The sequence below is a fragment of the Phalangium opilio genome, unplaced genomic scaffold (assembly GCF_054372755.1).
Source record: "Phalangium opilio isolate 3A_F unplaced genomic scaffold, DU_Popi_V2 ptg000009l_1, whole genome shotgun sequence".
Lineage (NCBI taxonomy): Eukaryota > Metazoa > Arthropoda > Arachnida > Opiliones > Phalangiidae > Phalangium > Phalangium opilio.
Genome location: NW_028324146.1, coordinates 14329476 through 14401564, shown reverse-complemented (window position 1 = coordinate 14401564; position 72089 = coordinate 14329476). Strand labels below are relative to the sequence as shown.

The window sequence follows — 72089 nt, the reverse complement described above, 5'->3', positions numbered from 1 at the left end:
ACTTCCATTTTTAAACAACATTCTTTCAAAAATTACAATCCGAGCCCATTCCAACTTGGCAGACAAAGGGGCAGACGACGTTTATTTGACCCGGATATACATACAATGCCATAACAAAAATAAGACCCGGCTCTTCTTTCATACCCCTCCGTCACGGGTAAGGGGGTCGTAGACTAGGACGCGCACCCGAATAACCCTGTTACCCATTCCGTCTTAAAAAAATAAATCTATCCCTGATTTTATCTAGGGAGCCCTATAGGTTTTTGATATTAGGGCTAGAATAAACCTGGTTAATGATGCTATAGGCCAAAGCTCACAATTTAACTTGGGGTTACGTTACAATTGTCAGACGAATTTTTAGACAATAGAGGAACTTTGGACACTTTTAAAATCCAGTAAAACGTCGCTCGAAATGGTAGAAAAGAGTACAAGAAACTGGAAAATAAAGTATGCTATTACTTCGCAATCTTTTAATGAAATTCGAGACATTGGAAAATTAGAAAACAAATACCCTATAAGAAAATTCCAGATTAGATTAATAACAGCCGTGCAAATTTACAATGATGATGATTATTTTTGCGAATTAAGGCGTGGTCTGATCATTTTTTCAACTCCTTCTGTGCAAAGTTTTATTAATTTCATATTGGTCGAAGCTTTATCGAATACAAAACTAAAAGTATGGTTAAATTTAACAATGTTATAAAAATATATCATATTCCCTACGACGATCGAAGAAATTATTTTTTAATAGATAAATTAAGATTTAAACATAAAGTAAATCAAATAAGTATAATATTAGAACCTTTACTTTTCAAAAGAATTAATGAGATAAAAGGAGTGGCTACATGCCCCTCCCCCTTCCCGTTCAATAATTATATAAAAAAGAATTCGAACGCTTACAAATCAATATTTGATTACTCTTATTATAAGTTGAAATCAACAGATAATTAAATAAATTATTAAGAACGCTTACACGCAAATTTAATCTTCAAATAATAATTTTGGTTCGTCAAAAATTGTATGTGAAAAGAACCTTACAAACTGCCTGGTCCAATTTATAATTAAGGGTTATTTGAGTAATCAGACGTTAATAGAACGATTTTGTTGCGAATACTAATGCTTATAATTTAATCTACAAATTATCATCATTTTTTATAAAAAAAATTGTAACTGAAAATAACCGTTGAAAGTGCTTTGTCGAAACTATCATTAAATTTATCAAACCGCAATAGAAAGATTTTATTGTGAATATTAATTCAAAAAAAGTTTGTATAATATAAAAACAACTGTAATTGTTTTTGTTAAAGAATTTATTTTAAGGTCAAAATGATCAGAGATGTTCATATTAAACCAATGTCATACTAAATTGATTTTGTTCATAATCGAAAGGATATTTAATAAAGAAAAAGAGAATACCGCCAAAATATTTGCCGGAATCATACCAGTTCTAGCCAATAGAGGGCGCGCAAAAGCATAATATGGCCGGGGCCATCTTGTTATTATTTATTAACGAACCTATCTCACTCTACACGCGAAAAAATACTGTACAACAAGTCTGGTTTCAAGTGCAAATAATTTCATTTAAAGCAACGGTAACTTTTTTGGGCAAAGGCCTACGGAGCATATTTTACATTAAAAAATTACGGCGGTTTAGAATTAACCTGTTAAATGGTGGTATATCCCATGTGCACATTGTAACTAGGGCTTACATTACAATTACCAGACGAATTTTCCGGCAATAAAAAAATTTGTATAATCCCGATAACGTTCCCTGAAATGTTTGAAATCCGTACAAGGAACTCAAAAGTACCAAATGCTATTCCATAAAAGCAGCGGCGTGTTCAAAATTGCTGTTTCATGAAATAGGAGTTTTTATCTTGAATTTAAACAATTCTAAACCCTACTGTTTACCATACCCATTAAGTAAAACAAGATCATCACACGCTATCCTAATGCAACCTTACCTGAATTATTTCATGTTGGAATAAAAGTACATAAACTGACCCTAATACTACTGGGGTTCAAATAACCAAACCCAATCTAACCTAGTTTCATCTAAGACGTTTTTGATACAGGTAACCTAGTTTAATCGGACTTACTGCTCTTTTGGGAAATGACGTAACGGGTAAACTGTGTTTTAGGGAAACCGATATTTGGGGAACCACGGTTATGAGAACCACGGTTATGAGAACCGCTACTATGGATACCGCTCTGGGCCCAACGTTCGATGTGCGGGGCCTGGTCTTAACTTAGCGACCATAGTCGCGAGACCGATCTTGGTTCTAACCTACGAACGTCCTCAGCGTCCAAAAAGAGAATCTCTTCTAATTATTTTCTTCAGCCTGGTCCTTTTGGTTATCGCGCTCTGGGCCTTTCCCTTTCATTGACCTCTTGATGTTTTTCGTCGACTCCGTGCGTCATGGGTTTTCTTATGCGTACGTCAGAGGTTTTGACCTCTTTTGAAAAATATATTTACACCTTTTCAATCTGCAGGTGTTTTCTTAACTTAAATCTATACAAAGGTTTAGGTTTGGCAACCCTATTTTCTAGTTATTGTAAGTGATAACGGGGGAGATGGGTAAAGTTTAAGGAAGTACTCTCGTAGTATCCCAATAGATGGCTTGGCGGAACAAATGGGTAACCTCTGCAGTAAAAGAATTCAATAGGTATTGTTCAACTTGAGATCCCGAACGACCAGCATCAGGGACCCCGTGGCTAAACGACACTGTTGAAGTTCTTTGAGCTTTAAATTTAAACTAGGCAATTTTAAGAATGGTGTTTTTGAAATCATTTCAATGCGTGAATTTTGAATTTTGAAAGAATTTTAAGTAATATCAACATGAATATTTATTAAATTGGGAAAATAAGTAATTTGGACGTTACATCCAAGGTAATTAATATCCATTCTTTACTTAAAACAAAGAGCAATAATCGAGGATTTCTTGATTAATCTGATAAATATTGAACCTTTGTATCCTTGAATATAACTTTTTCGGAAACATTGATTCATACCGGCAGATCCTATAGCGCGCCAGAATTAATAACAACCCGTATGCCAGGGTATTCCAATATATCGTCCAGGTAATTTATGTTACTATCAGTATCCATTGTCAATTTTGTCGACAGGTTCGTTTTGAAGACTTCCACCAAAATGAAACAGCCGGCGAAATACGTTGAAAACACAACCTTCTTGCCAGTTACGTAATTTTTCGAGAAATTGTCAAAGATCCCAAGAAGAAACCTGCTTATCCTCGGCACGAAATGGTTCGCAATCGCCATGAAATTAAACATGAAGAGAAAAAGAACGATAATCGTCCACACCTGCGAAGGTTCATTGTTTTGGTAGATGAACTCTCCTAAAGATCAAATATGTACGCACCTTCAGACTAAAGACATCGATGATTCCACTAAGTGATATTTGGTAATCGGCTTCTTGGAAATAGGACAGGGTGTTGGACTCGTAGAGCCAAGTCTGGTAGGATATAGTATGATTAAACGTCCCTATATACGCCAGATTGCTATGGTCAACCTTTATCCCACTAGGATAAGCGTCTCCATCCTAAACCGAATTCAATATAATTGAAGTTCTTTCTCATGCAGTTTCATCCATTTAATCCATAAAACAAAACTTACCGTCTCATAAATATTATCCCTGGGAATGTGCGTCAAGTTAAATCTGCCAATGAATATTCAACATTTATCTTTATCTAAAATGAGGAGGTAACTTTTTCAAAATTTACCAGCCTTTCGGATAACATAGGAATTCCACACGAAGCCTATCTCCTGGGTGATATTTTCCAATGTCAAGAACTTTCTTCTCAACGTCATAATCTTCCTAAAATAAGACTTGACAAATCATTTCTCAACTCGCCAAAAAGGTAACTACAGCGCCTCGGGTAGTTTTAGGAGTGTATTATTATCATTGACGCATGAGCTATAAGACAAAGTCAGATTTCACGGCGAAGCCCTCATATAAGCGGTTTCCCGAAAACGCACTTTACTCGTTACGGGATGTTTAGAGGTGCCTGCTAGCCAAAACCTCTTACGCCTACGGGATTTTTGAAATTATCAGGCTAGCAGACGCCTCTAAACATAGCGAGGCAGTAGTCTACGTTTTTAAGCCCAAATAAATGGTCTACTTTTTAGAAAAAAAATGAAGTTCTTTAAAGGGGTAATTTTATGTTGCCTGAACATTTCCTTTGAGTAAGGTTTGGTTATTTGAACCCAGATAGTATTAGGTCAGTTCAAATGTTGTGATTTGAACCCCAATTTTATTATGTCCGGTTAGGTTTGGTTATTTGAACCTCAATGGTGAAGGTCAAGCAATGTTACGTTACGTTAGGGTACGGAAATCCAAATGTATTTAATTTGTAGGGTTTAGAATTATTCAAAACTCTAGTTAACACTAGCTGCTATTTCTTAAACATCGGCCGCTATTTCAAAAACAGCAGTTTTGAACCACGCCGCAGTTTTTTGGAATCGCGGTTTCTAGTTAGGGAACTGCCTATACAAAGTGCACCCGATTATATGGAGAGTTACCAGCCCAGCGTAGCGTTTCGAAGAAGGAAAACGGTGGCACATTAAGACTTAAATAATACTTCCTCTTAATATCACAACCTTCATGGGGATATTTTAGTCGTAACAAATTCAGCAACGTCTTCTGTGGTTTTTGATCTCTTTTAAAATAATATTCACAACGACTTTCGAAATATTAAATAGCGGCAATTGGAGAACTTTCCTTTCTGATGCAATCCACATTTCGAAGAAGATGCATTTTTTCGCAATGATAGCGTTCTTTTACGACAGATTTAATGACGAACATTAAGTATTACAATAGCAATTTCCCCACCATTTAAAATCTAGCTAATGGTTGGTTCCATTAGAGAAACAATAATGATCGATAGAAATGGGTATTTAAGTACACTATGCGTGTTTTTTTTTTAAATTTTGAAACAATTCCTGTTTATTTCTTTGGTAGCTAAAATTTTAGATCTTATAAGTGCATTTCTCAATAAGTTTAGTTCCCGTTAAGTTTTGCTCTTCATAAAGTTGAGGTAAGGTTAAGTTTAAAGAAAAATATCCCGTTTCTACTAATTTTAGCTTTCTATTTATAAAAGAAAAATTAACGATCTCTTATATCAAAATATTAGCATTCTATTAGTTTTAAAAACGAGGACTACTGTGCGGCCATTGAATAAATATATAATTTTGCACGAAGGAAATTGCACGACTTTTGAATTGTATTGATCAGATTTAATTTGCTACCTTTAACATAGAAGGTGGCAGGATTATTCCTTAATGCAGGGGAATATTAATGTTTGATTTGAATTGAAAATCGGCAAAGGTACAAAAACTTTCAATAGTGGGCAGCTTACGTAAAGTTAGTTATTTTTCGTATTTATAATCATGGTCTCAAAAAAAATTGTAATAGCAGAATTCGACGAACTTTCTCTGGGCACTCTCTATTCAGTGTGGAAGATACGGGGCGCAACGTCCCCAAGAAACCCAGCTATAGAGATCGAACTAGGCTTAAATTAAACATACGGAAGTGTTTCAGGGATTTGATTTTTTCGTAATTTTCAGGGACATCGCTAGGGTGCGTCGACAACGATTTACAAAGCATGGATATTATCCTGGAATAATAATCGGCTATCGATGATGGTACTAAGATCCTTCTTAACGAATTTTCTCGAAATTGCTAGCGAATCTAGGACGTGTTCTGATGGAGAGACTATTACGCCACTAAGGCCTATAATAATGGCGGCCACTGTTAAGGCGAGGAGGTTGGTTTTTACGTTCTGTCTCCTCTTTTTATGAAGATTCTCTAAACCTGTCAATATTTGATTGATTGATTGTGTCGGCTTATAGTTTTGTGAACTTATAAATTAAGAAAATAAATTATTTCACAGCAATGGCTTATTTTATTCTGATGGTAATAAAACTAATCGCAATTAATAATAATATAATTGAACTGAGTTTATTTTTAAATCCTGCATTACAACGTGCCATAGACACTATTCACAGTGATACAGGACTACTAATTTACTAATTACGAGGTTTGCAACCTCGATCTTGATTTTCATATTTACACTTTGTTTTCTTATCCTAAAAATTCTTTCAGTTTATCGTCGAAATATTTAATTTAGAGATGATACATTTCAACGCCTTTAAAAAGAATGATAACTTTTAAAATTAATCAATTAAAATTAATTTCGCTTCCAAATTTGTTTAAATTTAAATAAGGTCATTTACATTGTTTGTATCTACAGCTTTAAAATATAATGATTTAAAACAAGTCTTTTTCTGTTCCAAAGGGTCTATTTTCAGTATCTCCTTAGGGCAATTATTAAAAGCATTTTGTATACTTTTTATGGGATTTAATAAGGCCTTGTTTGAATTTCCTATGTAAAAAAGCTTAAATTCGCGGAGATGGTTTCGCGGAAAATGAAAAATTTTACCATCTATATGAGAAAGTAACAGCTTATTTAAAAACCTCATATCCAGGTAGGATAATCTATTTTTAATCGTTAAAAGACTATGTTCATTCAAAATATCAATATAGTTTTAATTTCAGATGGCAAGTAGGCCCTTCTTTGAAACCCCAGAGTTTGGTTTGAAAAGAGACTAAGATGTTTTCATAATTTGTCTTGAATTTTTGAAAATTCTTATTCCAGCAACAGTCGTCCCAAGGATGTCATCAGCATAGTCCTTAGTAGAATGTAATGGTAGATTTTGGATTAAACCCATTCAGAAATCCAACGAAATACTAGTAAACTTTGATTAAGGATTAATGAAAGCGTCGTATCTTATCTCATTTATGTATACGTCAGTTTTTGTAATAGTGCTAGGAAAAGTGAGAAATAAAAGGTGTGGTTTTACAAAAAGAAAGGTTTTAATAGTAACTTCGCGGCTGTGGCTTAGCTGTTTGCTCATTACGATTAATACTAAATATGTCAATTTATTCTTGTAGATCATATTTTGTAACTAAACCAATACTAAACTAAAAGTTTTAATTTAAACTAGATAATCCTAAGCATTTTGCTTTAAACAAAGCAAAACTAAAAATTAACACGAGAAACTCGACCATACCCGCAAGCTTCGAAAAACCAAAATAAACTGCCTTTGTTTGTTACAACGAGTCACTCTCTGACTGAAGAATTTGCAAAGATGCCAGATGGAAAACCATCACCCCGCCAAAATAAAATTGGAAAAGAGCTGGAAAAAACCGCCAATCGTTTTTTCGAAAAGGAGCCCCAAAAGCTAAGATATAGCCCCAGAAAATAAACTAACAATTAGTAGTGAATTTGGAATCAGTAAAATCCTAATAACCAGGTAACCCTTTTGTTTTCCAGCCCATATTTTAAAAAAGAAGCCCAATCGGTAGCTTTCCATCCCAATATGGCATCCCTGAGTTTGTCCCCGCAGCTGAATCAAAACTACGGGGCTTCAAAAGTTTAAACACGTCACTGACGTCGCTAACATAGCTACCTTAGCTGGAGCCAAAATTATACGAACCAATCAAACGACAAGTTGTTTCAATCGTGACAATCACGTGAAGAAATTTCTAGAAAGATATATGATAGAACACAAAGATAATTGTGGCGCGACCTTACTCTGGTTGGTTCTTTTTATTTACATTAAACATTAATAGTTTCTTATACTATAATGCACGTACAGGACCAGTTTTTGAATCGCCAAAAAAGCAAACGTTTGTTGGAACCACTGAAGAGTTTGAAATTGAACTTTTTCCACAATTGCCAAATAGCTTACTGGGCCCTTTTTTTCCAACCAAACAAGTTGAGATAAAAGAGGTTCCCATCATTAATTTGGAGAACAGTGAATCGGAGTCAGAGAGCCGTTGAAAAAGTTTCCTCGAAAACTGAGAGCTGTAGAAAATGTTTCGTCGAAAACTGAGAGAACCATTGAAAATACTTCCACGGAATCCAAGGGAGCTCTTCAAAATATTTCAAGTGAGATCCCACCTCAATTTAGTTGAAACTACGGGTGACTATTAAAACAAATCTTAAGTAACGTCAGAACCATAATTAATTTAAAAAGTAGATTCAATTAAGGAATAAAGAAGGGGGATGTTATTTTAGTTGAATAAGGCGGTTTATTAGGGTAAACACATTTAATTCACCAAAATGCTTAACACAAATTGAGAACTTATCATAAAATCCATGACCTAAGTTTGTAGTGCAAATTAATTTAAATATTATCTCGATTTTACTTGCATAACAACATCAAAAAATGGCCCGTGAGTATAGATATGGAAAAAAGTTTGAAGTTCAATATGCTTTTTTTTTATAGTATAGACAAAAAAGTTGTGTAAAGCCCCCCTCTCCACACACACAGACGGGAAAATGTAATATTTTCTGATTTGGAGGAAATTTCTATGACAGTGGGAATGTTATATAAATTTTAAGTTTCTACTTCTAATTTATTTAAAAATTCTTCGTAATTTGATAATGTTCATATACAAATCGAAAAATAGCCCGTGAAAACATAGCCTATGAAAAACATAGTTTAGAAGTTCAGTATGACATTTTTTATATTTCAGCGTTGAAAAAAAAACTGTCATGATGTGACTTAAGTTTGTAGTGCATCGAAAAATGAGTAAAGATATGAAAATGTTTTTTTAGAAGTTCAGTATGCCCTTTACTTTATGGTATTGGTATAGACCTTTTTTATATTTTAAACTATGAAAAATATTCATGAAGTGATAATACGTTAAAAATATGGTAAGTTCAAAGTATGAACAGTTTTTCGTAATGGTATGGACCCTTTTTGATATTTTTCATTTAAAAATAGAGAGTTCAAAGTATGGACTGTTTTTCGTAATGGTATGGACCCTTTTTATTCTAATGAAAAAATAGCCACTGATATCATAAAACTCGTGACTTATGTTTGTACTTCAAATTAATTTATAATTTTTTGTATCTTGACTATTTTATATCCACACCGAACAATTAATACATTGTGATTACAGTTATTTCAAAAATAAGAGAAATATTTAGTAGTTCAGTACGGCCTAATTTATGGTATAGACCTTTTTTAATTTTTCAAGGATGAAAAATAGTCATGTTGTGAAAATATGTCGAAAATATTTCCTTATTAATACTGTTTATTTTTTGATAATTTATTGAAAAATACTCCATAAAATATAGTGGAGTTCAAGTATGGGCTTTTTCTCCTAATGGCTAATAAAAAAAATCACACAGAAAAAAATTAGCTCCTATTACAAAATATTTTTATTTGTGTTTTGATATTTTAATGACTACAAACCGCACCAATGAAATTGGCGATGGAATAAAAAACATTTTACATAACCCTTGTATGAAATAGTTCACTTACTCGTTGGTTGTAGTGTCCATCTGTAAAATGTACGGCGCCACCACATTAATGTACTTAAAATATATGTGCGCATTTTAATTTGTTAATAATATCTAGCGTCTCATGACTTGTTCATTACGATTAATACTTTAGATGTCAAGTTATTCTTGTAGATACTTTTAGGGAGCTGTAAGACAAAATTCGCCTTTGCTTGGCAATAAACCGGGTAAATAAATTAAAATGGTTCAACTGTCCCACTATTTAATTTTAAACTAAAGCAATACTAAACTAAAATTTCGAATTTAAACTAGATAATCCTAGACGTTTTGCTTTAAACTAAGCCAAAATAAAAAATTAACACGAGAAACTCGACCATACCCGCAAACTACGAAAATCCAAAATCAACTGTCTTTGTTTGTTACCACGAGTCATTCTCTGACTAAAGAAGTTGCAGGGATGCCAGATTGAATACCTTCAACCGCCAAAATGAAATTGGAAAAGAGCCCGAAAAACCGCCAATTTTTTTTCGAAAAGGACCCAAAACCCAAGATATAGAGTACCCAGCGCGAAAAAATAAACCAACAATTCTACAGGACCTTGTAGATATGACTTGACACCCGTTTGTAATGCTAATCGAAAAAATCACCTTTTTAGGGTTAGCGTCCCATAGAAATTGCATAAACTTTTTCCCGGGTTTTTAAGGAATTAGTTTTCGGAATACTTCTAAATTGACAAGCATTTATTAAATGACAAACTTACCTTTTTTACCTCTCCGTGTGACGTAGTCCAGGAGAGGTTCTGTAACGGCCGTGTCTGTGTGTCTGTGTGTCTGTCTGTTGTTACAACCACGTGACCGCGTTCGCAGTTTGCGTATCGGAGCAAACGTATTCGCCATTTCCGAACTGCTTTCACAGTCACGGAAATGGCTCATCTACTTGAGTTCTCACACCACCATTTTCTGGTCTTTATCCATCCCACACGGACACTAGTCAGTTCTTACTGGCTTCTAATCACCAGCATCTTCTGGTCTTCGTACATTCCACTTGGACACCAGTCTGTACATACTGGCTTCTAATCACCACCATCTTCTGTTCTTTGTCAATCCCACATTGACACCCGTCTCCACTTACACTGGCTTCTAATCACCACCATCTTCTGTTCTTTGTCAATCCCACATTGACACCCGTCTCCACTTACACTGGCTTCTAACACCACCATCCACTGGTCTTCCGTCTATTCCACATAGACACCAATCTGTATCATTGGCTTCTATTTACTCTATTATCATCGTTTGGTTTTAGGATATACGCGGCGATCAGCTAGGGTTACGAGAAACGTCTAGCCTCCCTAAGGTAGGATCGCTACCAAAGGTTTTCGCAATTGCGCTTTTTCCTTACTATTATAATGGAAACGAATCGTATATATACCCCAAAATTTCAAGAATGCGGGAAGAGGGGTACCCTTCACTTTAAACGTCAATATTAGCAAAGTTTGAGAAGATAATAGGTATAACTTTATTTTAAACGATTTAACTATTATTAATGTTATTTATTGAAGATTAAAATAATTAAAAATAATTATATTTATTTAAATATTAAAGATAAACCTCTCGTGCAAAGAGAGAGATTATCATTGCCTCCTATATCTACCAAGGCCCGTGCATGCGATATATTTCCTTCATTGCCTCCTATATCTATCAAGGCCCGTGCATTGTGATATATTTCATTCATTACCTCCTATATCTATCAAGGCGCAAAAAGGTCGACGTTTTCATTGGATACTTAAGGTTATATAATCTTCTCGACACGGAGAGGTAATATTTTGGTTTTCCCAACTTGTTTCTTCATGACCTACACAGTTGCAATTGATTACAGAATATGATTGGTCAAACTGTATCGAGGACAACCATAAGTTCATAAGATATGTTCCATAATAAGTTTTCAAACTCCTGGTTACAAACTGGAGTTTGACATGAAGTGATTGAAGTAGGTCATAGATTGGAGGTAAAGCAACATACGCCTGATGAGGCGCTGTCAAAGGCTTAGCAATTCAGACTAAATAGGATGATGGAATTCCTGCAAAATTAACCACCGAATGTAGGACTTCAATACTCGCTTCCGTCGTACTCGAACTAGCTCGAGCTGTAAGTCTGTAGCACTACGAAGTATGGGTAGTCTCATACTTTCGGAACATATCTTATTAACTTATGATATCAGAAACACCAGGGAAATCAAGTTCATTAGAAGTAGTTAGGTTCAGTTCTTCACAAGGGTTGGGACTTGTGCTAACACCTAGCCATTAAGCCTATTAAGAACTTCTTATTGTATACCTGTAACCTTTATAATTAACTTCTAATTGAGCATCGTTTTATTAAAATTGATAGTTGCAATATAACTGGTTAAAAAGAAATGCCTTCAAGGAGATGTTTTACTTGAGTGGGCATCTACAGATCCTTAAAACATCCCGGGCAACGCCGGGTTTCCTGGCTAATGCAGATTTAATAGGAAACACATTTTTGTTTATATCTTAGTTACGCTTAATATAGTGTTGTTATTTTATCTAGGGAGAACTACCTAATCCAAACAGTAAAAAACTAATTTTGTCACAGGCTGGATTCGAGCCTGTGCGAAAACCTGGAGCTGATCTACTGCAAATATAGCTTGCTGGCCACTTTAAATTAAATATGTTTATTTGTATCAATGGCAAAAAGAGATAAAATGGAGTGAGATAGTATGGACATATGTCAGCAAAGAGGGTACAAAGAGGCTACCCTCTTTGCCTGGCTGGAGTGTTCTCGCTTTGGAAGTCTTTCTCTGGATTCTCCCCCATTTCACCTAAAAACAGTTTCCCCAATTCCCCTTTCTCCCAATCCCATTTGTCCCAAAATATTTTTCCCCCAAAACAGAAACATGGGTTATTAATTTCTCTTACAATATCCTCTCGATCTGTGCCTTGCACTGCTTTAATAAACTCGGCGCGTATTTATGACTTTTTTTTTAAAAAGTACACTTAAATATTGTCTATTCTTCAGGCTGTATCAGTTTACAATTCTCTTACCAGGATAGGAAAATAATTCGAGAAAGGTTTTTATTTCGGAAGTAGATAATTGTAAACAGTTATTTTTGGAAAAGGCATATTATAATTTGAGAAAGGTTATTTTATTTCGGAAGAAGATAATTGTAAACAGTTATTTTTTGGAAAAGGCATATTATAATTTGAGAAAGGTTCTTTTATTCGGAAGAAGATAATTGTAAACATTAATGTTTTTGGAAAAGGCGTAACATTGTTAAACCATTTCCAAAATATTACTAACCTAACCTAGCCTAACCCAACCCAAGGCTAATTTTTTCTAGGTCTTTTTATTTCTAAAGGCTAAAATTAAATCTCAACTTCTGGGCTTGGGCGAAATGGGAAAAAATCTTTTGGGCGAAATGGGACAAAAAATCTTTTGGGCGAAATACTGCTTTTGGGTGTTATGGGATTGGGGAAAATGGGAACATACCCTTTCTCTGCACTCTTATTGGTTGAAATGCGGTGAACCGGATATAAAGAGGAAAATATAACCTGAGGATAAAGCAGTACAGCGAGAACTCCCACAATGCCTTGCCCAAGCAGTTAGCTTCAACTCCTAATCTCTTTGATGTTAGCTGATTCAGAATAAGCGTGTTTAATTTTGATTTAATTAGAGAGATTGTGAGCCGATCCTGAATGTAATGCAATATCAGGTCGACTCGTGGCGAAGTCGGGCAAGCCCGTTAAACTTCGCCCAATTCCAAAAAGCGAGTTAATATCGAAGGGTCCCAATGGAACCCGATCAGATATTAAGCTGATCAGAACAGATACTACACATGATCTTAGCCAAAAGGCCGAGAAGCGATACTAATTGCACGGTTATTTAAGCTTAAATATTTCATTAATTAACGCTAATTAATTATTAAATTAAGAACCTAATTACTCGAAATTATACAAAAACAAGTTGGGAAAACCAAAATATTACCTCTCCGTGTCGAGAAGATTATATAAACTTAAGTATCCAATGAAAACGTCGACCTTTTTGCCCTCATCCTTTCCCGCGCTTTGCGCTTCCGCATGTCATCCTTACTTTCAAAATTATCTTCCTCCATTTTACATACAAAAATCAAATACTCACAAAAAGAAGCGGCAAAAACCTGCTGGCTCTTTACAACCACTTAATTTGACTTAATATCCAATTTCCAACAACAATAATATACCGGTAGTTTAATTGACAACCGACTAGCATCGAAATTCTCATTAAGAATGGCTCCCGCGGATAAAAAAGGGCAATTTTCAACTAGGTGGGCGTTATCTCATTAGATTTGAAAAATTACATTTGTCTTTTTTACCAATGCCTAGCCGTTTGGATTTTTTTAAAACAATCTTAGCACCAAAAATATTTTTTGATACAAAATAAATGTTTTATATTCTTATTAAAAATAAAACAAGAGGATAAAAAAGGTCTGTCCTCTCGTAATTTTTTAAGCTTTTATCATGATTACTCTATACAACAGTAACAAGGAGTATAAACCCATTAGTGGAAGCAGTATTTTTTTCCGAAACCATCTCGCTTATGTTTATCCTCTCTAGACTTCGCTAAAAACGTATTACTCCTACGTAAAATATTAATAGACAGGCAAGGATTCATACCATTAAAGAAGGAGCGCAATATTATCCATATTTTCATTTCATATACAGAGAAAAGAAATTATTATGTTTCTGAGAGGAGCTTCCCATTTTTGTTGTTGTTTTGAAAAATATATCGCAATGCACGGGCCTTGATAGATATAGGAGGCAATTAATGAAATATATCACAATGCACGCGCCTTGATAGATATAGGAGGCAATGAATGAAATATTTCACAATGCACGGGCCTTGATAGATATAGGAGGCAATGAAGGAAATATATCGCATGCACGGGCCTTGGTAGATATAGGAGGCTATGATAATCTCTCTCTTTGCACGAGAGGTTTATCTTTAATATTTAAATAAATATAATTATTTTTAATTATTTTAATCTTCAATAATTAACATTACTAATAGTTAAATCGTTTAAAAAAAAGTTATACCTATTATCATCTCAAACTTTGCTAATATTGACGTTTAAAGTGAAGGGTACCCCTCTTGCCCGCTTTCTTCAAATTTTGGGGTATATATACGATTCGTTTCCATCATAATAGTAAGGAAAAAAGCGCAATTGCGAAAACCTTTGGTGGCGATCCCACCTTAGGGAGGCTAGACGTTTCTCGTAACCCTAGCTGATCGCCGCGTATATCCTAAAACCAAACGATGATAATGGAGTAGAAGCCAATGATACAGATTGGTGTCTATGTGGAATAGACGGCAGACCAGTGGATGGTGGTGTTAGAAACCAGTGTAAGTGCTGACTGGTGTCAATGTGGGATTGACAAAGAACAGAAGATGGTGGTAATTGGAAGCCAGTATGTACAAACTGGTGTCCAAGTCGAATGGACGGAGACCAAGAAGATGGTGGTGTGTGAACTCAAGTAGAGGAGCCATTTCCGTGACTGTGAAAGCAGTTCGGAAATGGCGAACACGTTTGCTACGATACGCAAACTGCGAACGCGGTCACGTGGGTGTAACAACAGACAGACACACAGACACACAGACACGGCCGTTACAGAACCTCTCCTGGACTACGTCACACGGAGAGGTAAAAAAGAACTACATTGTGCTTAAACTTGGCAAAACCCACGTGAATAAATACGAACCCGGCGAGTTTTCAACTTCTGTTGATGAAATCATCATTCACCCTAAATTTGTTCCTTACAAAAACAATATAAAACCAGAGATCCTTATTTAAATTTATCCTTAAAATCTGAACCTAATTTGAATTTTAAAATCATTCGGAAGCATTTGCTGAATGTTTCACTATGCAGACTGGTCTTATATTTAGTAGAAGCATGGATTAACTAACGCTAGCGATTGTTCACTAACCGTGTTTCCCATGTAATACTGTCGCCAACTACATGTTCCGAAATATTCCTTTATTCTCCTCTTCATTCCCCGAATTTATTGGACCAAAACGGACGTAGATATAGCGCCATCTCTAGGCAAAATAGATCTTTTTAGCGGATTTTAAAGATGGCAGCAGCCAATTTTAGGGAGGATTTAAATTTTTCTTGTAACTTCCTGTTAGGGATAGTGGCTGCGGCTAGGGGGCGTTTGGAACATGTATACATTATCTTTTAGGGGGAACAAACAATCCATATAGCCTTAGTTAATCCATGGCAGAAGAATGGATAAAAAATCACTTGATTTTCTACTTCACCCTCCCTTTAATGACTCTAAATAAATAGACGGAGAGTGTTAAAATTAAATTCAATTTCATACAGACGATTCAGGTGACGACAAATGTTTTGCGCGGGTTATAATAAAGGCACAGTTGGAGACTCGTGCCATGGAGACAGTGGAGGTCCATTGGCTGTGCAACACGAAGGACGGAGTTACATCGCCGGTATAGTCAGTTGGGGAGACAAAGAGTGCGCAAAGCCGGGAAAATACGGTTATTATACCAAAGTTGCAAATTATCATAATTGGATTAACTCTTTAATAAGCACCTAGAAAATTTAATGAAAACTAATGTTATTCAAGGTAATCTTTATTGTTTTATATGAAAAATATCACAGTTAAATTCATTCAGTCTCATCATTTGTAAACCAATATGTTACAGCAGGTTAATACAACACTTGAACGGCAATTTGGATTTTTCCATTGTAAAAGGTTATGCTACAGGAACTAAATATTATAAAGAGTTTTAAAATCAAATCTGGCATTTTATTATTGATGTGGAACATTAGCGTTGGAATAATCCGTCATCTAAAGCAGTATATTAGGACCGGAGCCTCCGAGATATCTAGGCCCATGCATGTAGCGAAGCGAGAATATTTTTTGACTAATTTAGTTTGCCGTGTTTTCCCGCTTGGTGGCGCTTTCAGCACCGCAAAATAAACAAGTTCAGCCTTATGACCCCGTCGACTGCTACAATATTAGGGCAAGGTATAGACGTAGAGCGGTGAAGCCGAGGTCGCGGATAGTTAAAAAATGTTTTTGAAAATTTTATTGAAAAAAAACCTTTATTAAACAGTCATTCCAAAGAAGTAAAAGATAAAAATGTTAAGATTTAAAAAATGAAAGATTTTAAGGGGTAAAAAATCCTCTAATGGTATATGAAAACCGTGAATTAGCAACTTCAAGAAGTTTTGTTTTACTAAAAAAAACAACGATGTTAAAATCTCATAATTCCTTTTTTGTCCATACAATCTAACCAATAGATTCAATAAAAAGTGAATAGCCCCTAAAAAAATACGTTAATTTAAAAGTGAAACCTTTCTCTTTCATAAAAGTTTTAAAATTGGCCCCTAAAATGTCACCGATAATTTATGGAAGACCCCGATCCCAACGGTCATTAAAGCGCCACCTCGTACACACAAAGGGTAACAATATTTCCTCTATGAAACTGGATATTTCCCCACGTAAAAATCGACACGCATGGGCCTAGATATCTCGGAGGCCCCGTTAGGGCACTTGTGCATTACAGTTTCACAATTTCTCATAGTGGCATAGGTTTTAGAGGCAAATAGTTTGTGGTTCAGATCTTCGATTCCAATCGCTAGTGATTAATTTATTTAAGAGCAACAGCCAGTTTTTTTAGGTGTTTAAGGTCAAAGGTGCTTTTCTTCTTAAATAATTATGTTGAATTACCCCGTAAACCATGTGTAAATACTAACGGATTATGGATTCTCGACTCATACGTCACACCATGGTTCCACATGCCATTTTGTTTATGCGACCGCGTTTGTCAGAGAAATGATATACCTTGTAACCCCCCCCCCCTCCCCAAACATTTTGGGTGCGATGGAAATACGAATTTTCTCTCTTTGCGCATTGGCGAAATTTCAAACCCACCACTCATGATTCTTCAAAGACATACAGATTCTTTCACCTAGCCTTCACACATCGGCAGGTGTGTAATGCGTATTTGGTTGTCGACGTTTTGGCGAAGTTGGCAATCCACGTTACATTAGTATTTATACATAACCATGCAGAAAACATAGTCAAGATAAGTTTTGATTTCAGAAAAACAATTGTACATCTTGAGTTCATTTGGTAAAGCTAGGTTGAAATCTATTTTTCCCTTGAAATAGCTAAAGCAGGCTTTATCAAAATTTACACAATACTTTTATTCAATATAGCTGAAGAAACGTTTTGATTTTAACAGAGGGAGATTTAATTTTAGAAGCTGGAATGGAGAATGGTTAGTATTTACTTCAGTCCGACTCATGTCCCAGTATAGAGCCCTTCCCTCCAACACGTAACGAAAAGTTGAATTATCAGATTGGTTCACGTAAACAACGTTTTGATGACTTTGCTGACGGGGACGGCGAAAATTTCGTAATTCCTTTTTACCTCTGTCGCTATGACCCTCCCCTTCTTTCATACCCCTCTTCCCGGGGAAAGGAGTCCGGGACTTCTACGCGCGCCCAGATTACTCTGTTTTCCGTTCCTACTTCTAAAATTGAATCTGTCCCTGATTTTAATTATTGTTTTCCCGAACTTCGAAATTTCAAAATACTACGCCACTTTAATTAACTACAACTTCCTATAATTCTTTTATTGGACTTAATTGAAGCACCTGTCAAGTTTCAGAAAGAAAATGCGAAATACGAGTTGTCACGCACTTGCTGACCTATAAAAACAGCTTTTACGTGATACGTACGGAGAACGCGTAACCTATGAATAAAGCTTTTTATTATGACTACTGTAAGGTTTTTATTATTGCTAGGTGTGGTTATTTAGCGAGACCTACCTTAGCGCTGATGATTTGTGTGTGTCTGTATGAATGTTTGTGGCCGGGGTACGCTTTGAACAAGTGTGGCTAAAAACTGATTAAGACAAGATCCGCTACCATGTTGGAGCTCGTAATCTGAAAAAAATGCGAAAGAAAATACATTAGTTCTAAGGCTTGAGTTAACAGCAATTTTCCGTCTTCGAATGGACGTAAAACAAGTTGCTTTGGACTCTTATTAAGAAAAAATCCTCTTCAGGCTCTTGGAAGTATTGGGAAAGAATCAACACTGGTATCGTCAAAGAATTCACCCTGATATATTGCAGCAACCCTCAAATTTTGGGTTATTTTGATGGACAGTTGTAGCGAAGCCCATTTTTTGGGGGGTTAGCGAAGAGGGAAGAAAGCTAGAATGAGAGATACAGTTTCAGGCGGAAAGAACACCATTTATAAAGGCTGGGCTGCTGTTATTTATTTATACTTGTCTTATACTTGTCGTTGAAAATTTCTCCTGACCCTTTAATATACAGTTCAAATCAGTTTGAAAGACGTTTTCGTTAATGATGTGTGAGTGTGTATGTTTATGATTTATATGTGGATATTGGACAGACGAAAGACCTTTTTAGCTAGGCGTGGTAAGAACTTAATTTTTGGAATGTCACCTTAGCGAGTTAAAAAACATGAATACTGTTACTACATTAGCGCATACGAAATTAACAAGCCCTCAGCGCCCCAACCACACCTAGCTAAAAAATTGTTTACGTAACTTTTTTGAATACTGGTCTTGTCTCTTGTAATTTAATCCTTGGCAAGCTTAGGTAATTGATTAGAGTGTGAAAGCTGGCCAGATGTTAAATGCAGTGTGAAAGTAGACCGCTACATATTTTTGACTTTATAGATCTGATCGCATACGACCAGTAACAAAAATTTTACAGTTGGTGAAAAATAATAGCATAAAATAAGCCGATTTAAACCAGTACTTTTATCGTAATTAACGTAAGTAGAGGATAAAGTTAGTTAATTACAGTGGGTTCAATGGGCGATTTTGAGTCGAAAACGTTCTATGACATTTTCCGAGCGTTTATTTCTAGTTGTGTTGATTTTCTACGAATTACGGAAAGAGTAAAAAAATGTATACTTAACTGAAAATGCGACCTTAAAGTGACGTGGTCACTGTATTTCGCGTGTATTGAATTGGGCAGGCATTTCTCAAGTTTGTATAGCACTCTTCGTAACTTTATAGTATATACGAGCCACTGTATAGCCTTAGATCCTTGTAGGGTCCTGTACAACCTTAGCACATTGGTAACCACATAGAGTAATGGAAAATTGAATGCTCTATGCTTTGGAGGTTAAAGGGTTTGGCTTTTAGCGAGGTGTATCACTGTCGCTCATTGAGTTACATTGATAACACCAGAAGTAGGATAAGGGACTAGAAGTATTGAGGTAACCAAATTCTTCACTTGGCGAAAGTGAATATTCTTGATAACACACCACAGGTTGGCCCTCTGGTGGCGGTTTCTGAATTTTCCCTCCAAAACGCGAGACGCTCGCGGGTGGCGGTAGACGGCCGAACTAGATTTAAGCAGATTCAAGCACCCGCTTCGTCCATGTTCCGCGACTTTAGGTTGAGGGGAAGGGGGTAGGAAATATTTTGGAACTCGACCAGTTTTTTCTTCTAGTGTGGGCGCGACGGAAGAAGCATAAAAGCCTTAAATTTGTTCAATAGTGTAAGGATTTACTACCAATGCTTGGGCTCTTTACTTCTATTCTCATCTCGCTTCTGATTACACGCATCACTTAAGATCAGTTAGAAATAAAAAATTTATGGATTAAATAATTTAAACCACGTTTCGCTAAGAAGGAAATTGGATCTCGACACTTTGAGATCAAAGTTCATATTTCTTAAAATGAGGGAAGTCAATTCAAAACCACTTCCGTCGGATTTTGTCAGATTCATAGCCTGCCAGGTATTGACTTCTTAATAAAATTCCAAATCTGGTTTGGCTTATCAAGTTTTGAATCGTGCATGGTTAATCATATCTCATAGGTACCATTTTACTTTGATTTCGACGATGAAACGCAACAGTACGATGGACACTAGGCTACGATCTTCAATGCCTTTGTGCGAATACATTCTTTCAAGTAAGTTGTTTCTTACTAGCGCTAGGTCACGTGGATAAAAGGAACTTTTGAGTAGCAACATCCACCTTCTTCTTACCCATTTTGCGAACTATTGCTATTTCACGTTTATAGAACAAAATTCTAACAACTACAGCGTTTCCAGCTGACTCAAAGGAACTTGACAACAAGAATAGACGAGAAAATAAAAGTTTATTGCCTTTTTTAAATTTTTCCCACGCTTGCCGTTCGACCTTGTATGACTTACTCATGAGAAGAAATAAGTTTGTATTTTCGGGTAGAGCAAAACATGGACCTTTAGACCATTTTCTAAGAGAAAGAAACAAGAATTCGGTGGTAAATTACCATAGTAATTTACCGATTTTGAACCCTAGGGAGGTGTAATACGGTCTGAGACAGGGAGGATGGTGAACTTTAGTCTCTGTTACTGAAGTCTTTTTAGTTGTTACCCTCAGCTCTTTATTAAGTAGAACTTCATATTTGAGACGAATCAGACGATGGTTTTTAGAACAGGTGAAAAATTAATTTCCTGGTACCCCGAAAATTTCTGATACATTTTAGATCTTAGGTACCGGGGTTCCCATACACTATGCTAGAGTCCCACCCATATTGTCCCAAGTGAAAATGTTTCAAACTTTTCCACAGGTACAACATATCAATGGCGGAATCGTTAAATTATGGCTATTATGTAAATGGAACTTTTACAGGACTTATTGGACAAATATTACGTAATGTAAGTTAATTTCAAAAGTGTAATGTTTCAAACCTGTTTAATCGTAATCCACCATAGGAGTCAGATATTTGTCTAAACCCTCTTGGTCCCAATGAGAAATATTTGGATTTTGCTGATATTACAATACCAGTGGGTTATGACGACTGGAAAATATTATACACGGAAATGAAAATGGACACGAAAACCTTAAGTGGATCTTCATTCATATTTTCAAACGAGGTAATTATTATCATAATTTATTTAGTTACCTAGAAATTATTCTTTTCTGCCGGTTCGATGATCTCAATAGAATTCATTATTATTGTCGAAGATTTCATGATAATTGTCAGAGATTTTATCGAACATCGTCAGAGATTTCATAGATTTAGCCAGGGATTTCATCCTTTTTCGTTAGGGATTTCATTGTTTTTCGTTAGGGATTTCATTGTTTTTCGTCAGGGATTTCATCGATTTTCGTCAGGGATTTCATCGATTATCGTCAGGGATTTCGAATCCATCCACTGTTCCCCAATTTAATTTACTCTACAAAAATGTGTAACTGTATATTTATTATAAGGTTTGGATTTACATTCTTGGATCAATAATATTATTCTATATTTCTTTAAAAACCATTCAACGCGTCTCTTTGTTGATGAGCAACGCTTTCAAAAATAAGTGGCGCATCAAGGACATTTTTTTGCAGGAAATAGCCGTCCTATTACAAAATGGTACTTAACTGTTACCTACACGAAATTTACTGAACCGTATTAACAGTTGATGTTTCCAGAAGGGAATAAGAGAGAAGGGAGACATTAGAGCCTGCTTTGGTAACGAAAGTTCGACCAACCTCAAGAAAACCGCGAAAACTTTGCGCAAGTACACAGCTTTTAACCAATTTACTGCAAAAATAGTTCTTTAAGTTCTCCGCGGTATTCGCGGCCTATTTGTCTGCCAGATTTTCATTCTCCAAAGGCTTAGGGCTGTCGATGTTTCGTTCTTGTATAACTATAACAATGTATTTTATTGAAACTAATTTTTATTTTTTAATATTAATTCAGAATAATTAGTTTTCATCTATTTATTACCTTCAAATTATCTGATTTTGGTATGTTCTCAATTCCCGTGTATCTAAATTAATTGCACAGCTTGATTTCGTTTATAAACATGAAATTCGGCCATTTTTATCTCCTTCAATGTAAAGTTGTAAACAAAACTACTTTTTATTCGTCAAGCGAGATGTCACCTTCTTATGTGACGTCACAGCTACGACAGAGGTTAGATAGCCAATCAGTGACGGGTAGTTGATTTGAGGTTAGTAAGACTGTTGTTACGAGTGTAAAGCATTATGGAGAAATAAAGTGTGTCCCTTCTCTCTTATTCCCTTCTGATGTTTCTGTTGGTAACTTTCAGGAATTTACAGTTCACCATTCACAACGGAGAGGATGTTTTGGGTTTTTTGGATGTTCCCTTCCGCTGTTCTAACATGGACATGCTGTTCTAGTTTGCTGTCATCTCTAACGATTCCGCAATTACCGAAAATTTTAGAAACATTCTCTGATGTCTTAGCTAACCCTCAAGTATCGCTTCTAATTTTAGATAACAGCCCGGCTTCGTTAGAAATGCAGGTCAGTAAAGGTTTTAAACTTTTTATAATTACAGCATGTATAATTGAATCAAATCTGACAGACAAAACCTCCAACTGTTATAAATTTAGGTGGTCCATTGTTCTTCCGGGGAGGGTGGGGGCAGGTACAAAAATGAAATTCGGCCAATAGTGTAGAAATTTGTACAAATAACCAAAATAAACCTCTCTGAGTCAGGACGCAATTAAGAGGTTTTTCTTAAATAATTAAATAAATATAATTGACTAGTTGTTACCCGCGGCGTCGCTCGCGTGTAACACGAAGTTCCATCAAAATGATACAAAGAATGGGTAGATTTTGCTGATTCGACTAATATTTTTGTAGCACCCTAGGAGCGAAGGCAGTCGGTGTTGCCCGTCAGCCCGTCGGCACATTTTTTATTACTTTTCATGCGGACATTATTCCGTAAAGAAGTGTTTTAAAGTTTTTGGCCGCCATTTAAAAAGATAGCAACAAATCGAACCCAAAAGACTATTCATCCCGTCTATAGGTTAAAAGAAACCAGTACTAAGTATTTGTGAAATCGGTTGAAACACGCGGACTTCGTTGCATAGTGAAAATTTTTCACATTTCTAGGCGCCATTTATTAAGATGGCAGCGGATTGGAAAAATCTTTCGTAGTACGCGCCTACTACTTATGAGTAACGTTCCTGCAAATTTACAGCCCTCTAGGGCAAGAGGTTTGGGCTGAACGTCAGGGCTTTGATTTATGCATGTATAGATATAGATTAACGATTAAGTCGAACTTCTTCATCAAACTCTTCGAGACTGTACATTTAGCAAAATTTACCTCGACAACATTACCTCCTTTGCCTGACAGGCTTAACAAATTGTGAAAATATATTCACCATTTTACAGACATCTCTTTCTGAGGAAGTTAGGGCTGTCTGGAAGCATTCACTCGAAAAAATTTTGGTACAAAGAATGGAAAATATGGATATGATGAGTATATTAGAGTCAACCAGAATGGGAGAGACAGCCTGTTTATTGCCTGAACTGCCGATGTTTTAGGGTTTTCATAAATTTGGAATATGCCAAGAGGTGAATGAATTGAGATTGTCGGATAAAGGTGTCATTGCAAACGCCTATGTGTACGTCATTAGGAAAAACTTGAAGCCGACCATTAAAAACGCGTTCACTTTTATGTAAGTATGTTCCACATCCGTGGGGTTTTGGTTCAAGTAAAAAAATGATTTTATAAATTAATTTAGGTATAGAAAGACTCTACTTCGACAAAACCACGTTTACACTAGACAGTTTCAAGCAGTTTTCTATTGATTTGGAAGGGTTGAAATGTAACATTTTGCGGTGAAATGTCTATTCTCTGGTGTGAACGCGGTTTAAGTGGAAATAAACGTCATTACTCTGGTACTACGTGATTTGTTGAGGCTACATTAAGAAAAATTGGCAGAAAACGAAGTTATTACACTTGGCTTATTCGCTTTCTCATATTAAAGGAAAGCGCGGCTCCGTTGATGCCCCTTATAGATGGCTTTTCTGCTACACAGTGGCTAAGCTTGTCAAAGGCTAGTTAAGCCAAAGGCAGGAACCAATGGGAACTAGTGCATTAGGTCTGATTGGTTCCTGCCTGTGGCAAGGTAAAATTCGTGTCCAGAAGATTAGCCAGAATGCTAGGGGTGATCATGGAGCCGCGCTTTCCTTTAAGTATTTTCAGGAGTTCATAATAACCCTCCCTTCGGGGTGGGAAGTACGAAACTTGCCATAGAGCTAATTAGAGGTGTGCGGTTACCCGTTTCAATCGAATAATTCGATCAAATACCGAACCGAATTATTCGATTCGGTATTCGATAAGCCCATTTTCACTATTCGATACGAATATCGAATACCGAACTGACCATTCGGTTAAAGTTCGACTACCATAAATTTAGGTCCTTGGCACTAGAGAGACCCACCTTATTTTAAAAAATATCATTCCGATTTTATTTGTCCTCTATCAAAAACTACCATCAAGTGCCTAGGAAAAGTTTAAAAAATACTTGGCCACCAATGGGGAGAGGTATTTTGAAATTTAGGAGCTTCTAAATGTTTTTCTCATTGCTTTGTATTAACTATTTGCGAATATAAGGGTTACCACCCGATTAATCGGGAATAGCTAAGCCTAGTTTTCGCGAGTATTAGGGTTAACTATTCGCGAATACTAGGCTTAACTATTCACGATTAATCGGTTAGTAAAATATTTACCAAGGCCTAACTATTCGGCATTCGATTTGGAATAAACTATTCGATTCGGTATTTGATAAGGAAAATTTTTTGGTATTCGATAACCAGTTCGATACCCAAAAAGTGGTATTCGCACACCCCTAGAGCTAATGGTAAAAATCGCCAACAACACGATTTTGTCGATGCGCATAAAAGGGCTAGCCTGATGATGGACATACAACTTTACAGTAGATTGTAGTAGTATCTATACTCCTTGGTTTTCGTTCCAAAACTTCCGTTGGCTGGGATCATCGTCGTTAAGATAAATGGCGAGTATGTGGACGTAGAAACACGATTGAATTCTTATATTAAAGATACAGGGAATAAATTTGTCCAAACCGTTTTAATTTAACCACGGAATTCTCACTCACACATCACAACAAAACATTAATGACCATCGTCTAAATGTTTTGTAGAAAACTTGGAACCATCGCAAAGCCAACTTCTTAGCCAAGGCTTAATGTACACCGCGCAGACAGACGCGACTCGCGAGCCATTTTAGCTCCCAAAAACACAAGATAAAAATAGTGCTAAACCGGAAAACGGGAAATTAATGCGCGTGGGCGCTAAAAATTGGGGTAACTATTTCTTTGGGAGTTAAGCGGTGTATAAATCCGCTGAGCTTTACGGCGAAACTTTGTTGTTACGGGCTTTTTAACCAGTTTCGTACTTCCCCCCCCGAAGGGGGGTTATTATGAACTCCTGGTATTTTTAACCTTTAAAGTAATAAATTTTAAATTGATTTCAATTATAGATTATATTCGTTTACGGAATCAGGCATATTTCATCATTTAAAGATGCAGGAATCAGATAAAGGTCGACTGTGTGTTCCCAAAATCACTCGTGATCAGATCCTAAAACCAATTTCGATTAGCAACATTGCTGTTGCCATGTGGATCCTTTTGATTGGTCAATGTTTAGCACTAGTAGTGGTGTTGTTGCAGACTTTAAAATCGACTGTGCAGCGGGTCACCACCTCACGCGTGTGAAATTCACTTAGATTTTGTCTTAGAAATAAGGATTCTTTCAACTATTCTTTGCACCAAGCACCAGTGACCTCTAGGATCTAAAATAATTAATTGGGCTTTTGGACCCGTGCCTCTACACACCGTAGCATAGCTTTCGCGTGTTTATACTCTTAACATGCAGTGCTAGGAGATGTATTGCCATTTTCAAGTGCCATAACTATTTCCGCTTCAATTAAAAGCCGTCACACACAGGCGGGTGTAACGCATATTTGGTGGCCTACTTTTTGGCCTAGATGGGAATCCACATTACGTTAGCATTTATACATATCCATGCTGAAACCAAAGTCAAAGTAAACTTTGATCCTAGAACAATATTATACATCTTGAGTTCAGTTGGTGAAGCCAGCTGGAACCTATTGGTAATTCTTAAATAACTAAACCAGTCTTTATAAAAATTTACGCTCTACTTTTATTCAAAGTACTTGAAGAAAACTTTTGATTTTAATTGTTGTTTTCTCGAACTTCGCGATTTGAAAATACTAAACCACTTTAATTAATTAACTAACTACAACTTCCGCTACTTCTTTTAATGGACTTTATTAAAACACCTACAAAATTTCAAGAACAGTAAGCGAAAATGAAATATGAGTTGTCACGCACGTTCTGATCTATAATAGTTGAATTGACGTGATACGTATGGACAACGCTTTACCTATAATTAAAGCATTTCGTTAATTACGACTACTACAAGGTTTTCATGTTTAGAACGAAGAAAATTTTTTAAATTGTGCATACTGATCGTGTCGCGTGAGGCATTGTCAATTCGCCGTAATATAATCCTTGGAAAGCTTAGGTAATCCCTCAGGAGAGTGATGTTATTGCGATGTGAAAGTTGACCTCTATAAATTAAAGCCTTATAGAGCTGTTAGCATACGGCCTGTAACGAAAACTTTACATTTGTTGAATAATAGCATAATATAACCAATTTAAACCATTACTTCTAAGACTTATCGTAATTAACGTAAGTAGACGATAAAGTTAATTAATTGCAGTGTGTTCTATTAGTGATTTGAGTCGAAAATATAACTTATATGAAATTTTTGCCACAAGGGACACCCAAACTATAATTAAGATTTGAGTGTTTTATGGATGACCCCTTAAACTTAAGTAAGAAAATGAAAAACAATGCATATTTATCACATTTAAAAAGGCATATCAAATTATACAAAAACGTCTTTGTTTGGACCAAGACCGAAAAAACCAACGATATGAGTGAGGTTTATCAATTGACTGATATTGAAGTTTTTCTTTAAGTATTTTTAGTAGTTTAATCCTAAATCACTATTTAATTCAATCAACTGATTTTACTCTTAATCGATCTATTCCCTCTAAATTTATTCAAAAAATTGCATATCTCCGCTTTTTCAAGAACAATTCCATTTTCCGAAAACATTTTATCATGAAATTAATTATATTGAAGGGAGTATGTTTAGAGGGATCAATAATTAATATTTGAAATATTCTACTGAATTTCTAAGAAGAGCACCCATACATTGCAAGCACGGATGATTGCAAAATTTTATATCATAACTCGTTTAGAGTGAAGTGATTTATGTATTAATTCCGCTGAAAATAATATAAAATGACCTTGTACAGTACTGACAAATTTTTCTTTTTATCGAAACTTTACACTAACCTTTCGTTATTTTTATGCTTACATAATATTTTTCCAGTCCATGAAAGGAGAGCTACCTACTAAAAGCAACCACATGGGACAAAAGTTGTTCCTTTTCCTTTGATAAACGACATTATTTTATTAGTCCGAGCAAAATAAATTACTCTTAATCATATTTTATCGAATATCAGTCTTCTCAACAAATTGTAACCATTGAAAAAACTTTCTTTGGTGCAAACTTAAAAATTTCTCAAGCCACTAATATTTAAACCAATGTCCGTCAAGGTGCTTACAAGTTAAGGAACATCGATACGAAATCCCTTCAAAATAATTAATTTCATGATAAAATGTTTTCGGAAAATGGAATTGTTCTTGAAAAAGCGGAGATATGCAATTTTTTGAATAAATTTAGAGGGAAGAGATCGATTAAGAGTAAAATCAATTGATTGAATTAAAGAGTGATTAAGGATTAAACTACTAAAAATACTTAAAGAAAAATTTCAATATCTGAACTTCAGTCAATTGATAAACCTCACTCATATCGTTGGTTTTTTCGGTCTTGGTCCAAACAAAGACGTTTTTGTATAATATCTGTCAATTCAGTCTTAAGGCGGTGGTCAACTCTTAACAGGCTGAAAAGGGTCATTTCCCGTCCCTATTATCTAAGGAACCAAAAATGCTATTAGTTAGCGGTTTTGAATAAAATATAAATCGAAATCATCTTTGGTTTATGATACATTATTGATAATGATGGCACGAGATATTAGTGAGTATTAATTTTAATTAATCGTAAAATTATTAACTATTTAATTTCGTAGAACTGTTTACTTCTTAAATAAGTTTGTTGAGAAAGTTACGTGTGTTACACTTTACGAAAAAAAGGAATGTGCTATAATTTATTTAAGAAGCTGTCTGTAAAGTCATGCTTGCAATCAGCCTATGTTAATTCCCTCTAAGAAGATCATGGGTGCATTGATTATGGCTAAAAGTGCGCCTCTTTTAGGGTAGAAAGAAGCTAAAATACCATTTTTTTTTAGAAAATTTGTGGCAATAAACAAGATAATTAGCAATAATCAGGGGTAAAAACAAATCCAAGTTAGTAAAATTTTGGAAAAGGGGAAATATATTCAGTTGATAAAACTTCATAATTCCAAAAACAGGTGAACATTTAGCCGCTCATAACAACCTAGCCAAACATAAGCTTAACCCTGTATCTAAACCTAACATGATCTATTACATCATAAATCAAATGGGCCTTAAGCTATGTCCGCACTAGGGTAAAATATTCGCTTCGCTCGCCACGCACGCTACGCTCGCCAAGTACGCCGAGAAAATCGCCTGTCCACACTGAGAAAATTTCGCGCGTAGCGTACGTAGCGAAGACGGCGAGAGAGACGAAAAATGTTCAACTGGTTGAACTTTTTACGTCGATCTCGCCGGCGTAGGCGACGCACAACCAATCCGCGTCCTTTTCTTTGTCACGTGGGATAAGTTCTGTGAATAGATCGAGGTAATGTCGGGAAATTGCAGTAGAGTGAAGCGTTTAGCTCATGCGAATAAATTAATTATTTCATTGCTATTAATTCGAAAACAAAAGAAAAGGGACCATATAAAACGTATTTGGTTTAGAGAAGTTTTCCAGGACAGAAAAAAAGATCGGGGTTTTTATAACCCCACACCCAAAATGAGATATTATTACGAACGATACGGGGATAAACTCTTCGTTGAGCATTTGCATTAATATTAATTCTAGTTTCGTTGTCCGACATTTAACGAGAAAAACTCCAAATAGCAGCCAAACCAAGATTCAACATGCAATTAATTCAGACTATTGTGAAGAAAAAAAGCCGATGCAGCTCTTTAAATATGACGTCCGTAAAATGATGGACGCTGATTGGTTGTGCGTCGTCTACGCCGGCGAGATCGACGTAAAAAGTTCAACCAGTTGAACATTTTTCGTCTCTCTCGCCGTCTTCGCTACGTACGCTACGCGCGAAATTTTCTCAGTGTGGACAGGTGATTTTCTCGGCGTACTTGGCGAACGTAGCGTGCGTGGCGAGCGAAGCGAATATTTTACCCTAGTGCGGACATAGCTTAAGGTTGCCTATTTATACCATTGATGATCTATACATTTTCTTGATTATAATAATAATTTGCCCTAAAATGTTAAACTTACAGTTTTTGGAGACTTAGGATACCACAAAAATCCGAAATTGCGTTCTAACATATGAATGCTCACTGAGAATAGCCAAAGTAAAATTAATATATAATTAAAAAATAATGAAACCCTGTATACCTCATATGGAAGTGTTGAATTAACTGCGCTTACGTAAACACCACTGTCTTAACAGCCAAGCGAAATCACTTTTTGTCATCTTTCCAGTAGTAATTTAAAGTGTAAAACCTAGGGTTAGGAACTTAGGATATGTTTCAGTGTGGGAAATAAGGCACTTTCACAGGCCAATAGCCAGTTTAAAAATTAAACGCTTTGGGGTCTACTGGCCCTGGTGGCCACTTAATTAATTCAAAGTTTTCCCCCTCAAGGTTTTGGATCATTAAATAAATACTATGTTAATCCCTAAAATTGTCTCGTCTTTGCTTCTATGCTGTTTGCTTGTTTGGCCTGAATTGTGTATGTGGGAGTGGAATTATGGGTGGGTTTCGTATGTCTGTCTACTCTAGTACTCTCTACACACAGTGTAGATCTGCAGATGAAGTGATTTTTGCAGCTAGCTAAAGCTTGGAATACAGAAGTCAATTTCTACTCCAAGGCTAAAGGGAAGATAATTTCTCGGTAGTCTTGTTTGGGTCTGGTCTATTGAGAAAGGCAGCCCGCTGCCTTTGACTGTATTAGCGTCTATGGGAAGATAACAATGGAGTGTCAACTCCCTCCCTACGGGTCGAATTATTTAATTTATTATTACTCAATAAGGACTTATAGTTCTTAATTTAAGACTCCATAACCATACCTATAAAAACGAACCTACCAAGGGTGTACTAAGAACATATTGTCAAGAATAGATATTTTGGCCATAAATTACGAAAGCCTGATATTTCAGGCTAAAAATGGTAGGTGTCATCGTGGCCAGTTCTTTAATTAAAATACCTAAGCTCTACTGGCCACAGGTCCAGTTTTAAAAAAATCCTTATTTCCCACACTGATATGTTTCTAGCATGAAACGAAGCAGACTATCAATTTCCAAAACTGAGCTGGAAATCAGCTTTTTTCATAATCTTTAAGGACGAAAGACGCTATAAAGAGTATATTACACAGACTTACCAAAATTCAACTTATGCCTTGGCCAAAACGAACGTCGAAAAATTACTTTAAACGATATTAAAACCTCTTTTAACTGTAATTATTTACCTGGATTACTTTTTTTAGACGAAAATTGGACCTGATAAAAACAATTTCGGTTTTTAAGGGCGTTATAGTTCATTAGAAAATCCAAATAAAGGTGTTAAGGCTCGGATGAAATATCAAAAATATAATTAGCGTTGCCTTACTGTCGTCTGCTATCATAGCCTACTCGATCACGCGCGTCACGACGCAAGCTGCTCGAGCAGCGCAGCGTCCGGGAGCGCGGATCGAGTGGGCTATGCTGCTATGAAATAAACTTTCTTACTGTCTTCTGCTATGAAATAGGGAATAATTCGAGGCATAATAAATTAGTTAAATTACAAAAATTAGACTTAATTTATTTAAAAACTAAGCAGGTAAGTTTCTCATTTAGTAAATGCTTGTTAATTTGAAAGTATTCCGAAAACTAACTTCGCTATAGTTTTTCCGTATCGCCTATGACAATTTCCCCAAAAAACCGGGTAAAATGTAATGCTTTTTTCTATGGGACGCTAACCCTAAAAATGTGATTTTTTCGTTTATCATTACAAACGGGTATCAAGTCATATCTACAAGGGCCTACCGGCCCTGTAGAATATCAATAACCCATCCTTAAATTTGGAAGCTCGACGGGAGAAACATTTCTACAGGCGCTCTTAGTAAATATATGGGTTCGTAGAATCCTAGAATTGGGCTTTCCATCAATATTATTCGGTTTGGAGCTTCAATAATCTGTGCATGGGAAATGCACGAGTACAAATCAAAACTCTTACTATTTTAAACTTTCAAAACGGGAAACTAATAGGTTGACGCTAAACTAACAGAAAAACACCTGAAACTAGGCCTAATATGTTTTAAGAATAAAACATTTGGGTTAATTTCACAATAAAATATTTTTTCCTTATTCTCTAAAGGCTGTTCCTGTTATAAAATGAACAGTTTTTGATAGGCTTAACAACATACTTAAATTTAATCAAGACTGTGCGCGCCAATTTTAAGATATTCAACACTTAAGTTGAATGTTTCGAAATAATTATAGTCATTTTGCAATTTTCTTAGATTTGATTGTCTAGATGACTAACTTCCGGGGCGTTTCGTGGTATAAACTAAACAGTTTCTGGTAGAGGTTTATACGCTTAACAACATACTTAAATTTAATCAAGATCGTGCGCGCCAATTTTAGGATATTTAAGTTTTAAAATTAGAGTGCAGCAATGTTCGCCTAATTTTGTTTTCCGTTTTCCTAGTTTGTAAGGCGATTCCTGGTATAAAAGCGATAGTCTTTACTTTAATTCAATAGGCTTGATAACTCATTGAAATTAGATTAACACATACACGGTCAAATTGAAGATATTCAAATTTGAAGGGCTTGTGTTTATATGTTTGTCACCATACTCACGCGCAATCTAGGGAAGAGCAGTGCAACTAATTTGTAATAATTGCTCTTTTAACTAGTTTTAATAGTTTATGTTATTTGAAAATACTAAATTATCATTGTCCGTGCTTCTCTTGATTATAATTAGCGTGAATTATAGCTTGAAATCTATTTTAAAAGAAGTTTTTAGTTAGGTCTGAAATCAGGTTATAGCTATTTTTTCCGTCGCGAGTTCCCAAAATTCGACCCCCCCTCTCATTCTGCAAAATCGACGCTGGTACGACAGCCATCTCGATTCTCGAAACGCATTTCCCATGGACAAGGTCTCCCTGCTACAATCGACCATAGCCCACTTGATCACGCTGGCTGGCTGCAGGCGCTCTAAAAGAACCCTCAATCGACCCTAAGAATGAAAATAACATAGGTTTGGTCTAAAATTCAAACCCTTCTGATTTAAACATGGGCCGCTGCGCGTCTAAGAAATGGGACCAGTTTTATCAACCTTTTTGGCCCAAATAGTGCATCTACTGGTTCAAATCTCTTGAAGTTTTTATGAGACGTGTATTGAAAGGTTTGATATTATCCTGTAAAATTTAAAGTCTTCAGCTTTAATAGTTTTGTTTTTATAAAAAAATAAAAATCATCACATAGTAGAGAAATTGAAAGAGTTAAAACTGAAGACCGAATTTAGATTTTTTCAAATTTGAACCAATGGATGCACTATTTGGGCCAAAAACGTTGATAAAACTGCCACTGGTCCCCTCCCATAGACGCCTATGTTAAAACCAGACGGGTTTGAAAGTTTAGACCGAACCTATGTGACGCGCCGCATGCGCGAGTTAACATGTAAGAAAAAATTTTGGAGGGGCTTCTAGAGCGCGTGCAGCCAACGTGATCAAGTGGGCTGTGAATCGACCAACATACAGCCCAACTTTCCCGCCAAATTTTAAAAGTCATAGTGCCAGCATTGACAGAATTGAGTTAATGACCAAGGCTTAGTAAAAATTACTTTGAAATTGTTTATTTGAAATAAAATTTTGCTAAGCGGTATTACACCAATAATCAATTAAAATGATGAAAACATGAGAAAATTAAAATATTAAATTATCCAAAAAAAATAAAATGTATAGACTTTTTACAAAAAAAGTTGTTCATAACAACTTTTTTTTTTATAATTTCATAAACCATACGTCTTCGGAAGTATGGCATGTTTCTCTGCAAAATAAAATATGTTAAGAACTTAATATTTAAATGTAGTAAATAAAACTTTAATATTTACTTGTGTAAAAGTTAATTTAGCATTTCGGGTAATATATTCCGCAAATTTGCAAGTAAACATTCCGCAATCGCCGTCATTCATCTGTTGTGGAATATTCTAGAAATAACAGGGAGTTGATTAACATTAATTGCAAAATTAAATAACAATATATAAAATTAAAAAATAATGTAATATTTTAACCGCTTCTAGTTTCCAATCACTCATATCAAATTCAGTTTTGCGTTTATCCCTGCTTTCGTCAGCCAATAATTTTTTAACGCGTCCAAACACTCAATTATTTTTTTCTCCCATAGAGTCATAGTATTGGATTTTTTTGTGACGAAAATCTATAACCTAAAATAAAAATTCCATTAAATTGATATCTTATAAGTTATAAACAATATAGAAAAAGTAAATATGCGAGGATGGTACCAGAGGATAAAGCTATTGCCCAATGTTCTTATCAGCATGAATACGTTCTTGCTGATACGAATATGCCTAAAATTGATCGCGCTCTGCCAAAGATACCCAAAATAAAATTTCCAAACATACCTTCCCGGTGTTCCTGGTCATTAAATGTAGTGTCGAAACTGTCGACGTCATAAGGCAACTTAATGTTTAGATGGTCACCATTACGGATTTTCCACACTTCTTTTCCGTCGAGAATTGTCAAGTATGGTTCCGGTTCTACATTGCGTGTCTTCGGGCGTTTAGGAGATGCTGTTGCTTTTCGGGAGTCTTTTTGGCTTCAACAGGATTGCGCGGCACATCGTCACTATCCTTGTCCTTGAAAGCGTACGCCGTTTCCTCAACGAATTTCCCGCTTTGATCAATGGCGTACAACCTCTCTACTTTGACGACCTTAATCTTCCAGGACAACGCCGCTTTCAGTTTCCTCCCTTCGGGTACTTTCATGATAAAATGAGTGGTCCTTAGAATACGCTTTTCGTGTTGACTTTTCCTGGACAACGATGCCTGAGGAGTTCCACCCAGATAACGTATCAATGAACCAAAGCCTCCATTTCAGCGGGGAACGCGTCAAGTGGACCCAAAGTGATGACGGTGTTCCTCAACGGTAAGCTCGTTTCGGCTCCGTTTCCTACGATCATGGGTGTATATAGATCGTTCGCATTTAAAAGTAGGATTTCCTCCAATTCCACGCACATTTGTAACCAACAAAATGTCGCGTCGGTTGCACTAGTTATCAAATTTCGGCTTCCGTGTTCGTGCAATAAAAGAGGAACGACGGTGTAGTCGGATTTCTCGTTAATTGCACCGCCGTATTCTTTAACGTACTGTTCGATTTTTTCCCGCGTAACTTGGGCGAAGCCGCAAACTTGAAACGAAATTCCTTTGAAAAGTCGAGTAGTTTCCCTCGTTGTTGTTAACGAATCACAACTTTCGTCTGTATTGGATATGTCACCTCTCACAGCGTTGATAATCTCAGCTTCATCCAAGATTTCACTGGAGAAACCCTTAAGGTTTTTTATTAAGTCGCTGATAATGACGTGAGTAACTCGCGAACTCATTTTGTCGCAAAGCATACCGTTACCGATGTTGATAAGTTTGAGAATCTGTGCTAAGGAAATAGAATTTGTGGGGAATCCGACTGGCAAGATTTGAAATCCGTCCAAGTTATTGCTGGCTTTAATGTTCGAAATGTCCAGGTTTTCAAATTTAGGTGAGCAGGTTCCGTCATCATTCTGGGCTCGATCAGGTGAGCGCGTTCCGTCATCATTCTGGCCTCGATCAGGTGAGCGCGTTCTGTCATCATTCTGGCCTCGATCAGGTGAGCGTGTTCCGTCATTACTTTGACCATTATTTCCTTTGAGAGTTTCACTGGCGCTAATCTCTACCCCCGATGACTTCTTTTTGTTAGAACCACTAGTCGCATCTCCAATCAGGTCCAATTCCATGGCGGTCGCACTCCTTGCATTCGACGATCTACCAGGGATTCGTGTCATTAACCAGACATCAATTGGCACATTTTTAGAAGCAGGTGCTGGGGATGACGTCAACGCTTTCTCGAAACCCGTCACAGCAGCAAGTTGCAGAGCGACAGGTTCCGAAGCAGAGTGGAACTCTAGGCGTGGCAGGACATTCGGCCTTGAGCCAGTTATCGCCTTTGTGGCTCTCGGACTTGGGCTGCGTCTAGGCATCCGTTTTATTCCCATTTCCACGCACTTCATATATCTGCAGTATTTGCATGTATTTCTAGTATCCTTATTGATCGGCAGTTTTTGGATTTCGAGCACCCGTACTCTTGATGCTTATGCAGGCTGCGTTGAAAAAACGCCTTGCACCCCTCGCAGCTTGTCACGCCAAAGGCTTTGGCGACGGCCTGGTCGCCGCAGACGACGCACTCTGCGGGTGCCTTGATATCTCCCATCTCCAGATAGGAACGCCTATGTAGAGCCAAGAATAGCCAAAGAAGTTAAGTATACGTACACGACCGTAACAAGTAAGTGGAAGCTAGGGAACGCATCAAGTTGACCCAAAAAATCAGGTGACCAAGAAATGGCACCATCTAGTATCGGCCCGCGTAACTTTTCCCTCGTCAAAATAGAGTTTAGAGAAACAATGGGAAAACATTCAGAGGAAACGTGACGCTACACTTTAGCTAAATTGGCGCCCCCTTTAAAAATTGCTTTAATGGACATTAGCAGGGTGTCAATCGCTGGCTTTGAGAAAATTTAAAAGCAAATTTTGTTTGTACAATATATAAACAAACAGTCAACACTACCGTTCAACGCGGCATGTAAATTTGACAAATAATTATTAACCTTTTGATCATTCAATCGAATAATTAAACATTGCTTAAATAGACACAGTTTTCAGACTAGGAGGATTCGTAACAATGGCTGCGTTCAGTAACACTCATCAGGAAAAACCTCGATGTTTGGGAAAATGAAATCGGTGTTCTTTTGACGTCATGATGACGTTGCAGTTGTTGAACGGCACAATTTTGTGTAATCGATGCTTTTCTTAATGGCGACGATATTATGATAACGTTACGGCAGAGGCTTAAATAATAAATCCGAACTATTTACAAAGATATTATACTTAAAGTTATCAATTAAATCAAAATTCTGTTAGAATCCATTTTTTTACCAAAAAAATATATTGCTTTTCAGTATTATTATCCATAAGGATAATATTTGTAAATTCTTCGTTATTTTAAATTGGTGGAGATTGGGATGTAGTTCCCCCCATTTTTGGTCGCGGCGCAAAATGACGAAATTTACGTCATGAATCCGATGCTCATCGAAAAAACCTCCTCTCACAGCTGATTTTTCTGATGGGCATCCGATGAGCATCATGACGTCACGCCCAAAGACGCGAAAAACCGTTCAGTAAGACATCGATGTCATCTTTCAGTCATCGATGTTTTTGATGTTGGTTACTGAACGCAGCCAATTACACAAGGATGGAGTCAAAAGTCAAACCTCCTTGTGTAAATAGTACGAATCCTTCTAGCGTGAAAACAAAGTGTAGATTACAGGCTGAGAAACAGGATTTTATTTTTAAGCTGGCCATATGACTAGTAGAGCCAAAGCACTTTTAATTAAAAACTGGCCACTTGAAATGGTTAAACCTCTGAACGTTTTTAATTAATTAAGTGGTCACAGGGCCAGTATACTAAACCCCAAAAGCATCTAATTTTTAAAGTGGACATTTGTCGCCATATTTCGTAGCTTGATTTAGATTAGCCGCTCAGCGGGTTTGAACATAGCCCACTGTATCACGCGCTCTCCGTTTCGAAGCCACCCATACCAGAAATATTCGAAATAGAAGTTTGACATTGGAAATAAATATTTTTATTCTAAAAAACCCACTTTAAGAGATACTGATTGCGACACACCTCTCAGTAAAAACAAGCCCACACCACCCCCAGGTTTATTTTTCGTCTTCTTTAGAATGTCCCGCCTGTTAACAGCATCTGAGCTCGCTCGCTCGCTCGCTCGCTCGCGTGCGCGCGATCGATCGATCGATCGATCGAGTGAGTGAGTGAGTGAGCTATGGTTTGACTGAATTTAAACTGCGGCAAAACACATTACCTACATATGTATGCTTGCGATTTTCAATCTATTGTAGTATTAAATATAAGAAACATTTATTAACCTTTAAATCTAGAGGGGTTGAACTTTAATTGCTAAACATTTATTTAAACAAACAAATAAAAGTTTCCCACCTTTTTTAATTTTCCCAAAAAACATTCCAGGCAAACCCTTTAAATAAATTTAGGATAATGAATGAATTAGTCTAACCTGTTTGGATGTTGGACTAGCTATGTTATCATTTGATCCTTGTGACTCTCTTTCCGATTCGTTGCCTCCTATCTCTGTTGACCTAGCAAAGACAAAAACAGAAAGAAAATCTCTTAGGATTGCTTCATTTTCCTTCTTGCATTTTAGAGTTTAAAACCATTAAAACTGAAATCATATTTATAAAAAAAAGTCTATACTGAACTTACTCGTCAAAACTGTCTTCATCATTGGAAGAATCATATCTATCTTTGGTTCATTAATTCTGTCTACAAATTGGGCCAGAACGGCATATAGGATGTCTAAAGTCTGCCTGACAGGGTCTAATTTCGCGCTACAAAAATAAAGTGATATTGCTTTTGGTTAGATTCACTCATTTTAGGTTTATTATATGGTCATTAGGCTTAATTTCAAGTCAAATTAGCTCAGAAACTTACTTGATACTAAGATTATAGCATTTTTCTTTAGTTCTAGGTTTTATTCCATTCTGCTTCTTAACTTTCGTTGCGTTTTTAGGCGAAAAATCTTCAAATTAATCCAATACTTTCTCTAATTCTTCAATAGATCTTCGAATATCCTCTGATCTGGGTGGAGAGAAATAAATCTGGCTCGAAACACCTTCAAATACGGCTCCAAAATAAAAATGTCGACGATATTTCTACTAAATGTTCATAAACATTCCCGAAAAACCTGTTGATTAACTTGGATTTTTGCATACGAATTACGACTCGACTGTTCATGTAGTAAAGCAGAAACTCCTAAACTCGAGCACTGAATCGTATTTATTTATAACCCCCCCGGGCCCCCCCAACTCAGGGATCTTTGTAGTGGGATAAGAATTACGATAAGAACTTCAAACAAATTCCGTTTCTTCTTCGCCGACTAACAATCTGCCACCATGGAGAAATATTACAGGAGATCTAGCCTCAATGTAAGGTACTTTCGAAGAAACTTTCATTCTAAAATCAATTCAAATAATCCATGGAAAATGCCAATGTAAAAAAGAGCAGCGAATATCTCTAAAAAATCCAGTTTTTTTTACACTTTATTTCTGAAACGTTAAATCAGTTTTTTCAATAGCAATTTGTTACAAACCAAGTCACTCAAAAACTATATATTAAATAGGTTTTTTTAAACAAGGAAGGATCGAATTAAATGCATTAATTGATATACAGAAAAAATTATGACGCGTTTGTGTAATAAACAAGATGGCGTGACGCAGCATTTTTGCTAGCTGTTATAATTTAGTTCAAAGGTACTTGACATTACGTAGAAAGGCACAGACGATTAATATACAATCTTAAACGCTGCAGAAATAAGTTAATACATAGTTTACACGCAAGGAGGATTCATACCATTTGCACAAGGAGACTAGGCAAATTAGAGCGTAAAATAGCAGACGATTTTACACACTCTAAGTCGCTTGGTCTCCTTGGGTTAATGGTAGGAATTCCTGTAAAGATACGTTCCATAAGTCAATGCCTACGAGATAGATCTATCTCGTAGGCATTGCATAAGTATGAGTGCACTTCCTATTATAAAAAGATTTGGTTTACCCAAGTCTAAAAAACAAAACGATAAGAGTTTTTCCAGTTCGTGTTTAGTTAAAAACAGTATGAAAACTTCTTGTGTTTAAAAGCTTTTGAGAGGAAAATCTTCAGAAATTAGAAAACAATGTGTCAATTTGATTAAATTAACACGATATCCCTTAAAAAATAAATTTCATGATAAAAGGTTTTACGAAAATGGAATTGTTGTTGAAAAATCTGAGATAAGTAATTTTTTATTTCATTAAATTTATAGGAAATAAATCCATTACCAGTAAAATCATGAGATTTAATTACATTCTAAAGAGTAGTAAAATACGGATTGTCTTTAAAATTATACAGAAAAAAATATCCGCGCTTCAGTCAACTGGAAAAACTCTTATCGTTTTGTTTTTTAGACTTGGGCAAACCAAGTCTTTTTTTATAATATCTGTTCCTTCAGTCTTAATTTGTATTAATCTGTTATAAAAATAATTTTATGCTTGTCAAACGTCATTCATTCGAGGTTCCAGTAATACGTTCGTGAGCATATTGGCTCACTCCGAGTGCCTCTCATTATTTTATGGGAAAGTTTAAATGACTTGGGAGGCGAGTGGTAAATAATTTCACCATTGATGTTTGGGTGGTAACTTAATTAACCTTTAGTAGGCGGATGGTAACCTATTCACCACTAGCAGGCGGATGGTGACTCAATTCACCATTGGTGGACGGGTGGTGACTCAATTAATATGAAAGGGTAATATGTCAACTTAACTTGTGAGCACGCACCAGAAGGAAAATTTGCAAAATACCTTTGAACAGCCAACATTGTTCAACATTCAATAGTTGCTTCATAATTCAAAATCATTCCAAACCTTAACTTTAGATTGAACCAAAGTTTTATTTTAATCAAAATTAGGTTAGTTGTCAATATATTCCTACCTAACCATTCTACTGTGTTTGACGCTTTTATTCCAGAACCTTGAGGAAACGGCTTCGATATAGTAGTTTATTGTGCTTCTTGTTCACATTTGTTATGTGCAGCTGCTAGTTTCATCTGATTTGATTTCGCGTTATTTTGATACAAGATATTTCTTATTGTAGAATTGGTTTTAGGCATTCAACATATAAATTTCTCAATGTGTTTATATCCAAGTAGTTTTTCAGGGGCTTGAGTGTCTATATTCTCGAGTTTATCTTCCTGATGACATAGTCGGTTTGTTCTGTCCAAGTTAGATTCTCGTCAAGCCAGAGGCCCAAGTATTTGTATTTATCGACTCTCTTAATTGTGCTATCGCAAAAGATTTGGATGTCTGACTACTTTTTCTGGGATTTCCGATCTGGTGATATAATCATGAATTTGGTTTTATCAAGGTTCAAGATCAAACCTTTTCCGGTTAGTCTTGTCTTGATTCTACGTATACCTTCTTCGGTATCATGTATCAGCGGCTTAATATTCTTATGATTAGCTATGATTGCAGTATCATCTGCAAATGCGTTTGCAACGGACTTAGGAGTGTTTCATGCATTCAGTGAGCACGAATCGAAAGGAGAGTCAATGATTGAGGGGGGAAGGTACTTTATAACGGCCGGGCACCATGGCTCTCACGCGCACCTACCTCAGCGCTCAGTCGAGGAGTAAAACGTCACATGATCCTTTGAGAAGGAAATTCAAAAAGGATAAACCCGAAAATACCGTTAGAGGCTCAGAATTCAGCCAGCGTACCTCACTGGCTACTGTAGCTTTGTCTACAGTTAATTTACGTTTTTTTAACAATTTATAGGCCTAATAATGGTTTCTTATAAGAAATACTGTTACAAAAATACAAAAAACTGTAGCCGAGATATAAAATACATACAATTCCCCAAAAAAATAAAACCAAATTTGAGCTATGTAAAAGATGGATAATATCGTGTGGTAGAACTGATTTAACGACGGAAAAGAAAAATAGAACACATTATGTGTGCTCAAGGCATTTTTAAGCGGTAAAGGACCCACGGAATCAAATGCTGTACCACTTTTCAATTTTGGAATACCAAACTGTCCGGTATGTAAAATTTAATTTTTGATTAATTGTTAAAGATTGATTATTATTTCTTTTTTCGAAATTTTGTTAAGAATTGTTTTGAAATTATAATTTCTTCAGGCTTGATTTTAATTCTTATTTACTTTGTTAAGGGTAATTATGAGTACAAAGGAGAGTTTCCTTTGGATTTTTCTCAGACGCAAATTCCAAGCGAGATAACGAACAAAAATCAGAAAAACCTAAGCTATATTTTGCCCAAAATTTTAAATTTACTGGTTAGTTATGAAAATAATATGAATTGTTATACTGTTCGTGTCTCATTAAATTTAAAACGAACAATTACGATTTCAGAATTTGACGCAAAGTTTTTTATGGAGAATGGGTTGATTTTATCCGAAACAGCTGCAAAATTAATGGCTAACGTAAACATTTATGAAGAAACTGACCCATCTGTGATGCCAGTCAATAATATTGTCGAAAACCCAAAAAAATTGAAATTACCTCTAATTTGCTAAATATTTTTTCCACATTACGTGAGAAAAACATAAAAGATCAAGCCTCATTCAAAATTCACTCAAGAGTATTGCGGTCATCCTCAAACACTAAAGTGAAGTTATGAGTTGGTTCAAATCAGTTCTGAGGCTCAATACCTTAAGTAACTTTGGCAAAGAACTAATTGCTAATGGCTGGTTGAGACCAAGGCTCCCTAGATAAAATAACGGCTGGTGTGCGCTTATTTTTTTCAATCCAAAAGTGGAATTTTAGTTTGCCAATTTTCGCCAGTATATACTAGAAATTATTTATAGGAAACAAATTTTTTTAACATAACTATAGTTGATGTGAGAAGGTGTGCTGTTGTCAATGCTATTAGTAATTTGATAACAGATAATAGCTTTCTCTATTACTAATTTCTACTAATTATAGCGTTTTTTAAGCACTTTTCGAAACCAAACCCTAACAAATTTTATAAAAACACGTGGTACGTCAAAATGTTTATCTGCATTTGGCTACTTGCCATTGCTTTAAATGTTCGCGCCTTTAAATTGATTATTTGTAACGCCATCTAGGGATGAGATGGCCCTTTTCTATACAATCTCCTGCCGCCCCTTACCAGAGCAGCCTGGATCAGCCGTTATTTTTATCTAGGGAGCCTTGTTAAGACGGTTTTTTGACGAAGTTCTTGTCAAGTGGGTGAATCTGAAGCCAGACGTAGCTGGTCAAAAACTTCAAGAATCCACAAAATTTCTAACGCCGTTAGAAGAAACAAAGAAGACAAAAAAGGTTGTACACCATATTGGGGCGTTTATTATACCAATATTTGCAATTAAATATGACATCCCTAAGATTTTTGAAAATTGTATTTTGAAAATTGGAAGTGGAGATCCAAAAATCAATTACAAAATAGAAGCCTCCGCTGCTTGGTCAGAGAAATTAAGTAGAAAAGGCCTAATACCACTTACGTCAAAGGGGTTGCATTCAAACAAGCTGTATTAACTGAAAATGTTAAGACCAAAACTTTGGTGCAAAAAAGGCTTGAAAGGGAAGACGTACAGGAAAAATGGAAGATGTTATGGGGGAAGATGATGATAAGACGGAGATGGAGAAAGCGTTCCACATTATCTGTAATACTTTTGCAAACTGTAGGGGAGTAGCTCTCAGATCATTCAGTCAAAGGAAATACCATGAGCTTAAATGCAAGGATATTGCTGAGCGCAAGGGAACTCGACAAGGAATGAAAAATAATTGCTCAGATAGTGGATTATATGGCGTTTAGTGATAACTCAATACTTGTGATATTTAAAAAAAATTATTGCGCTTTCATACTAAATTTGTACCAGATTTTTAATGAAACTAGGCCCAATGTTCCTGATTTAACCAAAGATTGTTAAAGTTCCTAGTGAAATATCCTAAAATAATTTTTTTTTTATTTTTTATAGGTGTCTTTTGGGTTATTTTTGTAGAGGATTTTAAATTTTGAAGTGTTGCCATTCTTTGGTGCTTTAATTAAGGGCTTCAAAATTTTGAACTTCCTTTCATTATAAACATAGGTCATGAGTTCAGGGTTTTCGTCACAACCAACTACTCGCCGATGTTTACCAAAATGGTGTTCAAGGATCTTGGTTAAACCTTTCCGTTTGTACAAATTTGGCACCCTTATTTAGTAAAAATTTAACAGCTCCAATTATAGAATACACAGTTGTGTGAATGCCTTCCAAGGTGTAACGGAAAAATATATTTAACTCTTTATTTCTAACTAGTTTGATTCAGCTATTCTCCTCATTACAAAAACTATCATAGTTGGCCGGGCACTCGCTAACCTTTCACTATTAGGGGTTGCGAAAATTAATCAAGTTTAAAGAACTGTGAATATCTCAATATCTAGTCAAGCAATCAATGACATGAAAGGTCGCAAGAAAATAGTGGTCAGAATGGCAAACCAAATCCTTTCACTATGGAAGGCAAAGGACGAGCGAGCCTGGTTTTATTGACACGGGAATCTGAGGGGTCGGATATTTAGCGTTTTAGTGTACAAGATCTTGAGATTATTGGATTTTTACACGATTTTGAGAATTTGAAAACGATTTTGGAAGGCTTTTAAGGTACAGAAGTCAGATTTTCTAGACCTTAAAGTGAGGTTTTTAGATTTTGAGATTTTTCAAGTGAGATTTTAATCGAGATTTTCCAAGAAGTGAAAGGGATTTTGTTAAGTGTCCATTCTCTCATAAAAATAAGGATAAACCTAGGTTTTCTACGCTTTACCCAAAAAAGCTACCCTCTTATTGGTCTTATATGTATGAAAGTTCCTTTAACCGCAAATAGTAGCCTCTCATTGGTCGAGGATTGGAACCCTTTGAATGAACAACCTATAAATACCAGAATTTTCTGTTGCACACTTCATTCTCTTTACTTTGACTCTCCGAGCCAATTTAAATACTGCCAAAAGTGAATAGAAAAATCTATTTATTTTCATACTACTGTGATAAATAGTTAAGAACTGAAAATCGTCTCTTCAATAATGTGAGTATTTTACTTGTTTGTAATTTAAATAAAGTCTAAACTTTAAATTATAAGGAATTTAATTGTTCATCAGCCAACAAAAACTAAATATATATTTTTTTTTAATTTTTGATTTAAGGTTTGTTCGTATCTTCATCGGAGATTTCCTGCTTCCTGCGGAGATTTCGGGAAATATTAACGTTAGCAGTGTGGGGACGTGGATAAAATATAGCCTCATCTTTGGAGCCATTGGACCAAGAGTGGAAATTTTAATCATATTGGCGTGACCAAGTTTATAGTTAGCTTGCCCGAAGGTCGGCCTTGTGAAGGAGAATTTCACGTAACTAGTGATGCAAATGCTATTTGACCCACTACTATAAGTAATAATTACTTGAAGAATCATAACATGCTCACTAATTTTCTTTAATGACGTTACTAATGGAGTAAGTAATAAATTAACAGGTGAAGAACTCTACCAGCAAGCGCTGAACAAGCCAAAAAAGAGATGCGGCAGCGAGAAACGGCACGAGGCGAAAAGAAGACACAAGCAAGCACCCACTCCGCATGCCACTGTACCGCCTGCAGTCATTTCGCCTGCCACCGTACCGCCAGCACCCACTTCGCATGCAACCGGATCATCTGCAGCCATTTCGCCAGCTAACGGACCACCTGCCGCCATTTCACCTGCCACCGGACCGATAACATCCTCTCAAGCCACCGGACCGACAGCACCCTCTCTAGCCACCAGACCGACAGCACCCTCTTCTTCAGCCACCGGACCGACAGCACGCTCTCCAGCTACCGGACCGACAGCACGCTCTCCAGCTACCGGACCGAATGCACCCTATCCAGCTACCGGACCGACAGCACCCTCTCCAGCTACCGGACCGACAGCACCCTCTCCAGCTACCGGACCGACAGCACCCTCTCCAGCTACCGGACCGACAGCACCCTCTCCAGCTACCGGACCGACAGCACCCTCTCCAGCTACCGGACCGACAGCACCCTCTCCAGCTACCGGACCGACAGCACCCTCTCCAGCTACCGGATTGACAGCAACCTCTCCAGCTACCGTACCTCCAGCACCCATTTCGCCTCCCACCGGACCGCCAGCACGTTCTCCAGCTTCCGGAATCTAGGAGGATGGAACTCGTTCCGGGAGGGGAAAATAGCTTGCCAATAGTACAGAAGTCTTACACCCATGCGTGGCAGTGTGAAAAAGTGGGCATACGCTTTAACTAGTGGACGAAAATCAAATCATATTTCTTGAGTCCCCTACTCCCCCCCGCCCCTTCTCTATGACCCTGAGAAAAAAAATTTGAATTCTAACCGTCTGTCTGCTTCACTCTTCAGTAAGTTCAGTGTTTGGATGTCTTCATTTCGATTCATTAGGATTTAATTATTAAGTAGTATTTAGTTTAAATGATTAAGTAGTATATATTTTCGTGGAAGAATGAAGTATTGTTGCTTTCAAAACTGCAATAGTGACTCTAGATGCCACAAAGATAGAGTTTTTTTCCCTGTACCAAAACCTGGTAGAAATTTTGAAAAATGCATTAAATGGATTAATGTTATTAACCGCCCCGATATAACCGTTGATAGTCTCAAACCTCATCACCGAATTTGTGATTTACATTTTGTTGATAAGCGAGGACCATCTTTAGAAAATCCATATCCTATTTCATTAAACGCGTCTAACAATTCCACGAGTTCTAATGAAAGTGGGCCGTTAATCGAATTTAACTTAAACAAACTTAAGAACAAAAATTACTCGAGAATGGCAAAAGAAGTGAATTGTTTTGGAGAGACGAGTCTAATTACAACAAATTTATCGGTAAGAATTTTAAAATCGATGCTTTATTTTGAATGATTGTTTTATTTTCTAATGAAGGAGATTAAGAAGCCAAGTGAAGAAATTGCAATCATAACCAGCAAATCTGATAATGAGATGGTGATGGTAATAAATTTTAAATGTAAAAAAAATATTGGTTCTTAATAATTTTGAATTTAACAGACATTGAGTCCTCATACTATAACCAACACTTCCCTTTTAAACGAACATCCTGCACCTCTGTCTCAGGTAAGCAAGGTAAATCATTAAACCTTTTAAAGTAATATTAATAAACTTTAACTGAATTAAAGGCAAAAGAAATTCAAAAACCTGAGCTTCAAACCCCAACTTATTTACAACGTTTCTCAGAGGACATGATTGGCGAATTGGTTATTCTTTCAAATCTAGAGGAGTTAAGTCATAAAGTTCTAGCGCATCAACAAGATAATATGAACACTTTTGAATGGTCGATTTCTCTCGAAGTTGATAAACTCATTTTATCAAAGCGCAGTGAACTTATTCTAACGGTTAGAGTTGAAATTGATAAAACACTGGAGTTCAATGTCTTTATATTTGATAAGAAAATTGATCGGCAACACGAAGTTTACAATATCGAAACCAATAGCATAAAATCGTTTCAAGATCTTTTAAATGTATTAAGTAATTTTGAAAAGAGGTGGAGTGTGTGCTGTGGACTTTCTGATACCAACTTGAAACCATATTTTCATGAGAATCATAAAGCTGCCTATTATTGCAAGGAGTCAAATAGCTTACGCTCTAAAAACTGTGAATTTCTGAAGAGAAAAAGCATTGGTTGGTGCCCTAAATGTGTTTTGGTTAGAGATAATCTTCTTAAACGAGTGCGTAGGAAATCGAGAAAGGTGATAAGCCCTAAAATGACTAATCTTCGTAACTTGACTATGGAGGAAATAAGACGAAAACTAACAGCCCGCAAACTGAAAAACAAAGCCCTTTTTCGAGCAAACAAATTATTGAAACAAAGGATAAACGGCCTTATACAGAAAGATGGAATCCTTCTAACTTCTGAAGAAGGTAATGATATGAAAAAGGTGATAGAAGACAATCCCTTTGAAACACCATCCAAGTACCAAAGATTTTTTCTTCAGCAACAATTAAAATTGATGAATTCCAAAACAAGCAGACCGCAAAAGTGGCACCCAGCTATAGTTCACTGGTGTTTGTATTTAAAGAGCAAATCTTCGACAACTTACGAAGCTCTACGTCAAGTTTTTACTTTACCAACCAGAAGGTCACTTTACAATTATTCTAAGAATTTACGAGCTGAAAGTGGATTTCATCCAGAAACAATAAAAGAAATGAAAGAAGAGATAAAATTTGACACATTAACTGAACACCAAAAAAATATTTCAATAATGATAGATGAAATGGCCATAAAAAAGGACTTAATATACAGAGTTACCACTGGCGAAATAGTTGGTTTAACTAACTCAAATGAAAGTATAAATCAGATTAAAAACTTAATGAAAGAAGTGGAGAATAACAATAACACCGAAGAAACTCCTGAGCTAGCAACTCACATTTTGCAATTTATGATCAGAGGATTAACTACGAGTTTTAAGTACGCTTATGCTTACTTTCCCTGCGACAAAATGAAGTCAGATGAACTCTACAGTATTTTGTGGGAAGCAGTGGAAAACTTACAAATGAGTGGATTCAAAGTTCTTACTGTTGTATGCGATAAGGCTGGCATCAATCAGAAGCTTATTAAAATGTGTTGTAATGACGAAGAAAACCCTTCACAAATTGGGTATAAAACCAAGAATCTGTTTTCGAAAGGGGATTACATATACTTTATATCAGACCCTCCGCATTTGATTAAAACTATTCTAAATGGACTGGAAGCAAGCGGGAACTGCAGAAATACACAGCTTCTTAAAAAGAATGGAAAACATCTGCTGTGGCGTCATGTCGAAGAAGCGTTCAAAAAAGATAGCGAGCAGGAATCAGGATTGAAATTAGCCCCAAAAATTAAATACGATCATATATATCTGAATCAGTGTTGTTCTTAGCAATTTTGGGAATGTACTTCTCTCAACTCTAAAACGTACTTTTCCAGAAATTAGGGGGAAAAAACGTACTTTTGACTTTCACCCCTTCCAAAACGCTTAGCGCGCCATCTAAGATACAAAATATCTTAAATATAATTATAAGATTATTTTTTATATTAATTTATGGAATACTATTTATTTTATTATAACTGTTTTATATAATATTATTTAATATAAATTATTTACTACTTAATATAATAATCAACCTTTTTAAATACTGAGATATTAATTTCCTCGTCGTTGTTCAAAAAAGTGTAAAATCGTCCCTCAAAAAAATTAAAAAATACTTCCCATTCTAGTAATTCCAAAAAGTACTAAATAACCTACCAAAAATACAAAATGTATTTTTCGTACTCGAAATTTGAAAATGTACAATAAAAGGACATTTGTACTACCAAGAACAACACTGATCTGAATTCATTTTCAAGAATGAAAGTCAGTTATGCAGCACAGGTATTAAGTAAGACGATGGCAAGTGCAATGAAAATACTCATAGGAGAAGAAGCGTCTGAAACAATTACATTTATTGAAATGGTCAACGATTTCTTTGATGTTGTAAATGTCAGAAATTTATCTACTGGAAAACGACACCGCAACTGTTTCCAAGATCCTTTTAGAAGTTTAAACGATTGGCGTTTTAAAGTAATATCCTCGTGTGAAATTTAAACTTGAAAGGATATGGACATTATTATATTTTTTTATTTTAATTCTAGTGGCTTAAAGAAACCTTTCTGGTATATTTTGATGATTGGGAAGCAGAAGTGGACAACCAAGATGCGCCTAAAGGTTGTGATAAAACCAAAATGCTCTTGAGCCGTGACACTAGAGATGGCATAACTATTACAGGTAATGAAATTCTAATAATAAGAAACTTAATTTGAAAACTGTTCAACAAGGTAGATTTGTAAAACTGATTAAAACTATTTCTTTATTTAGTTAATTCAATTATCGAAGCAACGCAAAGCCTATTAAAACAGGGAGCAGATTTTGTTTTAACTGACAAGTTTAACCAAGATCCATTGGAGAGATATTTTGGTAAACAAAGAGCAGCATCGGGGTGCAACGATAATCCAACAAAACATACCAAATATTAAATGCATGGGAAAGACCTTGCCCTATGTTAATAATGGCAATATTTCCGCCAAATCCAAAGGCGCATGATTGAAAATGACAAGGGATAATGAATTAAAACAGGAAATTAATTTCAAAAAGTAACGCTTTAATGTCTCACTGATTTTAAAAACGCAAAAAACATTGTAGGAACATTTCAAATTAATTGCTTTTTAATAAAAAGTTTTTATCACTATGAAGTTTAGTATCACAATGTTACAAAGAGTTATTTTAAAATTCTCATAACGTTAACTATTGTGTTTGGCAGCACTAGCAACGACATCTTTAAAAATATTGCTTTTTTCCCTGGAAAGCTCCATATCGCATTTGAAAACCTTAAGAACTTGTTTATCACAAATTTAACCAGATCACATATAAAAACCTCAACGTATAAAGGTCAATATTAACTAGCTAGGAAGCCTTTAAGCCGTTTTTCAACTCTAGGAACTTTAATTTTATTAAGGTTTGACCCGGAACAAATTAGAATGGTTACGAAAGTTTCCATACTTATAGAATCGAATGCCCTCTTTAACTTGGTGAGGTCTCCCAATCTCGCAACCGTGGGGAAAATCCGCCATCTTGGAAAATGGCCGCCAAAATGACTAAAACTCTACTATACTTTGGATGTAATTAACGGGTTGAGTCTGATAAAATATTATAGTGTAGCTTACAACACGGCGCACGATTTATGTTCTATGCATTTTTAGCGGTTATCAAACCGGAAGCTGGCAACCATGCATTAAAACAGGTTAAATCGATATATTTCGGGAAACACAAAGTTTCTGTGGAAAGTAATTAGAGATTTTGTTAAAATTTTGCTAATTTAATAGCAGGGAGCGAATTGTTATCTATAATACTTTTAAAGAAGACATAATATTACCGCCATTTTGGAAAATGGCGATCAAAATTATAAAACGCTACCTAACATAACCAGATAAGCTTTAAAATGTAGAAAAGTTACATACAACATTAGTTATTGTCTTGGATTAACCTTAAAATACACCAATTTGTTTATAATTATAGTCATAATTACAATCTTATATAGATTGATACTATTTTAAATTATATTACCTCTCCGAGTGACGTATGTCACGGAGAGGTTCTGTAACGATCGTGTGTGTCTGTGTGTCTGTCTGTATGTCTGTCTGTGTGTCTGTGTGTGTGTCTGTTGTTACACCCACGTGACCGCGTTCGCAGTTTCCAAATCGGAGCAAACGTGTTCGCCATTTCCGAACTGCTTTCACAGTCACGGAAATGGCTACTCTACTTGAGTTCTCACACCACCATCTTCTGGTCTTTGTCCATCCCACACGGACACCAGTCTGTACTTACTGGCTTCTAATCACCACCATCTTAAGGCCTTCGTCCATCCCACATGGACACCAGTCTGTACATACTGGCTTCTAACCACCACCATCTTCTGGTCTTTGTTTTTGTCCATCCCACATGGACACCAGTCTGTACTTACTGGCTTCTAACACCACCATCTTCAGGTCATTGTCCATCTCACATGGACACCAGTCTGCACACCTGGCTTCTACACCACCATCTTCTGGTCTTTGTTTTTGTCCATCCCACATGGACACCAGTCTGCACACCTGGCTTCTACACCACCATCTTCTGGTCTTTGTTTTTGTCCATCACACATGGACACCAGTCTGCACACCTGGCTTCTACTCCATCGTCATCGTTGGGTTTAAGACATTCGCGGCGATCAGCTAGGGTTACGAGAAACGTCTAGCCTCCCTAGGGTGGGTTGTCCACGATAGGTTTTCGCAATTGCGGTTGTTCTTGCTTTTAACTGTAGTTCGACACCCTTATATACTACCTATTTGATTAAGGCGAAGCAACCGGCGTATGCTTCATTTCAAACGCCAATATTAGTCAAGTCTCTCAAGAATGTTTAATTGTTCTTTTTTAAAACGATGTAACGTTCAATAAGGCGAATAACTAACGAAGAAAATATTAAATATTAATTATATTTATTTTAATATTTAAGATAATCTTGTTTCTCAATTCAAAATTAATACGGAAAGAGTTAAAAAGCAGTCTATGTTTTTGTCTGTGTGTGTCCGTCCGTTGTTACAGTAGTGCGCTGCGCTAGAAGTTCGTTTTGTTTTGATGTGTAAATGAATCCTACAGAACCATAATATTCCCTTTATCCTTCATATAAAGTGAATATGTGGAAATATTTTTCGTAATTATGATGTATTTAGTACTTTTGTAGCTTTAAAGCTCTATTTCATTTTGATATTCCAAAGATTTTTTTAATATTATTATCTAAAATGAATGTTTATATAATACTTAAGCTATACTACATGTGTTTATAGCATAATCCTTTCTAAAGTGAATACAAGCACAACGCTACTATGTTGGTCAAATGAAATTTTATTTGTCAATAGGCCTAGTGAACCAAATAGTAAACGCTTGGGTTTGGTTTTCGTTTCTGTAAAGCAGAGACATTAACGGTTCAGAGTGAGCCGAAAGTTAAATACACTTTTAAATAATTAGGCTTAGATTATAAAATCATGGTGGAAATCTGGGCCGCGTTCAGCAGAGCCCAGCGCTATTAGCAGTGTCCTACATAACGGGATTTTGTTTTTGAATTTTGACGTCACGGTGCTAAGCGCTGAGCTAGCGCGGTCTTCAAAGAAAATAGTCGGCTCTTTGGATAACGTGACGTAAAACGCATAGTTCTCAGCTTGGCGAAAAAACCATAGAGGAATTAATACAAATAGCACTTTGGGACTATAGCTATTTAATTGGCGTGAAACCAGTTGATCACGCGAGAATTTTAAAAGATATTTTAGTTTCTAATTTTAATTATAAAAGTTGTTATCTATCTCTATAAATATGTTATCATACAATTTTAGTTAAGCCTTGGTACCTTGCACGCTTTATTGCGCTAGCGTCATTTATAAAACGCCGATGACCGGAGAAAAGCTATGACGACAGACCTCACCGGTAAACATTTCCAAAATCCGCTGTCTTTTTTGGTGAGCTCTGCTGAACGCAGCCCAGACCAGTGAAAGGTCTGATCGTAATCGGATAATAGCTTCGTGTTTTCATGCTTTTTATGGTACGCATTTACTTTCAGTGTGTGTAGCCACAAATAAGCTTTGGTGTTATGTAACGTTAACAGTCATGTTGACAAACTACGAAAATCGTTGAGATGAAACGAAAGGATAGTGTTTACAATGCAACCCTGTTGTGAATATGGCTTTGAACATAGAGGGCATACAGTTGAGGAGTAGAAAATTGGGCCTTTACAAACACGTAAAGGTAATATCCCTCCAAAGTTTTATCTCTTCATTTCCCGTTTTTCCCCCCATCGGATGATTTTAATGTGTACAAGTATATCATTATTGGATGTAAAATGTCGTCTGATTTACAGTATATTTGCTGTGCTTTGTATACTGCTTTAATATTTCATAGATTTTAACTTAAGAAACATTTCCATATCTGGGTAAATAAGTTTGTAAGTAGTCGTCTTGACTCGGAGAGGTAATATTTTGGTTTTCCCAACTTGTATTTTATTTAGTTTGGTTGTAAATAGTTTTAAACCGAGGGTTGGTCACACAGTGAAAGGCTGGGATAACTTTTGTAATCTGATTATTCAGGCGAGGGTGCAAACATAATCACGAGAGTGGCCTGCCCCTCGTTTTAAACCATAAAAGTTTTTCGGTACTAGTTTAAAGCAGAGCGCTCATTCATGTAGTATGAGGGGATTTTAGCGTATAATGACGAATCGTTCAAAGGTCGGTTTTGTTTACTTTCCGCCTCGTGTAAAATGACCAGCTCGAAGGTCTATGTCATAAAAAGGTCATAAAAGTTTTCAAAAAATGAGGATAAGACTCAGTTGAATGTTGTGGATTTTTAAAAGTCACTGCGCCTAATACGAGATGGAAGTCGTTTGTTTGATATGTAGTGCGGATTTCGGAAATAAAAAAACCGTGCTAGTTACAAAGGGTCTTCAAACTGTCATTAATGCAAGTTTGAGGAGAAAAGATGGACTCCATGAGCGTCTTGAACACCTTACATCCATTCGTTTGCACGAGGCGTGCCGAAAACACTATACGCGCAGGGCCGGATTAACCACTAGGCAAGTTAGGCAATTGCCTAGGGCCCGGATATCTGAGGGGCCCGTAATCAGCTAGTTTTCAAAAATTGAGAAAATGAAAAACCCAAAAATATATTTCCTCCTCTTTCTCTACCAAAACATAACGTCACTGACACCATGGAAAAGCCAGGTGAGATGTAACGGTAGCCTAATGTTGAAAAACCCGTTACCTAAAAACCTTATGGCAATTGCCTCTTGAAAGATTAAATATAGCTCATCTGCTTTCATATCGTGGCAAGGAAAATAAGCCAGTGTATGTTTGAAATTGGTTGTCAAGCCCCGGACCATTAAAGACATAACGTGCGTAGCAATAGGCAATTCTTCAGAATTGTTGACATTATTCTGTTCATTTTCCGCTTGTTTGATTAGATCTCCAGAACCGCTTAATTAACAAAACCCAACCACCTCTCCTGTATTGGCTTTAAATATCAGGTCTTCTTTTATTTTTATTTCGTCCACAATTAGAGAGAAAAATTTTTGGTGCTCATCTGAGCTGTGCAGATCAATTTTCCCTTTCATTTCCCTGATTGACTCTATTGTGAAACCACTTTGGCTAGAATATAAAGATCCATATTTCCAAAGTGTCCTTGGAGCTGGCAGAGGAACAACTTCTCGGAGAGTTTCATAGGCTGATGGTGATTTCGCTCTCAGATAAAGACACCATTTGATAATGGCAGGATTTGATTTTGGGCTTTTGCTGTTTTTTCTTAATTAGTTTCAACTGTTCTTTAAGAAAAATTCTTAAAATGTTCTCTTTTGAGCAAAATGGATCATCGTCTATTGACTCACTGAGCAAAATATTTGGTTCGTCTGAAAGGGACAGCTTCAGAGTTTTTATTACTCTCTTCAACTGTTGTATTTGCTTATTTTGCATTTTATTCTGACGGTTTTTTACTTTCAAAGCGGCTATTAAATCATTCCTAGACATATTCTGAAAATTCCTGGGACTTTTCAAAACTTTTAACTTCAATCTTTTTTCCTTTGCAGGCTGACCTTTTGCAAAAGTTTTGCAATTTATACATCTGGAATCCATATTATTCTTAACGAAACCGTTACATTTTGTTGAATTAACGGCCTTTGTGTATATATTTAAACATCCTAGTTTTTCACTGCATTTAATTTTATGGAAATCTAAACCACTCCCATTACAAAGACGCAGTGAATTTAAATAATCTAATAAGTTAAGTAAATCATTAAGCTTCGAGATAGTTCGTGGAAAGATTTCTAGTGGGAATAGCCGATGATTTTCGCCGATTGCCTTTCCGTAAACAAGTATTTCAAATTCTAAATTTAACTTAATTTTAACTTCGATAGAACATATATGCGGACTTCTAACTTTGAAAATGCTCAAGCTAGAATCCTCATTCTCAGAAATAATCCATGCTATTTCTTGAATATGGCCAGGGCCGGATTAACCACTAGGCAAGTTAGGCAATTGCCTAGGGCCCGGATATCTGAGGGGCCCGTAATCAGCTAGTTTTCAAAAATTGAGAAAATGAAAAACCCAAAAATATATTTCCTCCTCTTTCTCTACCAAAACATAACGTCACTGACACCATGGAAAAGCCAGGTGAGATGTAACGGTAGCCTAATGTTGAAAAACCCGTTACCTAAAAACCTTATGGCAATTTATAAAGAAAGAAAGAAAGACTAAAAGAAACATAAAAATTCAATGGAAATGTATTTTCAGAAGTCGCAATCCTCGGAGAAAGAAACATCATTTTGAATTCGTGTTGTTACTGACCGTCATTAAACACTGGAGTTGCATTGTATGATTCCTTGATAAGCTTTATTGAGGGTGTTCGTCATAATTTTAAATATTTTAAAAAATTGCTCAGCTACAAAATAGATATTTTACAAAAGTAACGAAGAAAGGGAAAAATACGTAAACGGTTCTTTGTTGAAGGCGCAGGAAAGAACAAGGCAACCCAAGGGTTGGGTTCGTAATAGTAGCCACATCGTACCGTACTTGACAGGCGTACAGAAAATTTGAGTGAATAGCCCTTGATGCGTTACCTAAACTGTTTTAAAATGATTACTTCATATTTTTACTTCTGTTATAATTATAATAGTGTGACACGAACGGAAAACGTGAGTACCCCCACGATGAGCATCCTTTAACAGTGGTTAAACGAAATACCCGTAAATGCCCATTAAAAGAAGTACAGAAAATGAGAGTGAATAACCCCTCGATGCCCTAACAAAAATAATAACCCTTAATCCTTAATTCAATAAATTTACTTACGTTATAATTGTAATATGCAGGGCCACAAGCTAGTGCTTTCTTTTAAAATTCTTCTCGATTAGTGGAGAAATACACGTAACTTCTAATAATAAGCATCTCCTCAAGACCATTCTAAATATAACATCGGAATATACTTTCTTTTGCTTTTTGAAAATTCCCCTCGATTTCTTTGGATTTTGAAATAGGGAAGCGGGATTGAAAGCGTGAAACCCTTATTGTCGACGGGTGAAAGGAATTTTAATGGCAGTATTAAACCTTCCATATTAATTAAGGTAACACCATAATCCTCTATCTCGCTTTAAATATGTCGAGCAATCGTAAAACACAATTCAAAATGCTTAACTTTAAGCATTGCATTTTATTGTACCAGTAAGGTTATTTATTATAATCCCCATCCTCTTAAAATACACGAACGTAAAAATTATCTCACCACAATTCTCTCCCATTCACTCTCCCTTAAATGACGAACGAAAAATTCTATACTACCAAACGCGCTACTCTTTCACGTCTACTAGTACTAGTACGAGTACGAGTACAACAGGGCAGGCCAAACTAAGAGCCTCATCGTAGATGTACATCATACGATGTGGCTAAAAACGATGATAACACACTTGAGTGGACGGGACGCTTTCAAAACAAAAGAGTTTTACGTCTTATGTGACAATCTAATGACAAATACTAAAAAACAATCTGAAGTTAACAAGGACACTGATGAAAAGTTCAAACCTATTTTTAACATTAATGCCCCCGATGAATCTTTCTCTGGAGCTTTCCAAGAATTGGCAGAAACGTATTGCAATGATTTAAATTTTGAAAAGCTTGAAAACGAATGGCTACATTTCAAGCATTTCGTGAAGAATGAAGAAAGCAAAAACCCAGAATTCTTTAATCCTTCATTCGTACCAATAATGTCATTTCAACTTTTCCAACTTAGAAATTTATTTTGAGAATTTACTTGTGTTTGCAATGCAAGTGGCGAAAGATACTTTTCAGCTTTAAGAGTGAAAAACTACTTAAGAACCACATTAGCCAAGGATAAATTAAGTTCTTTATCTTTGATATATATTGAAAAGTATTTAATAAACGACTTCATAGACTATGAAGAGATAATTGATAAATGTTTTGAGTTAGAAAGAAAGAAATTTAACTATTGAGTTGAAAAAGAATTTTAAATACGCAGTTAAGTGTTAAGTCAACTAAAGATATGAAAAATCGTATGTCTCTTAGATTCTCTTAAACTGTGGTCTGTGGGGGGCTGGGGGCCCGGAACTAAAGCCTTGCCTAGGGCCCAAAAAATTGTTAATCCGGCCCTGGAAACCACCCTTAGCAACTTTATGCTTTATAAAATAAACTATTGGATGGATCATCTTGAAATGTTTACCACATATTAAGGGCCTAGTTCAGTAGAAAAATTTCAAAACAATAAACTTAATACGAAAAAAGCTAAAACCAATCCAAAAACCTTCCTTATGCATTAGAGCCGTCATCAGGCCTTATCTAAGCTCCCTTAGAATTGAAGTGTGTTATTCAAAGAAGCATATCTCTGAATATAGATATATAAATTCACGTACTGAAGTGGAGTATTGATCTAAACAATTCTGAAATTCCTAGCATCAACTTCCAATATGAGTAGTTCAAAACATTTCACCCCATCTTCTCTTCACAACCGAATACCAGTTTTTCTCTGAAGGAAAAAGGCGGAACGTCTAGTTCGAAGCATTTTTTGAAAATAACCAAAGTGCTTCGTCTCTTGGTCGCTTCTCTGAAATCTGAAGGATTGCCACTATCATAGCATAGAAGTGAATTTTGAAGCGTGAAGCAGAAATTAGGAATTCGAGGCTTACTTCCTCTTTTAAATGGGGGAAATCCTTACTTATTGTAACTAACATTATAGTTATCATAACTATTAATATTATTATAAATATAATTAATATTGTAACCGTGGCACCCGCAGCTCCTTTCGCGTCGTCTGCTGCAGACTATTATTTTGTTTCTACTTTTTCACGTAAGTGGCGCCTTATAGTACAGGCATTCTAAGGTTTGACCCGGAACAAATTAGAATGGTTACGAAAGTTTCCATACTTATAGAATCGAATGCCCTCTTTAACTTGGTGAGGTCTCCCAATCTCGCAACCGTGGGGAAAATCCGCCATCTTGGAAAATGGCCGCCAAAATGACTAAAACTCTACTATACTTTGGATGTAATTAACGGGTTGAGTCTGATAAAATATTATAGTGTAGCTTACAACACGGCGCACGATTTATGTTCTATGCATTTTTAGCGGTTATCAAACCGGAAGCTGGCAACCATGCATTAAAACAGGTTAAATCGATATATTTCGGGAAACACAAAGTTTCTGTGGAAAGTAATTAGAGATTTTGTTAAAATTTTGCTAATTTAATAGCAGGGAGCGAATTGTTATCTATAATACTTTTAAAGAAGACATAATATTACCGCCATTTTGGAAAATGGCGATCAAAATTATAAAACGCTACCTAACATAACCAGATAAGCTTTAAAATGTAGAAAAGTTACATACAACATTAGTTATTGTCTTGGATTAACCTTAAAATACACCAATTTGTTTATAATTATAGTCATAATTACAATCTTATATAGATTGATACTATTTTAAATTATATATTTTATTTAGTTTGGTTGTAAATAGTTTTAAACCGAGGGTTGGTCACACAGTGAAAGGCTGGGATAACTTTTGTAATCTGATTATTCAGGCGAGGGTGCAAACATAATCACGAGAGTGGCCTGCCCCTCGTTTTAAACCATAAAAGTTTTTCGGTACTAGTTTAAAGCAGAGCGCTCATTCATGTAGTATGAGGGGATTTTAGCGTATAATGACGAATCGTTCAAAGGTCGGTTTTGTTTACTTTCCGCCTCGTGTAAAATGACCAGCTCGAAGGTCTATGTCATAAAAAGGTCATAAAAGTTTTCAAAAAATGAGGATAAGACTCAGTTGAATGTTGTGGATTTTTAAAAGTCACTGCGCCTAATACGAGATGGAAGTCGTTTGTTTGATATGTAGTGCGGATTTCGGAAATAAAAAAACCGTGCTAGTTACAAAGGGTCTTCAGACTGTCATTAATGCAAGTTTGAGGAGAAAAGATGGACTCCATGAGCGTCTTGAACACCTTACATCCATTCGTTTGCACGAGGCGTGCCGAAAACAATAATACGCGAGAGGAAAATATTGTGAAATACCTAGAAGATGGTAGTTCAACGTCAAAGGAACCAAATAAGGATAAATTAATGAGATCGGAGGTCCATTCGTTCGATTTTAAAACAAACTGTTTGCTCTGTGGAAATAATGCAAGCGCAGATGAAAAACATCCATCGAGAATTAAGCGTATTGTGCATTTGGTTGAAACAATGGAAATAAAATCACCACTGATTAGAAGATCGAAATTTAGAAATGATGAGTGGTCGCGGCTCGTACTAGTTCGTCTAGAAAATGTCATAGATCTTGTAGCTGCTGAGGCACGGTACGATAAAACTTGTTATACCAAATTGATATCGAGTAGTTGGTATTCAAGCAGAAAATTGAATGAGCAAGATGAAAGAATGCGTATCGTAGAAGCTGCTGCGAAAATTATAAGAGAAGACATTCAAACTCGCGTTTACAATCTGGAAGAATATCCGTCGGAAGAAGACATAAGAAACGGTTCAGCTAACCTAATTCCAATAACTTTGGAATTATTTTTAAAATTAGTGTCGGGAAAGAAAAACGGTTCGAGATCAAACCACGTTAAACTTACCCCAGTAGCAAAATCGACGTTGGGCCAACGGAGTCGGCTCGAGATTCAACCGACACCAAATTTTCGGGATTTCCAAAATGAGGTCGGGATAGAAATTTTGCCAGCACTTTAACTGACTCTAAAAAGTAAGCGTGGCCAGCTCTTACATTATCAAACAAGAAGTCGGCTTTGTTATCTGGTTATGGTCGGATTATTAATCTAATTGCGGTCGGCTTTATCGACTGGTATTTGTCGGATTTATGGCCTGTTTGGGGTCGGATTTATGGCTTGTTTGTGGACGGCTTTATGGCTTGTTTGTTGTCGGCTTTATGGCTTGTTTAGGGTAGGCTTTATGGCTTGTTTAGGGTCGGCTTTACGACTTGATTATGGTAGGCTTTACGATTTGTTTATGGTCGGCTTTACGACTTGTTTATGGTCCGCTTGATGGATTGTTAATGGTCTACTGTGAAATATTTTAAAGGTCAGTTTAGAGATCTTTTACTGTAGGTAATGCGAAGTGGCTCTGATGATTCCCTCCCATTGGACCGAAATCCCATTCAACCCAAAGCAAAGAAGCGAGGTCCCATTGGATAGAATTCCGCACCTTGGGCGGTTTACGAAACGTGGAGATAGCCATGAATGACTGCACTTAACGTTAGTGTACACTACAGGTATCTCCGATAAAAACGAAGTAGCAATGAGTTAACCGTGGAAACGGTTTTAAAGGCTTATGTAAATTTAAGGGAAAGCTAAAATAGGCCGTAAACCGTAACGTTTTCTTTAATGTTACTTTAAAATGATACTTAAAACGAGAGATTTATATTTATATAGGGGTGAATAAACATATTACACTGTATTGTTGATTCTAAAATTTTATTTTATGTTTTGTTTGTAATACAAATCCAAGTATCTTTGATTTGTCTTAAAACATAAGAAAAATATATATAGCTCCCTATAAGTATGAAACGTAGTACATTTTCATACTACAGCATTTACTCCCAAATTTGGCGTGCTTACGCTTTTACGCCCCGTGGGAGAAGTTTCGGTACTACGAGTAAAAGGGGGGCGAAACTATCGCCGCCACCTAAGGTGCCCGCGAAAGGCACGATGGGCCGGGGAAATATCGCCGCGCAAGTAGAGACACAAGATACTCCTTACCTCGTACCAGTGTAGGCGCTAGCCACGTTCGTCAAAATCTCGCGCCATCTATTAATTTATTATAATAATTTTGCAATGTACTTAATCAGTTATAATTATCATAATAATAATTTCAAGACCTTTAACTATTTAATTACGATATAAAATTTGAAAATTTTCTAAACAAATATTTCAACTTTTTAACGCCAAAAGCTCTTAATAGGTGGCATTAGAAACTTTTTACAAATTGCAATGGAAGAAAATGCTGTTTACATGGCTTTAATGGAGAGTTTCATACTTATAGGGAGCTATATATTATTTTCTTATGCTTAAAATAACGAAATTTGAAATGTTTAGAATTGATCGGTAGGTAGTCGGAAATGTCGACCTCTCGACCCTTGCTGTAAATTTGATAAAAACCCATGTTAGTTGGTAAGGCGTTGAGCAGCCGACCTAATCCTTCCATACACCAACCGACTTAAAATGTAACTATCAGCCAACTCTATTTGTTTGTTCTCAAGTCCGATTTCAAAGCGGAGCTAGTAACTGAAGTTGGATAAGAGTCAGACTTTAGTTGTAAGTGCCGATTAGACCATAAACCGACGAATCTAACCCGAACCGACTCAAACGCGGAAGAAGCTTCATTATAACTAAATCTGAAATCTTTAGTATGATCGGTAGGTAGTCAGATATGCCGACCTCTCGTCCCTTGTTCTTATTTTGATAAAAACCCATTTTAGTTGGTAAGGAGTTGAGCAGCCGACCTAATCCTTTCTTACACCAACCGACATAAAATGTAACTATCAGCCAACTCTATTTGTTTGTTCTCACGGCCGACTTCAAAGCGGAGCTGGTATCTGAAGTTGGATAAGAGGCGGACTTTAGTCGTAAATGCTGACTAGGCCATAAAGCGAAGAATCTACCTCGAACCGACTCAAACGCGGAAGAAGCTTCGTTAAAACTAAATCTGAAATTTTCAGTGTGATCGGTAGGCCGTCGGATATGTCGAACTCTAGACCCATATTGTTATCTTTTATTTGATAGAGACGCGTGTTAGTTGGTAAGGAGTCGAGCAGCCGACCTAATCCTTCATTACATTAACCGACTTAAAATAAAACTATCAGCCAACTCTATTTTATTGTTCTCACGGCCAACTGCAAAGCGGAGTTGGCAACTGAAGTTGGATAAGAGTCGGATTTTAGTCGTAACTACCGACTAGACCATAAACCGACGAATCTACCTCGAACCGACTCGAACGCGGAACGCTCGTGTTACTGGGGAATATTTTTACAATTGAGGAAAACTTCACGTATATTTTTACCAAAAGAGAGCATATAATTGCTTGAAAATGTTTGTATTTTTTTTTCTAGGGTAAACATTATGAAAAAAATATTTATCGCCATTTGTTTTATAGCTTTTGTCCCATCTGAATAAGAAAAATAAAATGAAGGTTTTTAATATATTATTATCTAAATCATATAAGTTACATTATCACGTAACAATTCATACTAACATGTTCTTGTCATGGAGGCATTTCTGGACAACCCAACCCCACCCTTTCTTTGGGGTACACCCCGCATTTACTTTTAATAAATCTGACCAGTGTTCAAGGCAGATTCACAGACGATCAAGTCAAAGAAGACTTTCATCTCGCGGGATACGCGATTAATACCGTAGCCAGACTTGGTCAAGAAAGCACAATGTTCCTCCTGTCCTTCTCTACGGAGGATGTACCGACGGAGGTGCGCTTCAATTACAAAGTTACGCCTTATAAGAGACGTCCTACGCAATGTAAGAACTGTTAGCGCAAGGGCCATCCATCAAAGTATTGTAGAGCCGCCTTTCGCTGCAGTCGTTGTGGGGCTCAACACGACGACAACAAAGACTGCGATGCTCAACCGACGTGCCCCAATTGCAAAAGTGCACACTCCGCAACAACCCACACTTGCCCAAGACGGCTACAAGAAAAACAAATTCTGAAGATCCAACAGAAAGAAAATATCCCAAAATCTGTCGCTGCAAAACAATTCCGATCCACACAACAACAGAAAACCTATGCAACCAGGGTTGTTGATTTTTTTGATTTTTTCAAAAAAAATCAAAAAAATCGGATTTTTTTGATTTTAATTGATTTATTTGATTTTTTTGATTTTTATTGAACTACTAGATAGTAAATTACCAACATGAAAACTTTTGAGTCAAAATTAACCAAAATCAAAATAATCATGACATTTAAGCAGCTATTGGATATTGTTACTATACAAATTCTTGTATAAAAAGACTAGCTTGGCCGCAATTTCATTTCCTAGCCTATCCAGCAAGACAAACTGGAGTTCTGGGAAAAACTTAAACTGAGATATACCAAAACAAAGAATATTTTTAATTTTAGGTCTTTTCTAGTTAAGTTTCTTCTCGAGTTTCTTAAAACACTTGTTGGAATCTTAGAAAACATATTTTAAAAGTAAAAATATATTCTTGATTTTAATCAAATGATTTTTTTAAACAAATAGCTTGATTTAAATCATGATTTAAATCATGATATAAATCAGTGATTTAAATCAAACTGATTTAAATCAAACAACCCTGTATGCAACGGTAACCCAGAGCAAGCATGCCTCTCCTTTGCGAACAACGTCATTGCTCAAACAGCCTCATTCTACAGCCCAACCCTTCAAACCCCCGTTTCCCCCTCAACCAGCTGACACAATTATCAAGGTCCTATTTGACGTTTATTCAGAACGTTAGTAACGGCTTGGATATTGTTTCACTCTTCACCCTTGTTGCTAACAGGCTCCAATCCACTCCCCTCAAACGACAGGAAGTTGACCCTCTCATCCCCGATCAGTTAAAATCTGGCCTCACGTTCTTTCTTCGCAATGGACAAGATGCCAGATAATTTCAGCCTAATCCAATGGAACATAAGAAGCGCGTTGACCAATTTTGGGGACCTCACGGCGCTTATCCATCAAGAGAATCCCCATATCAATAACTCTTCAAGAAACTTGGCTTACCCCGGCACCAAGCTTATACACCTTTCACCGATACTTGATTTTCCGGCAAGATCGCGAAGCGAGTCTAACCTCAGACACCCAAAGAGGAGGTGGGGTTGCCGTTTTGGCACACAAGGATCTCCGTTCGGTCCACTTATCCAAGATTTTCCCGGTCCGATGGAGGGAGTAGCGGTGCAAATCACTTGGCATGGCCTCCAGATAGAAATTCATTCTCTATACGACCCGAAGGGCCGGACGACGGCGCCCGCTCTTCATTTTCTCTCGTCTCAACTTGTGCCCTTCTATGTGCTGTGTGGGGACCTCAATGGCCGACACCCTATGTGGGGGGATCATGTGACAAACTGTCAAGGCCGAATCCAAGCCGATTCGTTACAAGATGATCCCATCATCACGTTGCTGAACACAGGCGAGCCCACCAGAGTACCGGGGACCTCCCACCCTACGGCTCTGGACCTCACTCTAACGGACCCCTCTCTGGCGGCAGGCGCTACATGGATTCCTTTAACGAAAGGGGGTAACGACCACCTTCCCCTACTGATCCATCTTTCTACCAGTCAGCCCAGGCGACATTCTGGCGTAGAGGTTCCGGCACAGTTTACCTTTCGCCCCCTCAACAGGGAAGTCTTCAGGTCTAGCGCTAGGGAGTTCATGTAGGCCAACGCTCACGTTCAATGCACTTACCAAGACGTCAGTCACGCCATCCAGTCCTAAGCAGAACCTAGGCACAGCCGCCATTCCTCAGATCAACCCCATTCCAGGCCAATTTTGCCACCTTGGTGGTCCATGAAATTAAACCAATACCACGCAAAAATGAAATGGCACTGCAACCGCTTTTGACGACAAAATTTCCTTGCCGAACTTATTTCCTATAAAAGGGCCAGAGCCTTTTTTCGACGACATCTCAAAACTCAGCGACGACAGAGTTGGCACCTCTTTTGCTCACAGCCCTATGTCCAAAATTTGGGGAAGTCTGAAATGGGACACTAAGGGCCCTCGTACTGAACTCCAGCCTACCCCACACGCAGATTATCCGGCTATGGCCGCGACCCTGGCCGACTTTTACCATTCAAAATATTTCAAAAAGCACGAGGTTGCCCCGCTACCACAGCCCTCAGTACCGCAGGCGGACTACAATCAACCTTTTACCCTAGAAGAATATCACAGGGGCCTCACAACCCTGAAGAATACGGCGGCGGGGAGCGATAGCATTACGAACGCTATGTTCAAAGTGCTCCCAGACGAATTTAATCAGAAAATCCTGGACATGCTGAGTCGTGCTTGGATTACCCATGAGTACCCGGAAAATTTGAATGATTCTATTATTGTTCCGTTTAGAAGGCCGGGCTAAGATAAAAACGCGCCCGAGAGTTATCGTCCTATAGCGTTGATGTTCACGCTGAAAGAGCTGGCGGACAAATTAGTCAACCAATGCCTCCAATATGTCCTGAAAAAGAATGGCCTGCTCAACCCTGCTCAAACAGGATTTCGTAAGGGCAGGCATACCATGGGAAATGTTGAATGCTTGCTGGTAGCGGTCCGTGCTGCGTTGTCCACTCGTCAATATCTCGGCGCGGTCTTCTTGGACATTAAGGATGCCTTTGGCAACATCCGCCCGGAGATGGTTCTTCACCCTTGAGGATTTGGAGGCCATTTATTTCATTGGATAAGGGATTTTCTCCTCCAGCACCATATTACGGCGCGATACAATGATGCTCGTTCAACTGCCGGTCTTCTGGATTCGGGGTTGCCTCAGGGTAGCCTCTTAGCCCGACTATTTTCCTCCTTGCGGTTAACGACGTCGGACTAGACTTCCCCGCTTCGTGCCGAGACGATTTCGGAAGTGTGTAGGACACTACAGACTGGCCTCACTCTGGTGGCCGCTACGCTGGAACAATGTTCCCTACCACTTCAATGCGAAAAATGCCAATTCTTGATCTGCACCAGGCGGCGCAGCAAACCTCACAACCTATTTCTCCATATTGATGGCAACCTTATTAAGGAAACGACTTCCCATAAATACCTAGGTCTTTGGATTGATCGAAAGCTATTGTGGAAAGACCACATCTAGGATCTAGCGACTAAATGCCGGAAGCGCCTCAATGTACTGAAGGCAGTAATTGGCCTTACCTGGGGGGCTAGCAGGGCTATCGGCAAGATACTATATGTTCAATTAATCTATTCCATCATGGATTATGGAACTACAAAATACGGCACAGCGAGTCCCACTAATCTGAAACTAATTGACGCTGTGCAAAATGCAACCCTCTGCATTATTTTGGGTACGCCCCGGTCTACTTGCGTACAGGCTCCCCAGTAGCACAAGCCTTCAGCATAACAGTCGGTTAAAGGTCGAATAGTCGGTTTACGGTCCAGTCGGCTGTACCATGCTTATTCTGACACTTTTCCGACTCATGAAGCCGACTACTTCTTTTAGTTGGCCATGCCGACATCTATCTGACAGTTGGAATTGAGATGGTTTAAAGTAGGATTGCCTACCGTCTAGAAAATTCCAACTTATTTTTTGCCAATTGATTACCGACTCTCTCGCGCTAGTAAGAAGAGTAAATTTAAAAACAAAGTTATTCTTAGGCCGTTTAGTTACCGACATTTTTCCGACAGTTGGAACTGAGATGGCTTAAAGCAGGCTTGCCTACCGTCTAGAAATTTCCAACACATTTTTTGCCAGTTGATTGTTGGTGGGCCTTCTTTTTCCGTGGGACGCTTTTTGACTTTTACTATTCCGCATATGCCTCCAAAATGTTTTTGTTATATATTTAACTTATACTATATTTCGACCCACAAGCAGAAGTTGATAATACTATATTTTTCGCAACACTAGAAACATAACGTTACAAAAAACTGCAAAGCAAGAAAACACATCTGATTTTCTAGTTTGAATTTTCCCTCCTGTAATTTCTCGGGTCAGGTGACACGCCTCTGTTCTATTGGCGTAACTAAGGTAACGCCATGCACGTCATCATCGAAGAGGGCGATGCTAGTGCGAAAGCAAGTCAGCCTTTCCAGTATCTCCGACGCGGCTGGTTCTTTAGAATGTTTAAGCGAGATTTTTGTGGTTGAAAATGATTATTTCTAGGCTTGCTAACTTTTAATTTCATTGCTAAGGTTCTTTATCACACTATATAAACTAGAAACGTCTTCGTTTGTCACGTAAGGTTTGAATTTTGTTATTGAATTATCAATTTATCTACCTCTTAGAGCCAGGTTTATGCATAAGCCTTTGCTTTTTACCTAGCTTCTCATCTGCTGGGAACCACACCCCTATAAAGTGAAACCAAAACTTAAACGTTTATGTATACCTATAGTTTCTTTGTTTGAATATTAAAGAAGCAAGTGTTTTGGGGCACTTGGAGTTCAAAAACCTTATAAATTAAGTATTTTAGAGATTTTTGGTTGTGAAAATAAAACTGAATTCCAAAATAGATCTCAATTTGTTTTAGTTACAGAATTTTTATGCGGTTTCAAACATTTTAAGAGAAAAATGTGTGAAATAATACCCTTTAGAATTGTATGTTTTTCTTTTTCCTTAAAAAATCTGGCAGCGTATAATAATATTTTTCATTAAGATTTTTGTTTTTAAGAGATAGTAACTAGCCACATCGAAGATATTAACAATGAATATTAATAAATGCTTTAATTTATGTAAATATTATACTCGCCCTGAAAAAGTTTACTTTTCGTTGAAACCAATTAGCTAGGCAGCTAATATTTCCATTAGACTAGTCGTGTAATATCGAATACGTTGTTTAATATTTGAAATTGCTATAATTGATGCTGAACCTGTATGTTACTTGAAATATTCAAAGTACAAATTCTAAAGTGATTTTCGTTGAAGATGTATTAAAGAAATTTCAATACTAGGTATCAGTATCCTTTACTATAAGCGAATGAAGCCTCGAGTTAAGGCTTGATCGTCGCAAAACCGTCGGGCCTCGAGTTAAGGTTTGATCGTCGCAAAAGTGTCGGACCTCTTGCTGACAGGCGGTTAAGTCGACTCTAAAAAGTGTTGTATGAGGGTCGTATTTCATTCGTGTCGTAACAGTCGGTAAACCAGTGGGCCATCGTCCCACCGGGCGGACATTTCGATTCTCAAACCCTTACTCTACCTGCCCTTTACCGACGATTTACCGTTCCTATACTAAAAAGCCGCGAAATCGTCGGATTGAGTGCGGCTTTATGTAGGCATAATGACGCCGACATATAGTCGGCCAACAGTCGTTTTATAGTAGCCTCAAAACAGTAGGAAAACCGACGGGCCGTCGTCCCTCCAGGCGGACATTTCGACTTTCAAACCATTTCTCTCCCGACTTATCAGTGACTTTTTTCCAACTCGTCGGTAACACACAAGGCCGACCATGTAGGCCCTACGTCGGCAGTGCTACTAGGGAAGGCTCATAAGAACGTCGTATTCCGGACCCGTAACATTTTGGATTCACGATTATACCATAAAAAGCAAAGTTTTATTGAATTTGCAGGGTAGATAATTAAAAACCACTATCTTGAAGAAATTTCGTAGAGGTGGGCTTAAAAATATTTTTTTGTTTAGGGTCTCTATAGGCAAGAAAATCTTCCCAGTTGAACTTTCCGGTTACTTTCAACATCCGGGCAACATTGGCTCTTAAGTATTAGATGTTTAACTTTTAAAGCTGACAATATTGTCTGAAGCAAGCTCAGAGCAACGAATTCCTCGCTGTATATTTTGTTCAAAGTATTCTTATTGTCTTAGTTTTAAATGAACTTATTTCTCCGCCTTTTATTAATACCTTTTACTTTCACTTAATTACTTTTAGTTTTAAATGAACTTTTTTCTCCGCCTTTTATTAATACCGTTTACTTTCATTTAATTACTTTTGTATAGCTCAGTATAATGACGCAAAGGTGCACGCAAAATACTTGGATGTGGATCGATTATCCTTTCTAAGCTTCATTTTAATAAAGCTGTCATTAGGTTAAATTTAGCCGATATTGATCGTTATTTTTACTTGTACAATTCACGTATGCCACGAAGAGGATCTGTCACGGTCGTTTATGTGCTTGTGCCTGTTGTTAGGGCTCTGGGTTTTCTGATCGATTTTTTGGAAAAGTACGATTAACTACAAATAATCAAAAGCTATTCAGTAGTTTTTTCGTTTAAACAAAAGAGCAATTTTAGATGATATTTTTTAGATTCAATGATCTTAGTAATATTTTAACCCACAAATGTGTTCAATCGACCAAATTTCCGAAAACATTTATGCAGAAAGAACTGTTCTACTCTATGTTTGGTAAATTTACTTTACCATGTTACCAATAGCAAAATTACGTGGGTGTTTGTGTGTATAAACTTAATGCCTTCGATTACCGGGCTTGAAAACTACTTTTTATTTGTGGAATTATTCGCGTAGTAAATTGTCAATAAACGGATGCATTAAAAAGCTTTAATCATCATCGTATATTTTAATAATAAGTGTTACCAACTATTCATTCCACCAGAGTAGTATGCCAGTATACCAATCCAAGATGGCGGCCACTGTTAAGGCGGAGGGCTGTGTTTTTACGTTCTCTCTCCTCTTTTTGAAGATTTTCTCAACCTTTCAATATTTGATTGATTGATTGTTTAGGTTTTTGTAAGCTTATAAAGGAAGACCATAATATAAAGTAGAAAATTATTATTGACAAATTTATTCTAATCGTACTAAAACTAATTACAATTAACATACACAAAAAATGTCTGCAGACAAAACCCCAATTAATTATAAAAAAGACTTGGTTTGCCCAAGTCTAAAAAACAAAACGATAAGAGTTTCTCCAGTTGACTGAAGCGCGGAAATTTTTTTCTATATAATTTTAAAGACAATCCGTATTTTACTACGCCTTAGAATTTAATTCAATCACCTGATCTTACTGGTAATGGATTTATCTCCTATATAAATTAATTGAAATAAAAAATTACTTATCTCAGATTTTTCAACAACAATTCCATTTTCCTAAAACATTTTATGATGAATTGTTTTTCAAGGGAGAACGTGTTTTATTTTTCAAATAATACTCATTTCAAAAAACACATATTAGAAACGGTCTATTCGACTACGAAAGGGAGGACTTTTATCACCTTTAATATATTTGATAAAGGAGTTTGTTTCTTCTTTATGCACAGTCACAATTATTGAATGGTGTAGGGAAGATTGTAGAAGCTTTAATTGAGTTGCGTAAAGCAACGCCGGAGGATAGCTTTGTTATTTCATCCTAATGGTGAAACAAAGAGAGTAAAGAACACATGAATTAAAATTGGACCAAGACCGAAAAAACCAACGATATGAGTGAGGTTTATCAATTGACTGAAGTTTCAGATATTGAAATTTTTCTTTTAGTATTTTTAGTAGTTGAATCCTTAATCACTATTTAATTCAATCAACTGATTTTACTCTTAATCGATCTATTCCCTCTAAATTTATTCAAAAAATTGCATATCTCCGCTTTTTCCAGAACAATTCCATTTTCCGAAAACATTTTATCGTGAAATTAATAATTTTGAAGGGAGTGCGTTTAGACGGACAATAATTAATATTTGAAATATTCTACTGAATTTCTAAGAAGAGCACCCATACACTGCAAGCGTGGATGACTGCAAAATTTTAAATCATAACTCGTTTAGTGTGAAGTGATTTATGTATTAATTCCGCTGAAAAGAATATAAAATGACATTGTACAGTACTGAGAAATTTTTCTTTTTATGGAATCTTTCCACTAACCTTTGGTTATTTTTATACTTATACCGGGTGGCTTCGGTATTTGTGGCCAATAGCTTCTATGGGATAGTATTATTCCACTGAAAATAGTATGTTTCCTACAATATTGTGTTGCAGGATTGATAACGTGAATAATAGATATGTAATGCAATAGACTGCTGTAATCGAAATAATGTTTAACGTATTGCCTACAGTTTAAGACTTGATTGCTCAGTGTAAAACAAGTATTTATTGTGGACAAACGTCCCTGATACTTATTAACAAAATGTACAGTGTTATGTTGGCTAATCTAGTAATTGTTCTAAATGAAATCCGTCTGCGTGAAGACACATTTCCAATCTGTACGTGAGATTCGCGCGAACATTGGCCAAAGTTGCAACTGTAATTTCTCCAAACGCGCCTCGAATCCTACGCAGGCCCGTCGTCAGGGGAGGGCCGGGTGGGCCCGGCCCTACCTACAATGTGTTTGGCCCTGCCTGAAATATTTCCAAAATTCTAGGAAACTGCTCGTGGCCCTACCAATAGTTTCATTGGCCCAATGCCCCTACCCCTAACCTCACCAGACTACTTTCATTAGATTATGATAAGCCCATATAATTAAAAAGAAATTTAAAACATTATTGCCATGGCAGAAAAAAACGTTTTCGCCAAGCTTCGGCAAATTGGCACACTCTTCGTAGACGGTAGAGCAGATGATTCCAGTGTTGCCAATGTTTGAAAGTGGATTTTCCCACTTCCATTTGAAAAATTTCCCACATTTCTCACACCCCCTTATTAGCCCCGCCGAAAGCTAAAATATGGAAGAAAAGTTACAGTCATATTTATCTGGACTATGCTTTCCTAGTAGTTTTTATATGCAATATCACTCCGCGTAGCTTTGACAATATGTACAAAAGCGCCAAAATGCTTAAAGCTTTAAAATTCTCAAAATACGCTACTCTTTTTCCAGTGTCAAATTTACAATCACCAAATTTATTTCAAAATGTCACTTGCAATTACTTAACCGAGCAAAATTTTCGAAAGTGCACTAATTTTAACTGCATAGTCTGCTCAATTAACACTTAAACAGGGAAATTCCCACATTTGACCGATTTCGGAAAAAAATTTCCTTTTTCCCACAGAGGCTAAAACCTTACCAAAGTTTCCCACACATTGGCAACACTGGATGATTCTGAACTCTCGGGAAGTTCTCAGCTTCGTGAAATTATGCAGGCTTACAAATAAGTTTTTTCCTATACTCCGGAATAGGGACCCCTGCCTGGTGTGGTTGTTGCATTCGTGGCAAACTAATTATTAGAGCCAATATTTTTGAAAAGGTGAAAGCTGGTTATATAATTTGGAAAACGTGGCAATTATTTATTCATATATTTTGGAAAAGGTAAAAACAAATCATGCTAAGTATCAGGGCCCTTTTTGCAAGATGGGATCTTATTTGTAATAGATCTACGCGAATGCGATTTGACATATTTATTTTTAATTCGCAAACGTAACCCGACCCCACCACTCCTGCCAATGTTAAATAAATCATTTTTAATATACATACTAAATTGAACAACGTAAAATATATTGTATTTAAATTACACTTGGAAATGAACATTTCATCATTTGGAATATTTATTGTCGTTTACAAACCTAACCGCACCTGTCTTAATGTTAGTTGAGGCTTTATAGTTATTGATACACATTTCAACTTTTGGTCAAAACATATATGCAGCGTAAAGTTATTTTATTTTTAACCAAGTT

At 36.6% G+C, this 72089-nt stretch overlaps 2 protein-coding genes, 2 long non-coding RNA genes and 1 other non-coding gene across 7 annotated transcripts; 3 read left to right on the top strand and 2 right to left on the bottom strand.

Annotated features, from left to right (window-relative positions):
• Positions 1-13021: 13021 nt before the first annotated feature.
• Positions 13022-13211, bottom strand: LOC149716462 (U2 spliceosomal RNA). Its single transcript, XR_016373679.1, has one exon. It is a non-coding gene; the product is annotated as a U2 spliceosomal RNA (small nuclear RNA).
• A 20106-nt stretch (positions 13212-33317) lies between these two features.
• Positions 33318-38532, bottom strand: LOC149716461 (DNA topoisomerase 2-binding protein 1-A-like). Of its 3 annotated transcripts, XR_016369415.1 has the most exons (7): positions 38194-38532; positions 37966-38090; positions 37760-37841; positions 34044-35896; positions 33693-33845; positions 33513-33608; positions 33318-33448 (listed from the first exon to the last, which is right to left on the bottom strand). XR_016369415.1 is itself a non-coding variant. In XM_089843940.1 (4 exons), exon 4 carries the CDS (start codon positions 35678-35680, stop codon positions 34493-34495), a length of 1188 nt encoding a protein of 395 aa, XP_089700066.1. In that variant the 5' UTR covers positions 35681-35896; positions 37760-37841; positions 37966-38090; positions 38194-38532; the 3' UTR covers positions 33861-34492. The 3 variants fall into 3 exon arrangements, 1 of the variants encoding a protein (XP_089700066.1); XR_016369416.1 differs by lacking the exon at positions 37966-38090; XM_089843940.1 differs by lacking the exons at positions 33318-33448; positions 33513-33608; positions 33693-33845 and having other exon boundaries at positions 33861-35896.
• A 1475-nt stretch (positions 38533-40007) lies between these two features.
• On the top strand, positions 40008-42268 carry LOC149716460 (uncharacterized). Its single transcript, XR_016369412.1, has 6 exons — positions 40008-40039; positions 40519-40678; positions 40752-40979; positions 41067-41330; positions 41462-41584; positions 41661-42268. It is a non-coding gene; the product is annotated as an uncharacterized LOC149716460 (long non-coding RNA).
• Positions 42269-45662: 3394 nt separating this feature from the next.
• On the top strand, positions 45663-49448 carry LOC149716459 (uncharacterized). Its single transcript, XM_089849163.1, has 6 exons — positions 45663-46140; positions 46198-46263; positions 46321-46386; positions 46449-48869; positions 48941-49073; positions 49164-49448. The coding sequence occupies exons 1-4, from the start codon at positions 45760-45762 to the stop codon at positions 48186-48188; spliced, it is 2253 nt and encodes a 750-aa protein (XP_089705289.1). The 5' UTR covers positions 45663-45759; the 3' UTR covers positions 48189-48869; positions 48941-49073; positions 49164-49448.
• A 16452-nt stretch (positions 49449-65900) lies between these two features.
• On the top strand, positions 65901-68486 carry LOC149716458 (uncharacterized). The gene is made up of 3 exons (XR_016369410.1): positions 65901-66768; positions 66854-68094; positions 68165-68486. It is a non-coding gene; the product is annotated as an uncharacterized LOC149716458 (long non-coding RNA).
• Positions 68487-72089: the final 3603 nt, after the last annotated feature.

Bases quoted from the DNA above. Each gene is read 5' to 3' on its own strand.
- LOC149716461 (XM_089843940.1), bottom strand. From the start codon at position 35,680: ATGAAGTGCGTGGAAATGGGAATAAAACGGATGCCTAGACGCAGCCCA.
- LOC149716459 (XM_089849163.1), top strand. From the start codon at position 45,760: ATGAAGTATTGTTGCTTTCAAAACTGCAATAGTGACTCTAGATGCCAC. The intron at 46,264-46,320 runs GTAATAAATTTT...TGAATTTAACAG, and splicing joins CTGATAATGAGATGGTGATG to ACATTGAGTCCTCATACTAT. The intron at 46,387-46,448 runs GTAAGCAAGGTA...ACTGAATTAAAG, and splicing joins ATCCTGCACCTCTGTCTCAG to GCAAAAGAAATTCAAAAACC.